The following is a 72,089-nucleotide window of genomic DNA, read 5'->3' on the forward strand; positions in this document are numbered from 1 at the left end:
CATGGTGTATATTGGGTAAGGCTTATTCCTAAAGTAATAACAAAGGCAAAGTATTGACATGTTTGCTTAAGGAGTTTACTTAGCATTGGTAGGATTATAGGGTCTTACTTATGCATGACACAAATAGATTTTGAAAGTATTCATGGTGGGTTCCTATTATGATGTGATGACTTATAAATTGGTTATACTTATGATACATGCTTTTATAAAAAAAATTCATTATCATTCTCAAACGTTACAAAGATGCATGCTCTTTACTAAACTGTCCCTTTTTGCATATTTTCATGATTTTGTTCATGATTATCATACTTAGTACGTTAAATATTCTAACGCATATTTCTTCTATTTTTCTAACATGTATAGGTTCTGGTGTGTGAGGATATTGACCCATATATTTGAATTTTAGGTTGGATACTCTTCAAGCTTGTGGTATGTCCTCATGGATCCGTGGAGAAGAGATTTATTGTTGTTTCACTTCTTTTTTTGTACTAGAAAATTTCATATTCTCTATTGTAAGGGTTGTGACCATATTGTTTTGAGATTGTGATTGTAGTATATGGCTTAATGAGACTATGTCTAGAATTCCACTTTACTTTTACAAAGATTTTTTTTAAAACTTGAAATTGTGTTGTTTTTATTCTTTATTATTCTATACTTATGCGATGATGATAAGCTAAATGACATACTTGGGACCTTTCGAGGTTCCATGTGCCATAATACGTCTAGGGGGTACCCTTGGGTCGTAATAGGGATAAAAGGAAGCATAAACATCAAGATGAAAGACATTCAACATTCCAGTAACCATAACGGGAGAAACCTGTTGCTCATATCGAGTTTGAAGTGCATAATATCAGTTTTGCTTCCGAGTACTTAAACTGAACCAATAATCCAAACCTTCCTAGATTCTCTTTCCTTAGAATTAAGTGACGCAAACTCCTTTATCTCGTGACCACTCTGGCTACAGCCAAAGCAACCATTTCTATCGGCTTAGCATTTATCCTCATGCTTCTTTCCACACCTAGCACAAGTAAGACAATGAAGATCCACCATCGTTTTTCCTTCTTGAGGCTTATTGTTGTTGAACTTTGGAATCGAAGCATTAGAGAAACCTTGATCGGAGGACCTTTATCAGTATCTAGAACGACCATATCCATCGAACCTTGAATCTGAAAAGTCACCATCACTGATTCTTTCCCTATTTACCTGTCTAGATATTTCCTTAAGTTTGTCCTCTTATATTTGTTGGACATGTATCATTGGGTGAGAAATATCTATTTCCTTAACTATCATGGAGATACATCATTCCTTAACAACCATTTTGGACACAACCAAAACAAACTTGCTTATCTTTGGATTAGACTCGACAACCATAGTAGGAGCATATCTAGACCACTGTTTGAATTTTGAAGCATAGTCTTTCACACTTATATTAATTAACTCAAGAATTTTGTCCTCCCTCATCTCAGGGGGAAAGAACCTTATGGATGAAGCAACTTTGAGCTTTTCTCGATCAAAAATGCTTCCATCAACAACTTTATCTTCCTTCAATTTGTTTGAACAAAACTTGAGCAACACTCTTATATTTTTAAGCAACCCAATTCCTCCTTTTCAACCAGAGTGACTCCCATAATCATCAAGACCTTATACACATAATCAATGAACTCATGAAGATCTTTCTCAACCTTGGAACCTTAAAACCCCTAGGGTTTCATTCTAGTGAAGTCTCTCACTCTATTTTCCACCGTACCCACATTCGAGTTCATGGGACCACAATCTCCCTACTGTCTTGAGCGTCATGGACTGACCTAACACTTGAAAAGCAGCTGGAAACTCTCCATTAATCACTTGTTCGACTAAAGCGTCAGCCAAAACTTGAGGATATTCTTGAGGAGCTTGTGCAACTTCTTGTTCCATATTCACACCCACATTCTCTATAATGTATTCTCTTCGAGGGGTCATATCCTGAAAAGCATGTGATACGGATTAGGAGAGATACATATAGAGTCATACTCTATTGCACAACTTTAGAGTAATGAAAGAAATGGAGTTTCCTAAACATCTTATAGCCTCTTATTCATAAATGTGACATTTCAAAAAGAAACTACTCAACGTGGGTTATGATATATCCTAGGACCTTTTTAAACCTTGCGCTCTAAATATGATTTTTTTCATAACCCAATGTATACCCTAAGCATAACGTAGCGTATAGAACCCCGAGAGGCTATAGATAAGCCACTTATCATACATCATATATATTAAGAGAGATAAAGACTTCCAAAGAAATTCTCTTATATTATAAATGAGTTTGAAAACAGAAGAATTCTAATACAAGTCTCAATAAGCCATCGAATACATCATAAGAAAACTGATTAGGACATAAACCATACATCACTTATGGAGTCCAAAAATGGAAATGACATATAGCTATAAGTATCTTGGTCCTCAGAATATGAAGACTTACCAATCTTCAAAGCCAGTAGAACTAACTAGCCACGAGTATGAGAGGTAGTAACGTCAAACCCTATATTAGTGAAACAATTTAAGCAAAAGCATACATTAATACATGTAATTTATTAAGTATGTTATATGTGTATAAGTGTTATCAAATCATGCTAAAAAGGATTTTGCATGACATGCAATGACCAAACTTAGATCATGAGAGAAAAAGAGTTAGAAAACATAAATCATAATCATGGTCAATGCAAGCTAAACATCTTTAAAAATGTGAGATACTTTCATAAAATAACATAATTTCATTATTTTGAAAAGTTTATCATATAACTAATATAGACCATGTGAACTATTCCATGCAACTCGTGTCTATCCCAAATCGAATATAGATATCATTACTTCCCAAGGTAAGAACCATACTCTTATAGCTTAGGTTGACCCACTAGCTATTTATTTCTAAGAAAAACATCATCGGGTCACGTAGTTAGGTACAATGCAATTTCTTCTAGAGATCTGACCTCTACTAATGGGAGAGCCTCTATCTAAATAAAATCTCACAGAATAGTCATTAATCATATTTGTAGTATCATCCATGGAAAGGCATAATAAAGCCACCAATCCAAGATAAACTTCAACAAGAATAGCTCCTTAATCCCGATTCAACTTAGGTGAGGAAACCTTTTAAATTTACGAATCATTTATGTGACAAAACCTTTCAACCTTACAAATCATTTATGTGAGAAAACATTTTGTGACAACAACAATATTCATGTTTTACTTTCAATTTCATAAAAGAACATCGATGTCTTCAGTTAAATCAATTTCATAAAATAACATGGATGTCTTCATAAATTCATCTTTCATCATCCATAATCTTCACCATATGATCATAGCCTAGAATTCATAGATCATGTATAGGTTCATGTGAATTCAAATCAAAAGTATATATTACTTCAGTTCATGCATAAAAAGATATAAATGAAATTAATTAGATCATAATTGAAAAGAATATATGAAGATCAAATTAAACCCAAAGTTTGAATTGAGAATCTAACTTGTAATAAATTAGAGGTTTTAGGAACCCTACGGAGGAAAGGACTCCAGAAATGAATACTAACTTATGTTAGAGATAAAATACCAATTACTATGGTTAATTTGACACCTTGGTGCTTGAAACCCTAATTTTCTCCTCCTTGACCTTGAGGAAATTTGGAGGGGATGAACTTGGAGGAAACTTAGAAGTTCAGGGAATGATTTCGAATGGGTAGTTTTAGGGCCTAAAAGACTTATACATGGCTTATGATTAGGACCCGAATTTTCATGATCCAGGGTGCCCCGTAGATGTAACATGGCGTATAGAATCCCAGAGGACTCCACATTATCCAGTTAACATAACATAATCAACAGAACAATAAGAATAAAACACATGTCAAGTTTTCATAAAAGAAAACAGAAGTCTAGACTTGTCTCAATATAGTCATCTATTACAATATTTGAATGAAATAGGTCCTACACCATAAACATGTCCAAAAATGGAAATACAATAAAGGAAACTACATAATGAGAAAAAATCCATCCTGGAACCATGAGGACTCACCAACAAGCTTGGAACATAGAAAAGTCCAAGCACTAGCCACTAGAATGATCATCTCAAGAACCAGACCCTACACTTGCGAAAAAGTAGGAAAAATAGGAGCTAGTACAAAATTGCACTAAGTATGATATCCATGCATAAGAACATTGAATAACAAGCTAAAAAGAGACATCTCATTTGAAAGTATGCAAGTTACTAAATTTGAACATCATGACCGTAGTGGATAATCATAAGTCATAAACATAGTCAATTCATTGATCATCATAACATAAGAAAAAACTTCATAAATACCCTCAAAGCATACTTTTCCAATGCATGAATAAGACCCGATAAATCTCACTCATTCTAAGTAAACCTTGTTAAGTCAATATTCATATTCATTACCTTTAACATCTTGAAACTCATACAAGAGATTCTTGAGTAACCATAGTTCATAATTCATATTCTTGTTCTTTTTGTTGCAGAAATAAGCCTTAACTGACATGAGACCATGTGAACATTATATGGACCCCCAGTGTTACCCACACCGAAAAGAGTTGTCCAACTTGCCTAAGGTAGGACCATACTCTTACCTTAAGTGGATTCACTAGCTAAATAAACTATGGGGACCCATAGTATATGGGATAAGGAGATTTATACTAAAATCCCGGACTCAACTAAGGTAGAATGTTTCCATATCATGAGACATACTTTGGGAACCCGGACTCAACTAGTATAGAAGGTTTCATTGGGAAATCGGATTCAACTAGTGTAAAAACTTCCATCTCATATTCAATATCACTCGGTGATAAGCATTAATTCACATGGAATACATATTAAGTCATAACTTGATTCATTAAGATAGCACATTAGATCATGCGTCAGAATGACCTATCAGCATACATGTCCACATATAGATTCAATATGTGAGAAAGACTTTCAACCTTAAAATATCATACTGTTAGAAAATCTTTCACATTATATCATATCCATACACTGTATATGAGAATAACCTTTCACAACACAACAACTACATACTTATAGACACTTCACTCTCAAAGTGTTCTTATATAAAAGACTTCATAAACATGCATAATATCATAATTTTCCCTATCAAGGATCGAATCTCATATCAAATAAACACATCTAAGATTCACTACATTAGACATGGATATGAACATAATTCAAGTAACCCAATTACTAAAAGCATAATCTTATAATGTCCTTCTTTCATCAACACACCCATATCACAAGATCATAATTAAGGGATATAGGGTTTTCAGGGGTTCTTGAGGATTTCACATAAAACCCCATCATAAATAATAAATTATATCATAACATAAAGTAATTCAAGCATTAGAAACAATTTTGAAAGGAACCCGTGACTTTGAAATCAAACCCTGGATTTTGGGATTTCTATATTTGAAATTAAGAAGGGACTCCATGGATGAACTATATCCATGGATGAAGAGATAACATACCATGATTACAAAACCCTATTAATGTTATGTAAAGAACCTAGCTTCTTCAACCCTAGCTCCAACTTCGTTCTTCTTTCTTCTTTGAGTTTTCTAGAGAGAGAATTTTTGTGATAATGAAGTTTTGGGAATGAATTTGGGATTTAGAATGAGTGAGATGAATTACTTGATTTAGTGGTCTAAATCCTTATATATGATGTATAAATTAGGCAAAAATGACATCACTTATTATTAATAAAAATCAGAAAACCCCAAAGTGCCCCTAAACTTAACCTCAAAACCAGCTCCCAACCATCCATGAGCCTTCTTGACGGACCGTGGTTAGATCCATGACCCCTACTCGTGAAGCATTGTTTAGGTTTCAGAGAGTCTAATTTTTGAGCTTGGACCTATGGACCCATCCACGAGGCGCGGACCCACCCATCGCGAGTGGGTCCTGACATGGTCCACTACTTTTAGGCACTTTCAAGATCTTCCTCAAGGACCCATGGCTTGTCCTTGGGGAGTCATACCTTAACGTTCTAACATGAAGCCCTTTATTTTAAGTACAGCGAGTTACATTCATGACTCTAACCCCCACTTTAAACTCTAGTTTACCCTACATATTTCTGGAGTGTTGCAAAAATGACCTAGTTTAGGCATTAATCATTTAGGGAAAAGAACCAAAAGCCCCTTAAGGTTTGTACCTATGGTCCGTAGGACTTTCTACAGAATGTACTGATCAACCGTAGAAAAGTACATAAACTTTTAGAATTGGACCAACTTTGAAGAAACTTCTCTACGACTCATAGGTATTCCTACGATTCGTAGACACGGGCCTTAGAAACCACTAAGCACTCAAAATTTCACTAAGTCTTGAACTCACCTACAAGACCTATCTACGACTCGTACAATTATTGCGACCTAGCATATTCAACTGTAAAAAGAGGTCTTGGTACTTCAGTTTTCAAAATATTATTTACCTTTTGTACGGATGCCATCTACGACCCGTATAACCTTCTACAATTCATAGATGGGGACCCATAGACACAACCTGCAACCCAAAAGTCTCTTTCTTTCTTTTCAAATTTTAAGTGTTATATAAAGAGTTTTTAGAAGTATTTCAATCAGATAATGTAAAGTTTAGTTATCCCTTAAAGAAAGTCTTTTGAATATTAACTCAACCAAGTGAGTAATTTATATGACCATACATATTTATATTTTGAAAGTAGTATTGAACCTTTTTTGAAGTGAGAATTAAGATAACTCAAACTCCATAACCTACGCTCCAACCTTAATAGGATCATACCGCAAGAAGAGCAACTCCTAATCGACATCAATAAGGCTTTAAGTGGATCCATAAGTTAAAATCACATTCTATACTCCGTCAAGGTATAGGGAGGCTCATATAACATGGGTAAAGTATTGTATTATCACAAGGCTTATAGTGATGGTTATCGATTATTGAAACTTTAAGAAAGTAAAGTAGTTATATTTCATCATTTTTATCATTGCATCTTATAGTGTAAAGTTAAAATGATTTTTCTTCATGTGCCTATTTTATTTTGGTGGAGTTACTTTTGGTACTTCAGGTCAGTTATCTATTTTATTCAGTTTTATCACATGTCGTACATTCCACGTGTGGACATAATTCGATGTTCGATAGTTACATGATGTAGATACATGTATTGACATCACATTACTACTCGTTAGCTTTTGATGAGGCCTCTTTTCTTTTTGAAGGACTCTAGTCTTTTATTGCTTTAGTAATTTTAATAAAGGTTGTCGTGTGTCTTGTTTCTATACCTAGCTTTAGATCTCAGAGGCTTCATATATAGATAGGCATATCTACTGAGTCTTTTATGACTTGTATTCGATAATCTTCAAGATTTGGTAAATTGTTTTAAATGTTTTTCTTTAATTTTAAGCTTATGTATGCTTGAGTTAGTCTTCTGCTAAGTGGTCAGACAGGCTTGGGAACCAACAATAGTTTTCGAGTGCGGTCACATCTAAAGTGTAGGCTTGAGGCATGAAAAAACTTTTGCAAATAAAGTCTTTGACATATCAAAAAATAATCTAAAAACCTACTCCTTCCTCTTTAGGTAGAAAAATATTATCCCACAACACTATATATATATGTGTGTGTGTGTGTGTGTGTGTGTGTGTATGTATGTATGTAAAATTCTAATTTAAATGATATATATTTATAGTTGGTGACCCTTAATAAAAGTGATGACTTTGGCGTAGTGACAGTGGTGTCCAGTTGAATGAAGGAATTATGGTTCCAAACCTCGAATAACACAATATTTTTTATTTTATTTTGAAGGTCTTAAATAACACACTTTGAAGGACAACCTGTAGATAACTTGTAGTTCTGAATGCTTTGAAGGATTGTGGTTATGCGCACAACTTTAACACCAAATGAAAACCTTTTTTTATTCCAAGCTCTATAAAGATTAAGATGAGAAGGCCAAATGATAATTTTATTAAGTCTGGCAGCAAACTACTATAAACATAATCTTCAACAAACTGATGTTAAAGTGTAGGGCACTACCTACAAACGATTTGCAACTAACTAATGTTAGATAATTGAAACTATAACTAAAAACTAAATGTGCTCCACGTAGTAGAAAACTTATTCAAACTAGTAACAAGAGGTAAATAAAATAAATACTAGTAGTTACCGCAGTTAGCAATCTGCAGATAACGTTAATACAACCCCTCAAGGTAGGCAAGGTGCAATAATGCTTAACTTGGAACGACACCTAGTAAATGTTTATTTAGGCATGGTCTTGGTGAATGGATCAGCAAGTTGGTCACAAGCATGAGTATGAGTAACATGAACTCGATGATTTTGAACCTGGTCACGTACATTATGCAAAATCAATAACAAAATATTTCATACGAGTATGAAACACTGGGTTGTGAGATAAATAAGTTACTCCAACATTGTCACAGTAGATTGTTGGTGTCTTTGAAATGGTGACATGTAACTCAAAGTAAGTTTCGCACTCAAGGAGTTCAAAAAGTGCACCGGCGACGAATTTGTACTCTGCCACGGTGGATAAGCGAGCTACTACATGTTGTTTATTTGATGACCAACTAACTGGATTCGTTCCAAAGAAAAGAATGTAACCAGATCTAGAGATTCTGATATTCGGATCGCCAGCCCAGTCCGCATCAGCATACATATACAAATTGGAGTCAGAGTGGCGAATGATGCAAAGTCCTGAACTTGCAGTTTCCTTGAGATACTGTAGCACTCTTTAAACCGTTTTTCAATGTTCATCAATCAGTACATGCATAAATTGAGACAATTTATTGAATGCATAATAGATGTCAGGCCGTGTGAGGGACAAATACTGCAATTAGCCGAGTGTATGCCGGTAGCGAGTGGCATCAGTATGTGGTGAACCGTCAGCAACGCAAAGTGGTATAGTGGAACACATGGGAGTAGAAAAACCTTTGCGATTTTCCATATCCAGTTCGAAAAGAAAAAATCTAGTGTCGCAGATCCTTATAATATATTTTGTGCATTTATGCTTATGCTTCATATTGTAATCCATTCAAGCTCGCGTCGTGTTTGTTTCCTTTGCCTTTATATTGCCTCTGCCATCCTTCTTTTTAAGTTTAAAAAATCTTTAATTCACTAATCAAGTATATCCTCGCATTATTAGCTTTCCTAAACATTAAATGTTATTTCTCATTATTAAAGCTTCTGTTCACACTCCATTTGTGTATTTTTCATGTTTTCAGTAGCATTTCATAAGCCCTTAGCTACTGCTTAGCTCGATTCTTCTCTAAATGTCATTATCTCTTTCATGACTTTTTTGTGATCTTATTGTCGAATACAGTTGGTGGTCTGTCTCTTTAGTTCATTTTAAGTCTCATCGATACAGTAGTTCGATTTCATTCTAAAAAGTCGCTTACATGGATATATCTTGTCTTCTTAGTTCGGTTAGCTATTTTCTTTCAGTTGTCTATTAAGTGTATGGTGTCTCTATGCTTTTTTAAATTAAATTTTGGAATTATGTGTTAGGTTAATATCTTGGTTTCAATTTTAGCTTGTGTGAATCTACTGGAGTTTGTTGCCTGTTCCCAATTTTTTTTATAAACTCATCTTGGCCATCTATTAGAACATCACCGGCCCAGTTAAACGCGGGGAGAGCATGATTGTCATAGGCATGTGGTTTGAAGGTTGTTTTAATAAAATTATGTATCTGTGTTTCTCTATTATAATTTAGCCTATTAGAGTTTCTTTTATGAGTGTTATCTTCATGTTCAAATATATAAAAAAAAATTCTTTTGTTCATTAGGAATTCACATGCTTACTGTAACTAGTTTCCTTAGCATAATTAATTGCTCTTTTTTCTAGTGAAGACATAGCTTAAATGTAGATTTAGTTGAACATTTGTGATTAAGATTAAGTTTTCCTATTTTTGTTTCTTTTATGTCATCACTGCTTCTGTCCTTCCCAATTCCCTTCGGTATGGATTATTGTCCCCATAAGTAAATATATCTAATGTTTATCAAATTAATTGTGAGTAACATTCAAGTTTAGGCGGGTTTACTTTTCATGTGGAAGATAAATATTTGTCTGACTCATAGCTTGCTCGTTGAGTATTTACTATGTTTTGTCGTAGCAATTTTAAATGGTCCAATTAATTTATTATGTGTCGCTATTGTAGAACATAAATTTTGTCTTTCATCATAAGAAGACTGGGTCTTGATAGGTTGCAAAAATACAAGCATTAGTTCAGAGTGTTGCAACGGGTTGTGCCCCCTTTCCTTTATTTATTTTTTTTCTTTGATTTTCATATGTTAATGATGAAGTCTGGGGGTTGATGTTTTAAGTTCATCGTCATATGTTAATTTACTCATCCTTGCTTTATTTGTGGTTATTTTATTCAATTCACATTCAGTTACAAGTTGGGTTCCCTATTAATTTAGAAGCTTTCTTGGTAGTTTGTTGATTTCTTAAAAATGAATTGTGAATATTAAGAGCCACATCTAGGTATACTAAAACGATAGTTTTGATGGGTTATGGGCCTTTTTCCCTTCATGTGCGGATAAATAAAAGCCCAATTTGGACCAATCCATTTTTGCCCATAGGACCATTCTTATGAGGCAAATATAAGCCTATTTAGATCTTATTTTCATATACACAGAGAGTTTTTCAGCAGCCAAAAAGAGAGAAAGAGAGCAGTTTTCGCAGTCAAAATTCAGCCCTAACAGCCAAGTTCAAATTGCGATTCCCACTTCGTTTCTTATCCGATTGAGCTGATTTTTGGACAGCATATTATCTTCATCTCAATCTTTGATTAGGAACTGACAGAGTTGGATTTGGTGGCCTGCATCTTCAGTTTTGCTGTCATGAACAGTAGCTGCGAAATTGGTGATTTTGCTCCTTTAATTCTCTAGATTTGGTGCAATCTTATTTTGTTGTTGCTCGTTGTTTGGCGCTTGTTTTGTGGACAATTTTGGAGAACAATATTGTAACTCTTGGTGATTATAGTGGAGCTTTTGGTCCCGTGGTTTTTTACTCTTCACATCGAAGGGTTTTCCACGTAAATCTTGGTGTCTTGTATGATTGGTTTATTATTGCCTTGTTATAATTTGTTTGGTTGAATTACTTGCTGCCTTACTATCATATTGCTTGTGGTTGTTTGTCTTCTCTTAGTTCAAATCGAGAAGGAAAAGTATAGACTTGGGTATTCTTCCGTTGTTATCCTGTCAGGCATTCTTTGTTAGTGTCTTGTCTTTCCCAACAAAGTGGTATCAGAGCATTGATTATTGTTGATTGTCGTTTTAAACGATGGAGAAAAATATGAGCAAAATGGTGTGTTTAAATGGTAGTAACTATCATATTTGGAAAGGCAAGATGAAAGATCTTATATTTGTCAAGAAGATGCATTTACCTGTGTTTGCTTCTAATAAGCTTCAGTCTTTGAATCATGAAAAATGGGAATTTGAGCATCTGCAGGTTTGTGGCTATATTAGACAATGGGTTGAAGATAATGTTAGAAATCATATTGTGAATGAGACACATGTCAAAAGTTTGTGGGACAAGCTCGAGACACTTTATGCTTAGAAGACTGGCAACAACAAGTTGTTCCTATTGAAACAATTAATGAATATCAGGTATAAAGAGGGCACTCCTATTTCTGATCATATTAATGATTTTCAGGATGTTCTTGACCAGCTGTCCGGAATGGGTGTAAAGTTTGATGATGAGATATAGGAACTTTGACTTCTTAATACTCTGCCAGACTCTTGAGAAACTCTTCGAGTTTCTTTGACTAATTCTGCTCCCAGTGGTGTTGTAACCATGGAATATACTAAGAGTGATGTCTTGAATGAAGAAATGAGAAGAAGGTCTCAAGCCTCATCTTCTTCAGCTTCACACTCCGATGTTTTGGTTACTGAAGATAGGGGGAGAAACAAGTCCAGAGGTCAGAATGATAGAGGTAAAAGTAAAAGCAAGTCAAAGTCTAAATACAAGAATATTACATGTGACTATTGCCACAAAAATGGGCATATCATGAAATATTGTTACAAGCACAAGAGAGATATGAGACAACAAAAGAGAGAAGGCGATAATGAAAATTGTGTTGCTGTTGTTGCTAATGATGATCTTCTTGTTTGTTGTGATGCAAATGCCATTAATCTTGTTCGTGATGAGTCTAGCTGGTTTGTGGATTCTGGTGCTACTTCTCATGTCACGCCAAAGAAGAAATTATTTTCTTCTTATACGCCAGGTAATTTTGGAACGTTGAAAATGGGCAATAATCATGAAGTTGAAGTTATTGGCATTGGGACAATTGAAAATGGGCAATAATGTCAAGCATGCTCCAGATGTTCGCTTGAATTTGATTTCTGTGGGATATCTTGATTATGAGGGTTATGTTAATACACTTTGTGTTGGCCAGTGGAAGCTTACTAGAGGTTTGATGGTTGTGGCCCGTGGTGACAAGTTGTCTAACTTGTATGTATTTTAGGGATCCATGACTAGAGACTCACTAAATTTGGTGGAGAATGATACTTTATCAGAGTTATCGCATAGAAGGCTGAGTCATATGAGCGAGAAGGGGATTGATAATTTGGCTAAGAAAAATTTGCTTTCTAGAGTGAAACAAGCAAAGTTGAAGAAATGTGTTCATTGCTTAGCCGGTAAACAGAAAAGAGTTTCTTTTCAGAGTCATCCGCCTTCAAGAAAGCTTGATTTGCTGGAGTTGGTACATTCTGATTTGTGTGGTCCTTTTAAGGTAAGATCTCATGGTGGTGCACTTTACTTTGTGACTTTTATTGATGATCATTCTCGCAAACTCTGGGTATTTCCTTTGAAGTCCAAGGATCAAGTACTTGATGTGTTCAAGAGTTTTCAGGCCTTGGTTGAAAGACAAACAGGGAAGACATTGAAATGCATCCGCTCAGATAATGGTGGTGAGTATATTGGTCCTTTTGATAGATATTGCAGAGAGCAGGGTATTAGGCATCAGAAAACTCCTCCAAAGATTCCTTAGTTAAATGGTTTAGCAGAGAGGATGAACAGAACTCTAGTTGAGAGGGTTAGATGTATGCTTTCAGATGCTAAGCTGTCAGATTCCTTTTGGGCAGAAGCACTTAATACTGCTGCTTATATTATCAATTTATCTCCTGCTGTTGCTTTAGATGGTGATGTTCCTGACAGAGTTTGGACTGGTAAGAATGTTTCATATGATCATCTTAGAGTCTTTGGGTGTAAAGCCTTTGTACATATTCCTAAGGATGAAAGGTCAAAGTTGGATGTTAAAACTAGGCAGTGTATCTTCATTGGTTATGGTCAAGATGAATTTGGCTATCGTTTCTATGATCCTGTTGAGAAGAAACTTGTTAGAAGCCGTGATGTTGTGTTCTTTGAAGACCAAACAATTACAGATTTTGACAAAGCTGACAAGGCTGATTTTCAGAGTAGTGAGAGCTTAGTTGATGTTGATCTAGTTCCTTTGACTATTGCACTGGAAGAAAATCTTCATAATGATGAAAATCAAGTTGATAATGAAGATGGTGGTCATGTTCAGAATGACCGGCATGATGTTGTTGATGCTCCAGTGCAAGATGATGTGGTTGTCCAACAACCAATTATAGATGCTCCAGAGAGTTCTCTCAGACGATTTAGTAGAGAGAGAATTCCTTCATCTCGTTTTTCTCCCAATGAGTATGTACTCTTGACTGACGGGGGAGAACGTGAGAGTCTTGATGAAGCCATGGAAAGTGAAGAAAAAGAAAAGTGGTTTGATGCTATGGAAGATGAGATTAAATCCTTGCATGATAATCATACCTTTGATTTGGTTAAGTTACCTAAAGACAGAAAAGCTTTGAAAAACACGTGGGTTTTTCGGGTGAAACATGAAGATGGTAATCAAGTTCCACGGTACAAAGCTAGATTAGTTGTCAAGGGATTTAATCAGAAAAGGGGAGTTGATTTTGATGAGATATTCTCTCCAGTTGTGAAGATGTCACCCATTCGTGTGGTTCTAGGCTTGGCTGCAAGTCTAGATTTAGAGGTTGAGCAAATGGATGTTAAAACTGCTTTCCTCCATGGTGACTTAGATGAAGAAATTTATATGGAGCAACCGGAAGGTTTTGAAGTCAAGGGTAAAGAGAATTATGTTTGCAAATTGAAGAAGAGCTTGTATGGTTTGAAACAAGCTCCCAGGCAGTGGTACACGAAGTTTGGTTCTTTTATGAGTCAGCAGGGCTTCAAGAAGACTTCTTCAGACCATTGTGTTTTTGTGCAAAATTTCTCTGATGGTGACTTTATTATTGTGTTGCTTTATGTTGATGACATGCTTGTTGTTGGTCATAATACTTGCAGGATTCAGAAGTTGAAGAAAGAATTGAGTATGTCTTTTGCTATGAAAGACTTAGGACCAGCAAGGCAGATTCTTGGCATGCAGATTGTCCGTGATAGAAAGGACAAGAAATTGGTATTATCACAAGAGAAGTACATTCAGAAAGTACTTCGCAGATTCAGCATGGACAAAGCTAAGGTTGTCAGTACACCTTTAGCTATGCACTTCAAATTGAGCACGAAACAGTGTCCTTCTAGTGATGATGAGAAGGAAGATATGAAGAAAGTTCCTTATGCTTCAGCTGTTGGTAGTTTGATGTATGCGATCGTTTGTACAAGACCGGATATTGCTCATGCTGTTGGAGTTGTTAGCCGTTTTCTTTCTAATACGGGAAGAGAACATTGGAATGCTGTGAAGTGGGTTATGAGATATCTCTGTGGCACTTCTAGTCTGAGTTTGTGTTTTGGTATAGGGAAGCCTATTCTTTGTGGTTATACTGATTCAGACATGGCTGGTGATGTTGATACTCGCAAGTCTACTTCAAGGTACTTGGTTACTTTTGCAGGGGGGCTGTGTCTTGGCAATCTAGGTTGCAAAAATGTGTTGCTCTATCTACAAGAGAAGCTGAGCTTATTGCTGTCGTTGAAGCTTGTAAAGAATTGCTCTGGATGAAGAGATTCTTGGGGGAACTTAGTTGTGCTCAAGAGAGGTATGTACTTTATTGTGACAGTCAAAGTGCTATACATCTTGGCAAGAATTCTACGTTCCATGGTCGGTCTAAATACATTGATGTGAGATACCATTGGATTCGAGATGTGTTGGATTCTAAGTTTCTTGAGCATGAAAAGATTCATACAAATGAAAATGGTTCCGATATGATGACTAAAGCTTTGCCAAGAGGGAAGTTTGAAGATTGTTGCATGGTCGCCGGGATGGAGGTCTCCTCCACATAGTCGTGAGGGGGAGAATTGTTGGGTTATAGGCCTTTTTCCCTTCCTATGTGGATAAATAAAAGCCCAATTTGGACCAACCCATTTTTGCCCATAGGACCATTCTTATGAGGCAAATATAAGTCTATTTAGATCTTATTTTCATATACACAGAGAGTTTTTTCAGCAGCCAAAAAGAGAGAAAGAGAGCAATTTTCGCAGTCAAAATTCAGCCCTAACAGCCAACTTCAAATTGCGATTTCCGCTTCGTTTCTTGTCCGATTGAGCTGATTTTTGGACAGAATATTATCTTCATCTCAATCTTTGATTAGGAACTGACATAGTTGGATTTGGTGGCCTGCATCTTCAGTTTTGCTATCGTGAACAGTAGCTGCGAAATTGGTGATTTTGCTCCTTTAATTCTCTAGATTTGGTGCAATCTTATTTTGTTGTTGCTCGTTGTTTGGCACTTGTTTTGTGGACAATTTTGGAGAACAATATTGTAACTCTTGGTGATTATAGTGGAGCTTTTGGTTCCGTGGTTTTTTACTCTTCACATCGAAGGGTTTTTCACGTAAATCTTGGTGTCTTATGTGATTGGTTTATTATTGCCTTGTTATATTTGTTTGGTTGAATTACTTGCTGCCTTAATATCATATTGCTTGTGGTTGTTTGTCTTCTCTTGGTTCAAATCGAGAAGGGAAAGTATAGACTTGGGTATTCTTCCGCTATTATCTTGTCAGGCATTCTTTGTTAGTGCTTTGTCTTTCCCAACAAGTTTTCCACTATAGCTTTCATGCCTTTGTGCCATTTTGTTTAAAAATGAATTCATTTAGTTCCCTTTTAACTTTTCTTTACATCATTTAGTTAATAGTATATATTTTTATCTAGTCAAGAGGCTTTCTGTAATGATCTATCCTACTCTTAATTAATTATTATTTCTCCCTTTTGGATACAATATCAACACCTTTTGTAGAAGCATATTAGCTCTTAATTATGTTCTTACTTCATAGAATAATGTGTCTATCTTTGTCGCTAGTTAATCATTTGATCATGCGTTCGTTGGGGGCTTTTATCTCTTTTCTAATTCTTTTCTCCTTCTTTGTGTGTATGTATATCTCTCTCGAGTCCATGGTGTACTCATCTACCTTGCATTTTCCGAGTTGAGCCATAAAGGCTCGATCTTTGTCTTCTCCATTCCATGAGTCAGCCTCCTATGTATTTGGAAGCTGTTATAGGTCCCAGAGACCCAACATGCTGCTGGAATGTTCAAACGCCCGAGAAATGGGCTGTATACATGATGTATACAACGTTTATACACTGATATACAGGTTCATGGCAGAAAAATATGCAGCCAAAAATGTGAAAATATAGAGATGAGGTAAAATGTAGGTGTGTGGAAGCAGGAGACACGCAAAAAACTGATATACATACCAATATACACCGATATACAGTCAATGTATACAAAAATGAGATTTGGTTAAAACTCAAGATTTCCACCCAAGAAGGGCACAATTTCATCATCTCTTTTACTCCTTTAATTGATTTGATTATGCTTTGACTTATTACTTTTAACTCTAACCATAATTCATTTTAATTAACTTACTTAGATCCCCAAAATAGGAGTTATTTTCTTTATGTTAATTTACCTTTAAAACATCTCTTGTGTTCATTTATTTTATGTCTAGTACACTAGTCAAATTTTTATATCGTTTATTAAGTATATTTGTTCTTGAAAGGATAGCTAATCAAAATATATTTGTTCTTAAAAGGATAGCTAATCAAATAAACTAAAGAAAAACATGTTTTTTTTCTTTAGTATCTCACTTTAAAAAGTTTGGTTCCCTTTTAAAATATAGTCATCATGTTTGGTTCAAATTATATATTCTTAAAAACAATTCAAAGGAGTGTAATTAGTGCAAATTTTTTAAAATCCTAATAATATAATTTGTTTAATTAAATATTTCAATTAAGGTCCCTTTTTCTTAAAAGTTCCAATTTAATATTACAAATTAATCTTTCTCAAAAAAAATAATAATAAACAAATAAATAGTACTATTATAATTAACCTAAGTCATAGGATAACAGCGTGTTAGCAGACGTTTCAAATGCCTAAAAAACCTTCTTGAAGCGTAAATGAGAACCTCTTACACGTTTGCTCTAAATTTATTAAAATTTAATCTGTTAAAATCTTTTTAAATTAAGTTTTCTTAATTTCTTTAAAAAATTAAGTGGATATTCTTGTTTAAGTATTTTCATAAAATGTTTTATACTTAGAACATTTTAAAAAGTGATTTTTCTAAAGATAGATAAATTACAGCATAACAAGTGGCATCGCCCTCGGAAAGTGCGGACCTACCCTTTTTGGATGAGTAAGAGATCTAAGCCTTCTTCAAGTCGTCTTCAAAGCACTTCAACGATCGAAACCTAAAATGTTGGAGAAATGGAGTTAGTACACTTGTACTAAGTATGAGACCATATGCACACATACTTTTAAAACATGCTAAGAAAAGGGACATGTTATAAAGGTATGCAATTTACTTTGAAAACACTTATGCATATTCAACAAGGCCATACCAAATCACTTAGGCATATTCATTAAGTCATAGGCATGTACATCACAAGACCAACAACATCAAACTAGTCAAGTCAACATGCATATCAGGTAATTAGACATATAGTCCAAGTAACTCTATCAACAAGTCATAACCACAACTAGCATGAATAAGAGTTCATTATAACATAACCAAATCAAGACAATTACCCATAACCCCTATCAAGTTAACAAGTTCAATGACCAAGCAAATCTCATAACCTTACTCAATCAAGGAACCCAACAAGAATCATGACTAACTTCCTACTTCACATAGCATAGCATTTAAGAGTACATAAACATCATTCTTTGACAATATAGACCAACACATATTCATAAGTGACACCAATCAACATATAGTATCAACAATGTGCAAGTTCATCATATACATATCATGTATCATTATAAGCATATCCATGCATAGTAACAACCTCCTAAAAATCCCTTCAAGGCAAACTAGTTCAAGGCATAGGTAGTCTCATACCCCTATCTAGGCTAAGTCAACCTCCCAAGTCACCTTAGTTAGTTTGTACTCCATTACTTCATTTTATTTTAGGGAACACTTGCCTTAACCGACATAGACCACAAGAGCGAAGTGCGGAATCCGGTGTTGAAAACCTTATATCGAAGGAAGGTGGTATACCGGCCAAAGTAAAAACAAACATAAACATAGCTTTTTAGGTGGATCCACTAGCTAGTCTTCCTGGCAACATAGTTCAAGAACATGATTCGGGAATTGAGGATTGATAATTTTTGGGTTGAGACACAAACACTTCTTCGTCCAATTTTCCTTGAAGGAAAGAATTATTGACATCAAGTTCATGGATTGGTCAATTATGTTGCAGAACTATAGATAGAACTAACCTTACCATTGTTGGTTTTACAACAGGACTGAATGTCTCATGAAAATCCAAACTAGGGCGCTGCATGAATGCTTTAGCAACTAGACGAGCTTTGAAACTGTCTATAGAGCCATCTACTTTTTGCTTAATCCAATACAATCATTTGCAGTCCACAATATTATTGGACAAGTCTCGCATAACGAGTTTCAAGATTTAATTTCTGATTAAGGCATCATACTCTACTTGTATTGATTGTCTACACTCTTTATGTTTATCACGTGTTTGAAAGTTACATGTGTAGGAATCAAATGGGTTAGAAAAGTGAGTTTTCTTTTTAAATTGGAGATGTTATTATGAGACCCAGTTAAAATTCAATTCAAGGGTGGTGGGGGAATCGAGGTAGCATGTGTTGCAGTAGAAGGATCATTGGATGTTAGGGGTGGAAGAGTGGTGTTGCTAGGGGATGGGAGTGGATGTTGGGTTTTGGATGAATTTACCTTTAGTGATGCGTCTCTAGTACGTAAGCAAAGGGTTATGGGTGGCAGTATACTACAACAAAGAAGGGGAAGGAAATTGAAAAGAAGGAGCAGAAAGTTGTGTATTACTTGATGTCTCTGCAGCTACTAGTAATTGGTCGTGGCTATTGGAATGAACATCACTTGGGGATGAGGTTGTATTATGAGAGTTGGACTCTACAGATATTAGAATAAGTGGTGGGATAAGGAGAGGAGGAGTTGGAATTGTTGTTGGAGTCTCCCCTTTGGAGTTAACAACTCCCAACATAATTGGGAAGACTATTTCCGCTAATGAATGAACATTCTTTTAAAAGGAAATTATTTTTCAAAAAATTGTACATCACGACTTACAAAAAATTTTGACTGAACCGGGTCAAAGTAGATATGAGTATGATGAGTTTGACAGATACCTAAATATACGCACGAGGTGGACCGTGGATCAAGTTTATTTTTGGTATAAAGTTTAAGCCATGGATAACAAAGAATATCAAAATCTCTTAGGGTGGTATAATTAGGACATCCACCAAATATTTTTTGGTAGGGAGAATCATTATTCAAAATGGGATTGGGAAGTTTGTTAATAAGGTAGAAATCATAATGACAGACAAAAGACCATAATTCATGTGGTAAGAAGGTTTCAGGAAGAAGAGTTTTAGCAATTTCAAGAATAAGACGATGTCCACGTTCATCTATGGCAACACGTTGAGGTGTGTAGGGAGATGAAATCAAGTGTTCAATGCCATTTTTTTAAATAGGGATGAAGACCGATGAATTCACCCCCTCCGTCTGTATAAGTTAAAGAATTTTTGTTTTGAAATTTTTTTCTGCTAAAGGATAAAACTTTGAGAATATTGAAGCAACCTCACTTTTGTTTTTGAGCATATACAAACAAATATATTTGGTGTATTGATTAACAAAAATGCAGTAATATAATTTTTCATCGACAAAACATGTGATGGTACCCATACATCACTAAAAACAATCTGAAAAGGAATATTACTGGAAAAAGTGAGCCGTTGAAATCGAAAATGATGCGCTTAATTCGAAGAACAAGAATTACAAGGGTCAAACTTGTCTTTTCCAGCAACAACAGATAAAAAAAATTTCTTCAAAATAAGATGTAAAATTCTAGAGCGGTGATGACCCGATCAACAGTGCCAAAGTTAAAGTGGGGCTTTTTTGGAGGAGATGTGAATGGATGGCATCCTAGATTGCAGATGCAATCACTCATATAGTCCATTATTATTCTTGTCTTGTACCATCAGCTTCAGAGTATGCGTCCTTCACAATAAAAGTAAAAAGGAAGAATTCAATAGATGCGAGATTATCTTGACAAAACTTAGCAACAAAAATGTGATTCTTATTTATTAAAGGAGCACAAAGTGTGTCAGAAAGCTTAAAAGCAGTATTAGATTCCTGAACCAAAGTTGAACCAATATGAGCTTTGGGAATGGTTTTACCGTCACCCATAGAAATCTCGTCACTTTCTGTACACTCTTCAAGGTTGTGGGGTTCTGTAGTTACATGGTGAGTTTCTCCAGAGTCTAGAACCCAAGAGTTTTCAGATGATTGTAAGCCAGATTCAAAGTTAGCCTTAACTTCAAAATAATTGTGTGACTTGGAGCGACAAACATATACCTTGTGTCCGAACTTTTGGCACAATTGGCATTTGACAGATTGCTTATATTGACTCCTATTTGGATGATTGTTGGAGTTCAATTGCTTATTGCTGGAATTCTATTGTCGATATTGAGATATTTTCCACTGCTGATTGTTGAAGCGAGGATTGTTCCTGTTGAATTGGTGAGGCGTGTTGGACTTTTGGGCAATAACAATTGTGATCACAAAGAATGGTTTGTTCAAATCTTGATGTTTTAAGAAAAAAATTCATATTTTGTGAGCTTGTGAAATAATTCTTCAAGGCTCAAAGAAGAGTCTCGTGCATGTATTACAGTAGAGAGTTCTCTATACTCGAGGCCAAGTCTACTAAGAATTTTGACAATATGTTCATTGTCGTTGAAAGGTGAACCAGAAACATTGGGAGCATCAGAGAGAGAACGAACCTCTTGTAAGTACTTTGCAATGACTTTTTATCCTTCTTAGTACTTCTACAATTGATCACTCAAGCTAAAGATGCGAGTATGGCTTTTGTTGGTATAGGTTGTGTGAAGAAGTGCCCATACTTTGGTAGTAGATGGTGTTGCTGCAATAGTTGGAGCAATCGTAGGATCAACGTATGCCATCATTCCTTGTTGGATCAATTGATCCTGAGAGATTCAGGTCTAATAGTTGTTATTTGATATAAGACGATCATTTTGGGTAGTAGTAGGTGATAAAACGGTTTTTTGCTCCATCAAGATGTCTCATGAGTTGATGTCCATTTAGTAGCATCACAAGTTGTGCTTTCCATGTTGAAAAATTGAGAGTACTTTTAATAGGTAACTGCACAACATGGTTAAATTGTACCACATGAGTAGTGGTCAAAACTGTAGAACTGCTAACAGCAGTAGCATCAGTGACTAGAGTCGTAGGAGAGAGCTTAAGAATAATGAAATGAATCTAACTTGGTGGATCTTATAGATGCTTTGATACCATATAAAGATTAATACGATAAGGCCAAAAGATAATTTTATTAAGTCTTGTAGAAAGCTATTATATTTATATACATAATCTTCAACCAGCTGATGCTAAAGTGCAGACCACCACCTACACATGATCTGCACCTAGCTTATGCTAAATTGAAACTGTAACTACTCCTAAATGTGCTTCACATAGTAGGAGACTTATTCAAAGTAGTAACAAAAGGTAAATAAAATAAATACTAGAAGTTACTGTAGTTAGCAACCTGAAAATAACGTTAATAGAAACTTATTTTGTACTACTTTTTAACTAACTCAGAGAAATTGATTTTCCTTCTTATTGACATGATTAATGGGGCATCTAATATTAGATAAAGGGAAATCTCCTCTTGCAAAACTAGTGGTTCCCAACTTCTTGAATAATATTCAAAGTAGCTTTATTAAGCATGTAATAAAAACTCTTCTCTTTGTTTATTTTATTGCCTGATTCTTTCTCATATCTCTCCAAAATATCTATAAATACCAAAGGTATGTTGTACGCGGATACAAATATCATGGTATCATCTACAAACTTAAGGTGATTAATGTTGTCACTCCACTTAGACATGTCAAAACTCTTGAAATCTTTGTTGTCAAATAGATTATTCAAAGCATTTGACAATACCTCAGATAATAGAATAAATAGAGCAAGTGACAAAGGGTATCATTGCTCCATTCATATTAGATGAGTGAAAGATATCATGTGTGTGACCATTGATAAAGATGTAGCAACAACAATCTCCAAATTTTATCGATCACCATTGTATTAAAATTCATTTTTGTCTACCTACTTTATCAAGAAGACCAATTCACCCTAATTTTCTGAGATTAACTTTGATAATACACCTTCAATTCTTTCATCTATTAATTTGGATATGATCTTATTCAGAAAATTACTCAAACTAATAGGCCTCAAATCTGAAAACACTGCACCACCTCCTTTGTTTCGACGGGAAAGTAGCATCCCATTCTACTACTCCCACTTAGTGCTCCTTTGGAACCCCCCTAGACTAGGCACATCACATTTAACCATTCACATAACCTTCATTAGCATTAGACATAATACCAACATGCTTCATGAACATTAGACATAAGGTCAAATTACTTCACTAACATCATATAGAAACCCATTCATACATTAACATTACAAAGACACACTAAGAATCCCTCCAAATGTCTGCTTGTGCAATGCATATATGTCGTCCCATTCCACCACCTACCCTAAGTAGTACTCCCTTAAGAAGACCTAGTTCATTACATTCATTTGTTGGGGGCAATCATTAACCACATAGACAATGGGAGTTTAACATCGAATCTTGTTATTAACCCTTACTGAATGAGAGATCCCCACTTGCCTAAGGTAGGGTAATTCTTTTAGCCTTTACGTGGAACACCCCTAGCTAGTCTTATGCGGGCGGATATTTAAGGTATATGGATATTGCTTCTAAGTACTATACCTTAACTCACGGAGAGTACCCATTTAAAGAGGTTACTTTTGGATACTACACTTCTACTCACGGAGAGTATCCACCCCTTTCAAATCCTCTTGGTGCTAAGCATTAATCCCCATAGAGTTTTAGACTTTCATTACATTCATTAACTATAGGTTAAGGGATTGCTACTAAGTACTACATCTCAACTCACGAAGAGTACTCATCCCAACCTCTCATTCATTCATTGGAAATCTTTTAGGAATATTTAGGTTGCTACTAGACACTACACCTCTACTCATGGAGAGTGTCCACCCAAAATCCCGCATTCATTCATTAGAGTTCTATTGAGAAAACTTTTCAAATAGACTCACATTAATTACATTTTCATTAGCTTCATTCATTCATTCATTTATTCATTGAGTGTGTATATGTGAGAAAGGCTTTCAAATAACCACCATCATTCATGACATTGTATTCTAAACATGATCATACTACTTATCCTAATCCACACACAATCATACTTCACATTCACATTATACTTCAATAATCATGCTATCTTCAAGAATCACATGCATAACTTCATAACACATCGTTATACATAAGCATCATAATATTACTCACATTCAATTCCCTCAAGTCCATAACCACAATGCACATACATATTCATATACATTAGCTAAACACCGCCACCATAAGTGGACCATACCACACAAGAGCAATTCAATAAGGAATAAAACAATATAAGTCAACTTACCCTTCATCCAAGCCATGATCACCCTTTCTCAATTCTCCAACAATTCATCATAATTAGGCATTAATATCAATAAATAACAATAATACAACATAGTATAATCACAATTCTAACGATATCCAATCACATTCATCAAACCCACTTTGTAAGTCAATTCTTGAATTTGACCTAGACCTTCAATGGTGTTCTTGAGAGAATATATTTGAGAGGGAAGAGTTTGATTTTGATGTTAGGGTATAAGTGAGTGTTTAATTGATTTAATATACTTAAAATACCTAAAAATACTAAAAAATGGTCCATGACTTAATTGGAACGTAGTATGAATTTACCAATTCACCCCTTGGTTGGTCGTGGATAGGACACAGTGTTGCAGGCGACTATTGATAAGGCGTCATCTAGCTGATGGATCGTCCTATCCTCCGGTGTTTTTGTTAGGGACTCCCTAATTTGTGGTCTAATCTCCTACGACTAATTGCGGAGCCATTGCCCCTTTTGATGGGACGTTAACCATAGTCGTGGTTCAAGTTTGTCTTTAAAGCCTTTGGACAACAATTGGGTCCTCAAGGACCCTTAGGGTAGTACTTAGGGATTCATACATGTATATTTCGACCCTAAACATCACCATCTAGATACTAGGGTCACTCTCTATCATTTTAGACTCCAAACGACACACCAAAACACATAAAACATTCAAGAGCATACTAGCATACAAAAGACTAGTTTCCTGATGTCATGGTCGTCCCTTGATGTTTGACTTCAAAATCACTCAAACCTGCCATTGGATACTATGTCTCATTAATTTATCAAGTTATTAACTCAAGAAACTTATGTGAAGCTCTAGCTTTTCCATTTTCATTTTGAGGGTGTAACATCCTTCTTACGTAATAAAATCAAGTTTGTATGAGTGATGAATTCAGAAACGATGTGCCCTTCAAAGAAGGCATGAATCACGTCTAAGATATCAGTACCAACAATGTCCTAACAAGATTGGTAAAAAAGACCTCAGGTTCACTTGCACCATTATTGTTCAATTCAAACACTTTTATTTTAATCTCATCTACTATGTGTAATTCATTTGTTGTATCATTGTCTCCAACATCAACCATACACAAAATATGATTGAATAGTAACATTTCATGTGTACACTACAAGAAATATGACTTTTAACAACCATTTCTTAATGAAGGGACATCAGTTCAATAGCTATAAATATTCTTATAGTGACCGAACATATTCTTAGACGTTAAAAGTTAATTTTTTTTATCTATATTAACAATGGATAATTATCCGTCAGTAAAAATCATGATAGCCGGTCGGTAAAAATTGATTAATCAACTAATATTAGGTTGTAGTGTTTTTGCCTTTTATTTTTTCCCCTAACAACGACTTATCCCATTTTCCCTACCCATGTAAAAGTCGGCAGACATATCCTGGATGAGCGGTATCCAGAAAACCAGGAGGTTGAGACATATAGACTTCCTCCTCAAGAGTTCCGTGTAAAAAGGCATTAATTCTAGTATGGAAAAACCATCAAAACACACCCACACAATTATGGTGAAAGAACTGACAATATAATCATCACCAACATCAATTTCCTTTATGTTTTAGGAGAAGAAGGTTTGTTTCTCACCCCTATGGGCATAAATTGTTCATCTTAGAGTTTCTTCTTCAGGTAAGATTTGACAATTACCCTATAATATGTTAATTTTGCTTCAAATAAATAGGAATAGGATAACAATTGTAAGTATATGGATGTTAATATTGCTTTGATGATGTTGGTGTTCAAGAATTTGTCATACTATTGATTTCAATTATTCTATTTTGGGGTTCTTTAATTTGGGTTACAGAAGGAAGTATTTGTAGCATCATTGAATTTTATGTGTATTGTATTCTCTATTCTCTCCTTCTTTATGGATTAACTTTCTCTTTCATGTATGTTTATGAAAAAATTAAGTCTTTCTCCGATTGGACTTTCAAACATTTACAATCTTGGAGGGATAAAACAAAGTGCCAGAAAATATATGGTGATTTTGTTGGTAGAAGTTTAGCTGTGATTTGCATTTTGTTGGGTTCTATGATATAAAGTTATCGTTTGAGTTTTAGGTATATGCTTGATGTTAAAATTTTCGCCTCACTGAATCATTATGTTTCCAGTTCAGAATTTGTTGAAAGAGGAAACATTTTATGCTTTAGTTAATTTGTAGTCTCTCTTTCTGAGAGTTGTTGTTCAGTTCTTAAAAGAAGTGACAACTTGTAGGTTCTTTGTTGCTTTTTATGTGATCATCGTTTGATCTTATCGTTATATGTAGGCAATTTAAAGAATAAATAGATATGCCTTAACTTATGTATTATTAAGGTTAAGCAAAAAAAGACATTTTGTTTTGTCTCTATAAGTTGTTTTTGTTGCCCACCAGTCATGAGAGCTTTGGTATTGGATTGTGCTTTAATTTGCAACTTGAATAGATTCCTGAGTTTCTGTAGATTGTAAAAATATTGGACCATTTTGAATTATCAGTTGCTCAGGACGGGACTTTAAAGCTTATTCGGAAGTTAATCTTTTAAGATCACAAGAAAGAACTTCATTACTGAATATAAAAGCTTGGTCCGATACATACAAATGCATCATTAAATCAGAATGTTCCATTAATGCAGGAAGTGATCGCTTCTCCTTTATATAAAATGTCAATTTTTAAGAAGAAAAGGCATGAAATGCTGTTATTTTTCTTCTTCAAACTCCATGTATTCCTATTCATCCTCCTTCTTTCTCTTCATATTCTCCTTCTCTTTCTCCTTCAACAGTTTCCTCTTTTGTGCCACTCTTGCAGCCTTTTTTATTTCCCTCTCTGTAGTTATCTCTATTTCACTCTTGTTTTCTTTAGTCACAATTCTCTGTGTTTCTTTTTTTTCTTTCTTTATTCTCTTTGTTATATTTTTTTTCTTTAAGTTGAAGATTTCTTCACTATATATTTCTTGCATGACATTCTCAATAGAAATTATGACTTAAAGCTTCGTGTGTTCTTTGTGAGGTTATGTTATGGTTTTAAAGTTTGTCCTTGTGCAGTCACTATCTAAGAGAAAGGTTCTTGCACGAAAGGTCTGCAAACAAAGGTCACCTTCAATAGCATCAAGCAAACTAGTTAAGCAAAGACAATATAATACTCACTCCGGTTGATATAATCAAACATTGTCTTGTTGACTAGTTTATTTAGAATATTTAGACCATATTGTCTTCTTGAAAGATATTTTGCTAATTAATTAAAGTATATGTTTATGCATTCTTGGTATGAATAATATTATAGAAAATGTGTTTTATGTTGTTGTGTAGTGGTTGTTTTTCATCGAAAAAAGTGAAAGAGCAATCTCTTCCTTGCTATTATTGTGTATTTCTCGTAACTAAAATAGTAAACAACTACATCTTCTCCTAAATATATCTTGCTTGGTAAGTGAAAGAAATCTTCTCATAAGCTCCTCTAAGATGTGAGAAAATATTTTAATTAACTAAAGTTCCCTTGCCATAAAGAGTTTGTCGTAAAAATGATTCGTTATTCGCTTTATTATATTCTTATTCATGAAATGAATGTAGTCACTTGTTTGAATTTCTGTTTTAGGTTTTCTAAGGATAATGTTTTCTTTCTTGATAAGAATCATTATGAATAAACGTTTTTTAGGAACTAAGAATACTTGGAATAAATGATCATTCAACTTGCCAACTATGTAAAGAATTATGTTGCTTGTTTAGCTTTCTATTTTATGTAAATAATTAAGATTCAATAGAACCTATTCTACTTCTTTTATCTTAAAACTACTATGAAAAAATATAATATGAACTATGAACCTCCAGAGGAGAAGCCACTAAACTTAACCCAATTTACAATTATAAATGAGTATAAATATGTAGCTGCTTACAAGTTGTTCACACATATTTGCTTAATAGACTTTTGTGATTCTTAAATTTCTTAAGATACTAAAGAAAAAACAATTGTTTATACTTTCTTAATTGAAGCTCATCACTGCTTTTTCCACCAAAAGTCTATCTTATTTGTGCTTTCCATTATATTAAGTAGTTTTAATAAATTAAACCATCTCTTTTGCTTAAACAAATGAGGACAGACCTGGAGTAGCTAAATGATGTCTTCGTATTTTGTTTTATTAGATTCTTACTTTTGTATGCATGATATTTTAAATGATATTACCATGAATCATGTTCTATCTTTGTCCGAACCTATCTATCTGTGCCCTTTTACTAGCTGAAAAACTTGAGCACAATTCTCGAGCAGCGGTTAGAATATTTCTATATTTGCTCCCTCATGTGAAATTTTCATTATTCCTATATACTCAAGCTGTTAAGAAATCACTTAGCTGAGAATGAGAAATTAGTTTCTTCTCAATTATTCTTATTTTTGGATCGTGATATAGTTAAGAGGTAAAATCACATCTTTTTTCAAGCTCTCTTTCAAGATAGAGATTCTAATCAATGTCTCTCTAAAATTTCAAGAGACCTTAAAGTGTATACTTGTTTGAATAGTGTGGTGCACCATTATTTTTCTTATAATGTTCATTCTGCTAATGTTTTGATTATGATTTATGCATCTTTGTGAAAAATAAGTTTGTTGATATATATTTAGTGTGGCGGACTCTTAAATGATGCTTTAAACATAATCAAACTGACGAAACATTTTTGTTTAAGATTTTGAAATTCAGTTGATCATATGTCTGTGTATGTTTGTTATGTAGTTGGGTATTTGTTGTCAATTACTAAGGCTACTTTAATCCACATTTTCATTTTGAATTTACATGTACATTTGGAAGCATATTTGATATTCGCGAAAAAACATGATTTCTGCCTAAATCAGAGTTGTCTTCAATGATGCATCTTCTCTACTTGAGTTTGCCCACTTTCAAGTTTGACAAAAGTATGTGCCTCTATTATTTAATTACTTGCATTTTATATTTTTGTTTAAAAAATTATTTCTGTATTTCTGTTCAATAAAAGAGATGAAATCTTTTAAGGATGGTAGCATGTTTCTGTTATTTCTGATTTTCACTACTTATGGATTGAGGATAATTTGTTGATAATGCAGGTCAGGGAGGGGTCAATATTTATAAGGAAACAAAGTCTGATAACATCAAGTTTAACTTTATTTTTTTGGTTATTGGTTGATGATGGATTAAGATGCATCACTATCCAGAAAAAGGTGGGTCTACTTTAACCAGTAGAATATTAGATTCGAGTAATCAACAAAAAGGTGTCATAGCAAGTTGAAGCACAGAAGTAACACAATTGTCTTTATGTTTTGTTTGGAGTGGTAAAAGATGTGCCCATCTATACCAACTGAAATTTTGTCGTGATCATTCCTTAGGAGTTGCAATAATAATGATCCATAATACTGGATGTTTACATTTTTATGTAATGTGATTCTTTTTGTTCTGTAGAATTTATTATGAAATTTTATATGAATATTGATTGTTTTATATATTATTACTAGATATGTTTTAATTTTGTGTATACATGAATGCTTACAAAGAATGATTAATATTTAGTTTACAATATATGTCAGAACTTTTAATTTTTTAAAGATAATAAGACAAGTATTTACAGAGGTAGACAAGTCAGTAAGATAACCTACAACAATCAATTTTTTTGTCATAATAATAAAGGTTTAACAAATCGGAAATACTATTAACTAAAGAAAATATTGATCATTAAAAGGATGTATAACGATCAGTTTTTAGCCATAACTGAAGTTATTTAGCGACCGAATTTTTAATCCGATCGTTAACCTTTAACGACAGAGCTTTTAGGGACCACTGATGACCAGATTATTTTTGATCGTTATAGGTTAATAACGATCGGATCAAGACCTTTAGCGATCAAATTTTCTCTCACTAAAAAACTATTTTCTTGTAGTGGTAGTAGCCCCTCCAGTAATTTTTTGATAGAAAGAAATAAGTTTATATATTAGTTCTTCCATCTTCGTTCATTATTTTGTTCAAAGATAATTTCTTCCTTCTTCCATATATTAGATTGTGAAAAAACCTAGTGTTTCTATCTCCTTTTAAAAATAAAACCTGCTTTCTGCCTCCAAAATTTTTCCTCGTATAACTAGTATCTGTTGAACTTAGCTTGCACTTTCTATAAAATGGATCTGTTTGCAGTATTAGGTGGTTGATCTTTAAATAAAAATTCTTTCATTCTAACAATCTCCCTCGGTATGACTTGTTGCTTAAAGATATCACCATATTTCTCTTTACTTCAAAGAGATAAAACATGTTTTGTTCTCTTCATCTTTTGTTTCAACTTGGCAAAAATATTTTCCTCCCTATAGTAATCCAGTTACATTTTACCACTTTCTTAAAATCAACTTCATTAACGCATAACTTCAAAAATCTAAAAGGTTTCATGACTATTGTATTTTGATCTCCATAACTGAATAAAAAATGTGCATGTTTAGATACAAATCTAGCTAGATGTTATACTTCTATAATACCGTAGACATTTAAGAACTCTTGATTGATCACAATTCTATCCAACCTCTTACATTCACAAGCATTATTTATCCATCCATTCCACCATGTGAAAGGACTTTCTTTGATATCACTAGCAAAAACTCATATGAGTTAATACAAATAGAAATATCCTCATAATCATGACAATAAATTAAAAAACACCCTATTTTATCTTCATCACTCAATACAACATTGAAGTCCCCTCCTACCAATCAGGGTAAGTGCAAGTTGTAACCTACTGAATAGATAGTCTTTCAAAGTTGTAGCCTTTCTTGTGCACTCCATTTAGCATACACAAGAGTCGACATCAAAATCTGACAATTTGATAAGGTAAGTTGCAATGTTAACTGCTGCTCTGTATTTGAAATAACCCCTACGTGAATATTTCCTACACGAACACCCATTTTTTTTTATTCTTATTATAGTTAGCATATGACATGCTCAATCCCTCCTTATACTTCTGAATCTAACTTGTTTATTGAAACGATTCCATCAAATCAATAAAAATAATTGTGATAACCATATAAGATTTGAACTCAGTGAAAAGAATGATGTGTTATCTAATATTTCATATTAAAGCTTTAGATTTATGATGAATTTGATTTGGTCCCTCTCTTGGAATTGACCCAATAGTCTTGATGTTGTATTAACCTTTCATTTGTTTTTCCAATCTTTTATCAAAGCCTTTGGTGACAAGTCTGCATCCTTCTACATTTTTGTAAAATTGTTATGATTTTTCTTTCATTTGTCTCTTCAATTATTTCATTATCTTTTTTTTATTTAAATTTTATGTTGGTCTATTTCTTGAACTATCTGATAAGTGAAAATCTTGTGTAGCTTCAACATTGGGGACTCTTGCGTGTGAGGTAGTATTGACTGAGGTTAGGTGATTTTGTAACTGTATCAATAAGCATACTATATTTATTACTTAATATTAACTTCAATGATCTTGCACTTGTTTGTTTAGCTTCAAAAGTGACCATTTCAGGTGAGTATCTTTCTTCATAATTTTTTTGTATCTCTAAACATGTTCCAGGTAAAATCAAGACTTTATCTATGAGGACTACAATCAACTTTTTTATTTATCGCCTTCTCACCTGCTGCGATACGATAAAAATTGGGGCACTTATGATTGCACTTATCATCTCCTTCTTATCTTAATGGACGAAGCTCTTATGTTTGCAAGTGGTCATGTATGAGTGCCAAAACCTTATGTAGAGGTGTCCCATTACTAGCAGGGCTGCTAGACAATGTATCTATCTCATCATTACATTTGTCTTCTCGTACATGCGTATGTATTCTTGTTGAATTATTCTCTTTGTTCTGAAGCTATATTATCACCTATATACCTCTCTTTCGTATATATTAATTGACCCACTAGTGTCTAGTTGCTTCAATATTGTGCTCTTTATCATTCTTTGTTGTACCTGCATTCTCTGGTGCTTTTTGTGGGTCATCATCAATCAAGACGACAAAAGGATTAGCAGTAGTTGCTCTTTTTTCTTTGTTGTTTTAGCTATAACACTCATACCATTATTGTTTGCCTTGTGAATACCCTATGAGTTGAGTTCCATTGTTTCTTTGTTATACCCATTTCTCCTCCTTTGTTCCCTCTTCCTTCATTTTTTTCTTGCCCATTGCCTCAGTAGTCAGTATCCTCCAATTTATGTCTCAATTCAAAATGAAGCACTCTGCATTCTTCGTGGTCATGACTCATGACCTTAAAACTTGCACTCTTTAAAATATTTACGGAACATGTTAAATTGTATCTTAACATGTTCTACTTTTTAATGTTTTAGTAACATCACTCATAATTTTCATCTGTACGAATTTTAGAAAATCAAATACTAGATATACATGAAGATCTTAGCATAACTAGGTCTTGTCTTGTTAATAGTTACCATGTCGTGCATACTATTGTAACTAGGGGCGGCTCTATATTGGTTCAAGTGGGTTCATATGAATCCACTTCGTTAAAAAATAACTCCGTATATATATGTATATTTACTCAGTTTTTTTAATTTTTATATGTATATATTAACTTTTGAACTCATTAACACAAGTGTGACCCTTGCTCAAGTGGTGAAGAGGGTTCAAATTTCCCAACCCACCATCTTGAACTCACTTCGTGAAAATCTTGGGTCTGCCACTGATTGTAACCAAAGAAAATATGAGTTCCTTAATAACAAAATACGTAGGTTGTAAATACGAAAAAAATCCATGCTATAAGTGAATGTCTCTCCTTCAATATTAAATTTGACTTCATGTATTAATGACCTCATGAGATATTCATATCTATTGTTAGCCAAAATATAGTAGATGTTGTTGGAAATTATGTTCATAAAATCATGTTTGCCTATTGAATCTCATATTCATAGGAATATGACATATATTATGATTAATTGAGTGTTTCTCGAAACTATGCTAAAAGATACTGGAGATTTCCCTTTGCCGGCGGCCTTTGGTCAAACAAAAAGTTAAAAGAAGATATAAAATAAGGAATTTGAAGGGTGGTTTGGTATGTTCAACGGGAGTAGAATAATATTTTATGCTCCCCAGTCCCCAAGACATGGTCTTCTTCCTAAGAGAAATGCAGAAAATGGGACCCACTATCTCTGCACTTTCCTTCTTTTTAATCATTCGCTGGCGCCATGATTTCTCACTATTTTCCTTTTCTTCCCCTAATCGGACCGTGCTATGGCGGAGACTCACCGGCGGAGAAAGTCGCCGACGTTCGCCATCATTGTCTTCCTGGTGAGCTTAGTGAATTTGCACTTAAGCTCAGTCAAGTTCGTTTTGAGTCAATCCATAGTCAACGGTGTCGGCACCGCTTCACAACTCGATAATCCGGCTGTGCTTGATTTAGTTACTCGAACTGTATATGACCGTATATACAATCTGACGCTAGGCCTTTTCGACAACCAATTTTCGGATAAATTCAAATTCTGCATTCTGAATCGGTAAATCTTTGCTTATTATTATTTTTGTGTGTGTGGGGAAAGGGAAGTTGAATCACGATGAGACGACAGGGAATGTGATAACATTTATTTATAGTAAGAAAGGCAAATTGTTGGTCCAATTTAATCATTATATATGTTATGTTCTCGGATATGTAATTTATTCGTAATGATGATATGATGTGTTGCAGAGATGAAGAATGGAACCATGCCTTCAATTACTCATCTAATCTCGCTTTTCTCAGTGCTTGTGTAACCAGAACAAAAGGTATTTGACATTTTCAAATTCTATTTTCACAAAACGAAGCAACTGCTAGAGAGAGTCCTTTCAGACCTCCCATAGAATGACTTTATCTACTAAGTGTTCCTTTTTTTCTTTTGTTAGTTTGCAAATGTGATTTTAAGGTAGCAGCATGAGACAACTCGCATAAATTATCAACAACAGGAAAAAATGAAGGAGACAATTAACATCAAATTATTCTATTCATGTACATCACTTGGTGTTGTTGATTTGCTTTTGAAATAAAGTCACTTTTTTAGTAACTTCTTCTGATGATAAGTTTGCGGTGGTTGCATTTACTTTCATCTTGTTAGATCGTCAGTCTTGTTCGTATTTGATGCTATTAGCTAATCAAGTAATAAAGCTGTGATTACAATGTTAGCATTTTCTCCTTTGATGAGAGAAACAAGTTTAATTAACTGCAGACAATTAGATAAATACGGTGGCATCTTCAAGGGGAATTTATTTGTTATTGCAGAGCGAACTTTCAGGCCATAGACTTCTCCGCGGACTGTCACTTGCCTCGCATCTAAACCGTTCAAGATATACAATCTTGTGCATGATTACATTAGGCTTTTAAGATACAAGATATCAATCTCTTCTTGTTTGTCCTATTTTATTTTGAATGAACTATCCAGTTTGGCAGCCCAGAGTAAAAAGCATCCAATATTATCTGAACTCATAAATTGCTACTAGTATTAGTCCGAAATCCTATCCTTTTTTTAATACAAAGTTTGGCTAAAGCTTCCTTTTCTCTGTTTCTTGCTTCTCCTGCCTAATTCTCACGTTTTTAGTCTTAATCGAAGCACTTATTTCTCTCGTATGCTCCTGTATTTTTGTCCGCAACTAGGATCCACTCTCAATGCCTTTGAATATTACCAGCAAGCCTTCCTCTTTACTTGCACTACTGTATTCTCAATTGGCTGTGCTCTCAGCATCTAAGTACATCAATCTTTGCTATTTGAAGAACCATAAAAATGAAAAGAATATCACACCTCTAGTCACACCTGTAATTATTAGCACTAACTCAAATGCATTTGGGGTATTTCAAATTCATACAAAAATTTCATTAGAAACCTTATATTATAATGATGTAAAATTCCATTGAAAGCCATTGAAGCTTGCTTAAGCTTGTGTTTGGAAGTTCAGGTTTTCAAAATCATATTTTGTTTTGAGTGGATGTTGGAATAGATTGGTACATCTTAAGGAGTTTGAATCTCAATTTTGGGGTGATTTGATGGAGATTTAAGGTGGTTTACTTAAAATTTTATTCAAATTCACAGTAGGTGATGACATGGAAGAAGATGAGATATGTATCCCCTATGTATCACTTGTATATTTGTGTGTGATATACACGTGTGATCAATATACTAATGTAATTTCATAAGTGAGGTCTGGTGGGATAGAGTGTTAGACCTTACCTTCATCTTGGGAGGTAGAGAGACTGTTTTCAATAGGCCCTCAACTTAAGGAAAAAGAAATAGTGGAAAAAGACATAGCAGAAGTAAAGAAGCCATAACAAAATTCTATAGGAAGCATGACAAAACATTTCGGAAAAAGGAAGAATAACTATACCAAGATAATACAATAGTCGAAGTTCATGAAACTAATGGAGTAATATGAGGGTTACTAGTATGGAAGGATAAGAGAAACAACATTTTATAACCTACTGATCTTCTATGTTTATCCTTGTCCTTCACAACCGCCTAGCTAAGGTCATGTACGTGGTAAATTGGAATTGTGTCATGTCTTGTCTAATCACTTTTTCCAATACTTGTTCGATCTATCTCTACCTTTCCTGAAACCATCCATAGCTTATATCCCACACCTCCACATTGGGAACATTCATGTATTTCCTTTTCACATGTCCAAACCATCTCGACATCACTCCTGCATCTTGTCCTCCACCGAGCCACTCTTACCTTGTCTATGATATCTTCATTTCTAAATCCCATCTTCTCCAAGTACGACCACACATCCATTGCAATATCCTCATTCCACAACTTTCATCTTCTAAACGTGGGACTTCTTGACCGGACAACACTTTCTCCCATACGACATAGTTTGTCTAACCACCTATTTGTTGAACTTGCCTTTAAGTTTTGGTGGCACCTTCTTATCACACAAGATTCTAATACGAGCTTCCGTTTCATCCACCCCGCACCAATACGATATGAGGCTGTCATGACCTAAAAATCAGATCATGATGGCACCTACTAAATCCCAGCAGTAGGTATGCCAACCCTTAACCCGCTACCAATGTTAACAAGCCTCAAGAGCTGAAGAAAAGAAAGAAGCATAGTAAAACAGATTTAAGAAAGCTACGATCAAACACCAAGTACCACGGGTTGAGTAACCATTGGTACCGTGGTACCTCAATATGGGGAGCTACAGCGGCAGGCTGAGCTCTTAAGTCTGGAATGGCTGGCACTAAGGTTTTCTGCATGCCCCAAGTGCTGCAAGAATGGGCAATGGCCGTCTGAAGTCTCGGCACAAATACCGGCCTGGGTGGTGGCTGGGATGGTCCGCGCCCCACTGGTTGCGGGGCATAGGCGCCTGCTGTGGCTTATCAACCAAATCTGGAGTCACATTCCTCTAGTAACTAGGAGAGATTATACAGGGTTCTAGGCTTCTAGCAAATTTCAACTGATACCTACACTTGGAGGAGGAATTTCGGAAACAAAAGGCTGGCATGCAATGGTTTCAGGAGGGTGACAGAAATACCAAGTTCTTTTCTGATGAAGAGAAATATCAAGTTCTTTTATGCCTATGCTGAAGGCCAAAGTGTTATTGGAGCTTTTGCAGTAAACTATACTGAAGGCCGAAGGCACCTAGATAGTTCCTCGGTTGTGCTGATAAGCAGATAAAAAAAATTAGAGGTTCCCCTATACAAAAACTTATAGGAATTCTATGACTTCAAGTATGAGTCTGGTTGTTTACTGAGCTTTGTTTGCACCGAAAAAGAAAAGTAATATGCAATTCAATTTTATCCTCTGGATGAAATTACAGTGTCCCAAAACATCTGAAGTTCCTTTACTTCCCAACTGTCCACCAAATGCATGCTGGAACCTTTCTCTGTCATATCTTTGACTGACACCAACTACACCAGACCGACATATGTCCTATATTGTTAATATATGCTTAACATATTTCTTTAGAAATTATAGATTTAGTTAAGTTCAGATTAACCTGATTGATCTTTATATAGATAATTTTATGTCAGGTGACAGTTTTTTTTGTTCGCCATTTTTTCTCAATAGATGGTATGTGCTGAATCGGACCCAATTCAGCTCATTGAACTCAAACACTTTTTCCTTTCCGTTTTCTCTGATTTTATATTATTGTTTCTCCTCTTCTTGTTTGTATGGAAGTGAAAATGATGCTGGAACAGACTGAATCTGACGTCCTTTTCTTTCCTATTGCTAAACATTTTGTGCCATTATTCGCTCTCTTCAGGCTACAGTACAGTTCAAAGATCTGATGAAAGTTATATATTGAACAGGGGATATTCAAAGAAGGTTGTGTACTTCTGCAGAAATTAGTTCCTACTTCAGTAATACCATAACATCAGGGTCCAATTATTTAACGCCCAACAGAAACTGTAATTTGACCTCTTGGGTTCCAGGCTGTGAACCAGGATGGGCCTGTAGCACCAACTCAGATCAGAATCCTGACTTGAGGAATTCTAGAGAAATGCCAGCGAGAACTCTTGCTTGTCAGGCCTGCTGTGAGGGTTTCTTCTGTCCTCATGGTCTTACCTGTATGATACGTAAGTACATAACCAATATTATCAACTTTTCGAAAAAATAATAATCAAAAAACAATATTATCAATTGCTTCTTCTTCAACCATTTATGAGGAAAAACTACAAATTTAGAAGTTAATTCTTCTGTTACTACAAGGACTTGTTTTTCATTTATGCTCTAGTATCAAGGAAGTTATTAATCACTAGCTTCTAGATTCCTGTGAGTAGACAGTGTAATTCTTGTTTGTAAGCATGTCTGCAGTAGCCTTATGGTAAATTAATATAAGAGATAACTAGCATACTGCAGCTTTAGTTGAGCAGGGAGGGGGCTTCTATTGTTGTTTGTTTGGGAAAATAGACAAGATTGACCGACTATTTGATTGTATATAGGACTAACATCCTAACAGTTGTTTCCTACATTTTTTACTCCCTTTTCTGAATCCTGAGTTAAAATAGCTGGTAAGGTTATCATAAACTGCGTGTGCTAAGGTTGTGCTACAATGTATGAATCTGTCTCTAGATGATGATATTTTAGTTCAAGATTTTTTGCGCATATATATAATTAACTTATACATTGACATCCTAAATGAACAAGTTCCATAAAAGGGATTGCTGTTAACTCAGCATATATAGTGCCATATCCAGTAATTTGATATTTTGCTACATTGCCTTCAATATATGTATGCATTACATGGAATAGTTAAGTGTTGCTCTAATTTTTACTTATTTTGGTGACATTTATTCAACTTCTTAAGTCTTAGTTTCTATTTTTTCTGATAAGTATTTTTTCTGATTCTTAACAAAAGAAAAGATGCCTGATAGCTTTTTCATTTTTCTAGCCTGCCCTTTAGGTTCCTACTGTCCACTTGCCACACTCAATAGGGATACTGGAATATGCGAACCGTGAGTTCAGATTCTTGATACAAGGCCTCTCTGATTTTCTTAATTCTTACTGCCCACTTTTTGTTTGCATAACATGTTTATTGGTATGTCTATAGATATAGTTATCAATTACCTCCTGGGCAGCCAAGTCATACTTGTGGTGGGGCAAACATTTGGTCTGATGTTCGCAGCAGCTCAGAGGTATTTTGTTCTGCGGGATCATATTGTCCAACAAATACGGAGGAGAATCCTTGCAGTAGTGGGTACTATTTTCTCTCAAAAACCCTGAAGTTCGGTTATCTTCTTGCTGTATAATGTTCAAATGAGGCTTATATCTGATTACAGAAATCACTTAGGAAATCCTTATTACCTAGCTATACTTGCACATTACACTTCTTTCGTGATATTTCATCAATTTTACTCCTCGTATATCCTTTCAAGGCTAATCTTTACCCTAACATTACAGGAACTACTGCCCCACGGGTTCTACGGCTGAGAAACGTAAGTTCCACCAGGCGGAGGGTGACCAATTATTTTCAGTACATTCTTAAAATAGTTGTCTTCTCATGCAACATAAATAAGAAATGCATTTTTATTCGGGATAATGCACAAAATTACAAAAAAAGGGTTTGGGGGTAATAAGACCTTAGTTTAATTAAGATGTGTCTCTGGAATTTCGGTCATAGTCTAGGGGGGTACTTCTACCTTTTCCCTTTTTATTCCCATATTTCAGTTGGATGAGTTGAGATTCTTTCTCGAATGTCGCTGCTTCATGTAACATTCACCTCTTGATGGACTTTCAGGATGCTTCAAGTTGACTTCATGTAATCCGAACACTGCAAGTCAGAATATTCATGCATATGGGGCGATGCTCATAGTAAGTTTTAATTATTATCAAGTCTCTGCCTGCCTGATATCCCTTCGTAGTTTCTTGTTGTTTCTAGGTTTATATGAAGTGAGCACTGAATTCAGTAATGCACTGTGGTTTCAATTGAAGTTCACTATACTGTTGCCATAACCCTTTTGCTGATGAAAAATTTCAGAAAATATTGTACTACCTTTCCCTTGCTGTAGTGAAAATTGGTTCCGGTCTTTAGTATTTGAACTTCTTCATTGATTGATGTTCAAGACATTATACCACCATAGGAGATTCAACTCCTGTTCATCCTTGCAGGCAGCTTTAGCCACACTTCTACTTATAATTTACAACTGTTCGGACCAAATCATCACCGTACGAGAAAGGAGACTTGCTAGATCCCGGGAAGCAGCTGCAAAAGTTGTGAAAGAAAAGATACAGGCACGTGCAAGGTGGAAAAGTGCAAAAGAGGCTGCTAAAAAGCATGCAGTTGAATTGCAAGGGCAATTTTCTCGCAAGTTTTCTCGCAAGCGAAATATAACAGTCAGTGACAAGGTCACAGTACTGAATGAGGAATATACTGATACCGATGGTAATCCATATCCATTAAATGAGCAAAGTACTTCTTTAGTGTCCAACAAATCGCAAAGCGCATCTGAAGTAGAGGAAATAGGATCTAGTCCCCTGATGACGATGATTAATGAGATTGAAGAACAAACTTTTGATAGTTCGGAATCTTTCAGTTTGGAGATCAAAGAAAGAAATTTGAAAACCAAAAAGGCCAAAGGGAAAGATATTCATACTCATAGCCAAATCTTTAAGTATGCATATGCACAACTTGAGAGAGAAAAAGCTCAGCAACAGCAGAATAACAACCTTACTTTCTCTGGTGTAATCTCAATGGCCACAAATACTGATTACAAGAAAAGACCTGTAATTGAGATAGGTTTTAAAGACTTAACTGTTACTTTGAAAGGAAAAAGGAAGCATCTGTTACGATCTGTTAATGGAAAAATCATGCCTGGTCGTATTACTTCTGTCATGGGTCCATCAGGAGCAGGGAAAACTACTCTCCTTTCAGCTCTTGCAGGAAAAACTGTTGGATGTACAATTTCTGGTTCCATTCTTATAAATGGAAAATCAGAACCAATTCGTTCGTACAGAAAAATCGTCGGTTTTGTGCCACAGGATGATATTGTGCATGGCAACTTGACTGTTGAGGAGAATCTATGGTTCAGTGCAAGGTGCAGGTATGTAATAGTTGGTTCTATTAGATATTATGTCCTTGGGAATCTTCATTATCTTATCATTTAAAAAAAATAATTCAGAGATCATGTTATAATGATCAGGACAGGCTACATTTCAAAATTGTCAGTTACTTCTAAATCATCATATTGTTCTATTGACTACTGCTGGCTCGTATCTCAAGTTGATTTGATCCTTGTTTGGTTCAAAAGATAAAACTTGTTGAGTTTTTGTATTTTGTAAAGGTTGTCAGCAGATTTGCAAAAGCAAGACAAGGTTCTTATTGTTGAGAGAGTCATTGATTTCTTGGGTTTACAGAGTGTGCGGGGTTCCTTGGTTGGAACAGTGGAGAAGCGAGGTATCTCTGGAGGCCAACGGAAACGAGTGAATGTGGGGCTAGAGTTGGTAATGGAACCATCACTTCTGTTTCTCGATGAACCTACTTCTGGACTAGACAGTTCATCTTCTCAATTACTTCTAAGAGCACTTCGACGAGAAGCCCTTGAAGGAGTCAATATCTGCATGGTTGTCCACCAGCCAAGGTAACCTACAGATCTTTTGACTTGATACTGATACTACATATACATTGATCCCTTCTGTTTATAGGTTATCTTGCAGCACATAACTACAAAAGTATGCAGTTCCTAGTTGTAATGTCAGGGAGCCATTAATTAAGTGAAATTTTTAAAACAGAAGAAATCTTCGTCTAGCTACTGGAATTCCCTTCTGATCGATGAATATGTTTTCTATTGTCTTGTGACTGAAATCCTTGTTTTGTTCTCCTGCAATAGGCAGTTAGCTTTCATCATATATTGGAAATCAACCAAAAAGTCCACTTAAAAACTGTAAAGATGAATCTTGGTTCTAAATCAAACCCCAAAAGCTAGCTTAATATCATCATTCATCTCTAGGGAACACTTGCTACTACTGTGACGACAGGACATTACTGTTGCTATCCTATATATGTTACGCAGCCAGTCGGGACTTCATACATACTAAAAGACATCGGGGTTGATACACCCTGGAGTAAAGTTATTGTTTTGTTGAGCCTGCTTAAGGTGCATCGAGAGAGCATAGTTATTGACCTCAAGGGTTCTAAGATGCTCCTGGTACTGAGCCACCGACTGCTTCAGCTGATTCAACTCGTTCCCTCTATCCTCGAATTCCTTCTGCCACTTATGCTGGATGGCTGCTGCTCGTTTAAAATAGAATTCTTTTGTATAAGAGCTTCAAACTGTATTCTCCTTCTGGAAACTGCAGGACGCATCTGTTTCACGAGCACATGTGGCCTTCTCAAAAGCCTCAAGAGCTCGTGAAGCACAGACTTTAGCATCATCTATATTCGACACACTCATCATCTCTCTAACAAAAAGATCCACCCATTCTGTACCCTGAAAATGCACCACTTTTGTAGAAGATATATCCTCAGCAGATGTGGTCTCACCATTAGTTGTAGCTGCACCTTGAGTAAAAACCTGGCTGCTGGACTCATGCGTAGCACCAAAGCTTCCTGCCTCAGGCCTCAGATTATCACCAGATCCCAAGCGGAGCTCATTCAGGCGTTTTATAGAAGAATCTAGATCATCACTGGATTCTTCAAGTGCTCTCTCAACCAACTGCTTGTCCATGTCAGAGAAAAGCATGAGAAGATGATTGAGTGCTGACGATGTAATCGAATTACCTGAAAAAACACGATCTGAATCAGAACTAGACCTCTCCGGAGAAAAAGTATGGTCAATTCTCTTCGAAACCAGCAGCAGCACATACGGCGATGACAACGGCTGAAAATCCTGAAAACAAATTCGATCTCTTTCAGCACACTATAGCAGACATGATGTGCTGGAAAAAAAATTCTCTTTCAGATTTCTCCGATCAAAAGTTCCTCTTTTCCCGTTCCGATCTTGCAGATTTATAAATTAAAAAAAAATCATAAAAAATCAAATAATTAATAAAAAATTAAGATTGAATTTCTAAAATTGTCTATGAATCTATAAATAATAGTTTTTAATTAAAAAGAAAAATAATTTCAATTCTCTCTCGTGAAGAGAGGCTCCAGCTTCTAAAAAATGTCATTGCTGATGCTGTTAATGATCTTCATAGCCGTGCTGGAAATCCCAATATCAGGATGAACCTGTTTGAGTATCTTAAAAATGTAGATCTTGTAAGTCTCAATGCTTTTCTTGGCCTTCTTCTTCTTCTCGACGGAACGGCGTCCTTGGGTAGCTTCTTCCCGGCCTTTGGCTTCTTCTCCGCCGGAGCTTTCTCGGCGACGGTGGACTTCTTCTCTTCGAGCTTCTTTTCTGCCGGCTTCTTCTCTGCCTTTGGTACCATTGGAATTAAAAGAGAAAATATGAAAGGAGAAATTGGAAGTGACCGCTCAGGGGGTGAATTGATGCTCAAGCAGCAGTGTGAAGCTCTTATACAAGAGAATGCTATTTTAAAGCGAGCAGTTGCCATCCAACATGAGTGTCAGAAGTAATTGGAGGGTAGAGGGAACGAATTGAATCAGCTGAAGCAGTCAGTGGCTCAGTACCAGGAGCAGCGTAGAACCCTTGAGGTCAATAGCTACGCTCTATCGATGCACCTCAAGCAGGTTCAACCAAGCAATAACTCTATTCCAGGCAGTTTCAACCCCGATCTCAAGTATGTATCAAATCCCTATTGGCTGCGTAACATATATAGGATAGCAACAATAATGACCTGTCGTCACAGTAGTATCAAGCGTCTTCTAGCGATGAATGATGATATTAAGCTAGCTTTGGGGTTGAGTTAGGCCCAAGATCCATCTTTAATCAATTTTGGAAATGCAAATACAGTGAAGTGGACTTCTTAGGGCTGCTAACTATTTCCTTTTCTCATTATCACCTTTTGCCACTTTGCAGCTACACCTTATTCAACATGTTTGATGATTTGATACTCTTAGCAAAAGGTGGTCTTGTAGTCTACCACGGTCCTGTAAAGAAAGTTGAAAACTACTTTGCAGGCCATGGTATCGAGGTACCAGAACGAGTTAATCCTCCGGATTATTTCATAGATATTTTGGAAGGGTTGGTGAAGCCAAGCACCAGTTCAAATGTGAACTACAAGGAGCTTCCTGTGTTGTGGATACTTCACAATGGTTATTCTGTGCCTCCAGAAATGCAACAGAGTGCTGCTGCGCTTGCATCTTCACCAGTGGAATTAAACATTGACACTCAAGCAATTTTTGATCATGTAACAGAGGAAAATTCCTTTGCGGGCGAAATGTGGCTAGACATGAAGACTAACGTGGAGCGCCAACGTGATATTATACTGCACAACTTTATGAGGACAAAGGACCTCTCCAACCGGAGAACTCCAAATGTTCTTCTGCAATATAAGTATTTCATTGGAAGGTACATATTCGCGAAATCAATTTCTTTTAATTGGAGGGTTTGTTCTGTGTTTTACTATGAATTAATAATATAGAAAAAATCTTTACAAAAAGGTAAGTGAAAAATTTTCTCAAGTATTTAACCAGTGATTTGGGAATTGGAGTCCCAAGTCATCTTTATACCCATTACCCAGCTCACTTTCACATATTTTGACACTGCCCAAGTTAAACAAAGGTTCCTGCATATTTATGTGACCTAATATTTTCCTGGAATTGCTCGATAACTGATATCATTATCTGTTTGTTTTTATCACAACCAGTATCTAGTTTTACTTTAGTTACATCAGTATTGACAGGCAAGCAATTTATCCAGTGTGATCAATAATAACCCTCTATAGAATCTTAAGCGATTGAAGAGGAGAAGTGTAGCTGAAGCTGCCTGCAAGAAGCAGCAATATTTGAATCTTCTATAGTGGTCTAATGTTTTGAGCATCAGTTTATAACCGTAGTGATTTTGTTGATATAAACAAAGAATGATGATAGTTGCTAACGTGCCCTTACACTTAGGTAGTTTGGGACATTTGCATATTCCCAACTTGTGGCTAGGAGTAAACTCTAAAAAGAAGAGTTAAGAAAGCTTCCAGAGATCAAGGTTTTTTCATCAAAATGAAGGTCGGTCAATTTTTATAAGATCCACTACTTCCCTCAAACAAAGATCCTCACAGAAATTCCAGCATTCTGATTTGGTAGCAATCAAATGAAATTCTGTTGTTCCAAGGATTATATGTTGTTAACTGAATCTATCTTGATGAAACTTTTCTAGCCGTTGGCAATGAATCAACTTCTCAAACATAAAAGTAAAGAAATAATAAAAAAAAGAAATGTGCAAAATAAGGAAATAAAAAAGAAGTGCATCCCTCTTCTTCTTCGTATGTCTACTTATTTTTGACCCTTTGTGTTAAGTTGTCGTCAAGACCTATGTATAAGATACAGTGTCTGCGCACAGCTAGCATTTAAGAAAGTTGATCATTACCTGTCAAATCACTGTCTTTAGTCACGTTCAGGCATTTCAAAGAGGCATTATGTTTTTTTTTCTTTAATGTCTCTTTTACCTATTAGTTGCGACTATGTTTTAGTTATGGTAGTACTTTTTCTTTAGGTTATGCTTTCTAGGAGTGTTTAGTCCTATCTGAGATTTATATGCTAGTAGAAATATACAAAACTTGGAGTACTTATTAGTATTATTACGAAAAATGGTAAAAAATATGTCCTTAAAATATCAAAATTGAGAAGATATGCCCTTCACTAGAAGTGTAGCTCACATATGCCCTTACCATTCGATAGTTGGTTCAAATATGCCTTCAATTTAACTGGAGCCTCCAATTAACCTAATAAGGTGATTAATAAGAGAAAAAGGGTTAAATATGTCATTACAGTACGTGAAATTGAGCAGATATGCCTTCATTAACATGTACAGATTCAACAGTTCCTTTCTACACATGTTTATGTAACAATCAGTACTATGCACTAATTTGTAAATATGAAAGTAAAAAGTTCAACTCAACTTAATTGTTATTGTTTTGTACATACTGAAGAATGTAAATCATATTATGTCCCTTACCAAAACCAAATCTATATCAATGTAACAGGTGTTCATATCTTCGGTGATAAAACTGTAATTTATAAATATAATTTTGCTCTTCAGTTTTCTGAGTTTTTTCACTATGATGCTCGTATTCCCTGCTCTACACTTGTGTCCTTATTAAGGACGAGATAATTTCAACCATGTTATTATGAAAATAACAACAGATCTTGTGTTAGAAGTTCAATTGTATTGTCTAAATCAATATTTTTCCAGAATAACTGCAATCCTCAAGAGTTGGTTTTCTCAGCGGAGAAACATTGTTACATAGAATCAGTGGGATTAAAAGGGGGTTGTGAGCCAAAAAGTTTAAAATATTAACTTGGTTAAATCAGAGAAGATCGTATGTGATTATCATTCTTGGATATTATAACCGAAGTGCATATTTGTTCAGTTTCACATACTTTATAGGGCATATTTGGCTCTTTTTAACTTATCAATCAGCTAATCAGGTTAATGACCACTTCAGTTAAAATTAAGGACACATTTGGACTAACTATTGAACGGTGAGGGCATATGTGAGCTAAACTATTAACAAAGAGCATATCTGCTCAATTCAAATACTTTAATGGCATATTGGACCTTTTCTGTTATTATTATTGTTATTATTATTATTATTATTATTATTATATTTTTGTATAGCATGGATCTAGGATGAGCTTAAATGAGCGGCATGGTCAATGATGATTCGTAGAGCTGATCTCGACTTGCTTGGGATCGAGGCTAAGTTGTAATAGTGTAGTTGACTGAGGTTGATATCGAACTTGGAGATTTGGCAAGTCAGTAAATTTTGTAACTTCCTCCGACAATTATGTTGAAAATCAGGTCATTATTGTGTTATAACATCAGAGCAGGTCAAGTTTGACTTAATTGTTGGAAAATGTTATTTGTTGTGAGCATGTATTTACTTACCTGCCACTGCTGGATGCATGGGCAAATTTATTTAATTAAATATAAGCTTTCTGATGCTTCAGTTGAACTCTCATATAATGTTTTTCTTTTGAACTTATCCCAGGTTAGGTAAGCAAAGATTACGAGAAGCAAAAATGCAAGCAATAGATTATCTTATTCTCTTAGTTGCTGGAGCTTGCTTAGGATCACTAACCAAAGTGAGGGATGAAAGCTTTGGCGCACCTGGCTATACACACACTATAATTGCTGTCTGTAAGTTGAATAACCTTCTAGTTCAGCGTATAATTTCTTTTCCTGAAGTTCTGATTCAGTTTTGAATTCTTATAATTCTTCTTCAGCTTTGTTATGCAAAATTGCGGCTTTGAGGACATTTGCATTGGACAAGTTACAATACTGGAGAGAAAGTGCTTCTGGCATTAGTAGCATAGCTCATTTTGTTGCCAAAGATACAATAGATCAATTCAACACCGTGATAAAGCCTGCTGTATATCTATCTATGTTCTACTTTTTCTGCAACCCAAGATCTTCTTTCGCAGATAATTATGTGGTGTTACTGTGCCTTGTGTATTGTGTGACTGGAATGGGTTACACATTTGCCATCTTCCTAGCACCAGGTCCCTCTCAGCTAGTAAGCATGAATTCCCTGTGAAACATGTCATATTTTTACAATGTTTGTTTCTTTTCATACCTCTGAATAACATGCTTCACTTATACATAGTGCTCGGTACTTGTTCCTGTGGTTTTGACGCTCATTGCATCTCGCACTGATGGTGGCAAATTCCTCAAGATCTTGGCAGATTTATGCTATCCAAAGTGGGCACTGGAAGCATTTGTCATTGCAAATGCTGAAAGGTATGTTATGACCATATCTATAGTAATTGAGCTATGTATGGTTCGACACTTAATAGTTCTGGTCGTGCAATTTATGGCTTCCCCTTAACTGAAGACCATTCAAATGTTTTTTTTTTAATAAGTATATAATATACAAGTATACATTCTCTCCCTCTCTCATACGTGTGTGTGGGGATGTGGGGGGGGGGGGGGAGGGGGGGGGAGGGAAGACCGGGACATGACGTGTGTTAAGATTGAAATAGCTGGGTATCATGCAAAAGCTGACAAAGCAAACTCTGGACAACGATAAATAACAACAAAAAGACATACATGAAAAAAATATACTCCCTCCATTTCATTATATATTAGTTCGACTCTTCATGGAGTTTAAGAAAAAGGAAGACTATCTTGTGGTCTTAAAATAAAGATGCGTGTAATGTACAAAAATACCCTTTAAATTTGTGGTCTTGAATATGTCAAGTAGGATATTAGGCGTAAAATGTTACTCAATATAGAAAGTGACATTTTTTAAAGGGATTATAATGGGAGGTGAACAAACAAATTTAAATGAAGGGAGTAGTAATTTAATATAGTTTGGTCAATTGACCTACATACCAAAAAAAAGAGTATAACAAATATCTAGAGACTCTTCTACTTTAAAAGACTTCATTGTGGATGTCATGAAGTGTGAAGTAATCATCAATTTATAGACGTCCAAAACATTTTCCTTCAAGTAATCAGCCGAATACGAAATAGATATATATGTTTCTTCCAGGAAAAGAAGAAATAACTATGGTAAATGCTTTAACCTTCAAGACGAAACAAAATGAAAATACTTTATCAAAAAGAAAACAAAAATCCAAATAAGGTAAGAAAATCAAGATTAACACCTAATAATTGTTCCCCTTGGCCTTAATTTTCTGTCAAAATAAACTTCATTTCTTCATATAATCTTCAACATATGACTGCTGCTTGCCATGTTCAGAACTAAGGTTAAAAAATATGCATGGGTTAAAAGTGGTTTTAAAATTCCTATCCAAATAAGGTAAGAAAAGTCACGATAAACACATAACAGTTGTGCTCCTTGGCCTTAATTTTCTGTCAATAAACTTGATTCTCCTTCACATAATCTTTCAACATATGACTGCTGCTTCCCATATTTAAAATTAAGGTTAAAGATACGTATGGGTTGACAATGGTTATAAAATATCCTTATTTTAATCTCTTGAGATATAATACCAAGAATGTTCAAAATTCCACATGGAATAGCACTTTGGTAAGTTTTTCTTAGGAAAAAGTCCTTGCCATCTTGCAGCTAGAAATGCACCCACCTTGAACTTGTCTTCAACCTCGCTCTAATACCACTTGATTGAATAGTAATTACCAAATTTGATGCAAAAGCTAACAAAAGAAACCTTGAACAGCGATAAATGACACAACAAAAAGAAATATACCAAGAAAGATATAATAATTTAGTACAATTTGATCAATTTGCCTAACATATGAACAATTCACTAATAAATATGGTACAAAAAATATCGAAAGATGGTTCTCCCCCTTAGCAGAACTTCCAACTCTTAAGGACTACATTGTGGATGTTGTGAAGTAAAGAAGAAGAGATCCTCGATTTGTAGTGGTCCAATATTTTCTCCTCCAGGAAAAAAATTAGCCAAATATGAAAGAGACTTATCAGTTACCAATTTCAAAATAGGAAAGATATTTTTATTTTTCTTTAGGAAGAGCAAAAATCAACTATATGCGTGGTCCTTCCTTTTGAGAAAAAAAAGAAAATTCGGATAAAATAAGAAATGCATGTAGGTATGATTGTTGGGTTTTGACCCCTTTTTCCTTCTTTATTTTCTTCTTCTTCTGCTTAGCTAATAGCTATACTCCTAGGATGGCGAGGCCACCACTCACCAGTGGAGAGATGCCTTGTTGTTGATCTTTGTCCTGGTTTCAGTTATCCTTTATTGATGCACGATGATGTAAAATGATTGGCAAGCTGCACAACATATAGTGCCTTGAATTCCTAATAATTAAGCATGTTATTTTCTTTCTTTTGTGAAATATAACTCATGTATAAAGATTATCACCGTACTCCCTCCTTCAATGCCTTCCTTAAAAAAAGGGAAGGAACAAAACATGAATAGGTTCTTTGAGATTTAAAAGGGCTTCTAGAGGGGCCTATATCATTGTTCTAAGTTGTTGGACAGTGGATGTGAAAATTGCTTATTCACGCTGTTCTTTAGTTTTTAAAATGCTTTTCTTGGGCTGTGGGTCTATCAGAAATACCTCTATAGCCCACAAGGTAGCGGTAAGATCTGCGTACACCCCACCCTCCCCAGACCCCACCTCTGGGGTCATACTAGGTCTGTTGTTTATTTCTTACAATATGCATTTGACTAACATTCTTTTTATATCTTTCTCGATTTTAGCCAAAAGTTGTGACTTGATGACCACTGCTGTAATCAAATTTCCATTGATGATATAGTTGCAGCTATATATTTCCCAACTAATATTGTGCATAACTCCTGGGTATTTACATGACCTAGTCGAATTAGCAGTTAGGTTGCTTGAGCGATACCTCTATATTCATAGTTCTTCTTTGCCAATGCACCAGAATTCGGTAGGAATTACCGATTCCAGCTTTAAATGCAAGTGCATATAATGAATTTAATCCAGTAGGGCTAATGGCTTGACTTGATACTATGTCCATGCATCACCGATCATGTGCCACTATACTATCTTAGGCACCCGTCTTGTTCTCAACGTCAAGAAGTAGAATCGTTCACTGACCTACCTACATTAGAGATAAGAAGTCTTATAGCTGTGAGCTTTAATCATAAGTTCATTAAAGATTTTATCTCAGTAAGTAGAAGCTGATGATGTCGAGAATTTAAGGTCATCATCTCCTTGACTAGACCACGTGTTTTGCTTCACAAGTATTTTGTGTCCAGTTGCCTTGCGAAGCTACAATTAATGCCATTCTCATTTTAACGGTTTGTGGAGTTTTCTCATTCACTCTCTAGATTCTTAGCCCCTCTTAGGGTGTGTTCCATATGAAGGAAGATGATACTACTACAACATACCCAATTTAATCCATAGAAAATGCAGCATTTACTTTAAATCATAAATCAATCACTATATCAATGAATTTCCACAAACAATGTATAAAGTTGAAAATGCACCAAAGTAGTCTTTCTGTATATAACAATATTAAATTTGCAAAGTATATGATTGTACAATTTCAAATTTCAAACTTGAAAGCACGTAATAAATCACGATGTTTTGTGATTTCAGGTATTATGGTGTGTGGCTGATAACTCGTTGCGGTGCACTAATGAACTGGGGATACAGTCTTCATGATTGGAGTCTATGTTTGTGCATTCTCCTCCTCATAGGTTTAGGTAGTCGAATTATTGCTTTCGTTGGCATGCTAAGCTTTCAGAGGAAGTGAATTGATAAGTAATGTCACTTCTCTTTTGTAGTTAATCATTTTCTCCATAGGATTCTATATATATAGCAACACTGACCTGCATTATTTGCACAAAAGAAAAAAAAGAAGAAAAAACACCTTTATACTTTGGCACTAATTTGCCTCTTATTTAGACTGAAGTACAAACTCAATAGTTAGTAATTCACCCCTCAAATTACCCCTCATTTCATTCTTCTCCTGCTCCTAGTAAAGTATCACCCGCTCAATCTTTATATCTACAGTTTAAAATTTATGTTCAAAATAAGCAGACTTTTTAATGTTTCTTGTTGTAAAACCCAAGTAATATGCTACGAACAATATAAACAAGAGATTTGAAGTGTAGAATGTAGAGATTATTTTATTTAATTGTCTATTCTTATAATATTGAATGAAAACTCTATTTATAGGATGGAAATCACTTCAAAAGTGATTATGTTAAATTCCCAAATGAATATTTCTTATCGAAAATAGTTCATATAATTTGGGGAATATGTATTTATGCATGTAAGTAATATATGCATTAACTGAATAGATAATGCATTCATTTAATGGATTTATGACATCTTCTCTTGGATGTCCATAGATAATGTGTCTCAATGAAAAAAAGCCTAGTGAAGAAAAAAGAGTGATACATCTCATAATCGCCTTGAATGCTGCCTCATAAAAAATATAACTAGGAAAATCTAATTTAGACAAAATCATGGTAAAGGAAAAGAGTGCAATACAGATTTCATCCCCCCCCCTCCCGCTCAAAATAAAAGTTTTACTTGATATCTCGGAAACTATGCATTCTAATGATGTTGACAATGTTTTAATGAATAAGTTTGCAAGATTATCATTTGAACGAATCTTTTAAACGTCTTATCTAACCACAGGATCATGTGTGGAACTTTTTTTTCCCGTGAAATATGTTTTCTCCGGTTTTCTTTGATTGTATCTTCCTTTCGATCGAGTTATAGATGCAACATTATTTTCGTACATGGTGACTGAAATATCTCTTTCTAAAGAAAAAACACATATTTCCTGAATATGATGGGTCATTAATCCCAACCAAACACAGTTCCGACTTACTTCATAGATGATTATTATTTCTGTATGATTTGAAGAAGTAGCTCCTAGCGTTTGATTCATTGAATGCCAAGATATTATTGTGCCTCAACATGTAAACAAGTAGCCCATTTGCGATCAAGCTTTATGTGTATCGATAATGCATCAACATAATCAATAATTTCTGACTCAGAGACTGGTCATTCAAATTTTGTTGAAGCTCGTCTCTTTTTCTCAAAGAAAATTACACATTTGCTTTGTTAGTTTCTTGAATAACAATTCCTCCACATAACGAAAGTTATGTAGATCAAATAATCTTATAACAATTTCATAATCAATAATATGTAAGTGCATCAACTACACTAATACATGATATTTAAAGTTATTCAATTAAATCGAAACTTTTCTTTCTTTATGTTAAACAATCTCACAACCATTGGGGTACTCAATGAAATCACTTTAAGACCTTTTAAATCCTTCAATAATTTTCATATAACCTTTATCTTGTAGCTGAAAATGAAAATCATTAATTATACATATTCAAGTAAAAACAAGGACTCCAACAATACAATAATAACTAAGTAATGCACTACGAAATAAAGATGAGAAAGTAAATTTAAGAGATGTAACTAGGCAATTTAAGAGTGACTAACTTTGAGTAGTAATCATAAGAAAGTTTACATTCAGTATTTATAGAAACTTATACTTTATCATTCATTTTATAATTGCTTACCTAATTTTTATAATTAATAACATTTCACATTATTTTTAAATATAGTCTAGTACATGATTTGATATTCACGTGCGTCAAAACTAGTTGTCAAATTTAAACAAGCCTCATTTCATCATCACAGAAGAATATATTAAACTTTCACGAAAATCCTTTATCCCCTGAGGTAGAAGTGGTGCTTTATTTCTTAGTGTTATACTTTCGCTCAATGATTCATTATATCACACTTGTGTTATATCTTGATCTATGGACTATAAGTTCAAAAACATCACTTTTCTAAGTGACATAAAATATACTTGAATAGTGAATTTTATTTGACAAATCATTTACCTATCCACACTATATGAAAAATTTGAGTTCAAGAAACTCGTCACCATCTATAACATTGATCGCAATTTCATATCAAAGATATTGTCAATGATCATTTGATTCGATTCCAATATGACATAACTTATTGAGATCTCTTCTTTTTTTAATCAATTCAGGGGTCTGAACCTTCGCTTAGGTTTTGTAAAGTGTTATGTCACGATTCTTCTTTAAAATACTTGCCTCGTTATTCTGATCATTTGCTCATCTCATTCTTCAAGGAGTTTCATCTTTGTAAGCAATTGACTATCACTCTACATGCATGCATTGATTTTGTCCTTAAAGAACTTCTTTTTGGAACATTGTAGCTGGGTGATAACATAGGGTCAACAAATATATCTGGAAATTGATTTGCAATGTTTAACAAATAAATTATCTTCTAAACTTCAACTATAAAGTTTTTAATGAGTATCTAGGTAATTCCTGTCACTCATAATTTTCAGCTTCCAATCATCTTTCCCCTATATTGGAAAATATAAGATTCACCCTAGCCTCATTTGGGGTCTATCTTTGTGTGTGATGGAGAAATTAAAGTAGATATAGAACATTCTAGTTTTAGTTGTAAATCATTTAGTTTCTAAGTCTAAACTGACTCTGAACCAACCGTGATAGAGAAACCTTAGCTTGTTGGCTTGATGTGTACACAATTTCTACATGTTAAAAAATCTTATCTCATAGCAAATCTTATTTAAGAGTTTTGTTCTCATAACCAATGACTTACCTATAATTGGAGGCACACAGTTTCTGCTAAACAACCAATACTCAACATAATTTTTATAATTTGAAATGTGTTCTTTATTTAACAATTCAAACAAACAACGTTACAAAACCTAATTTGTAATTTGACCAAAAAAGCACATGTGACTAACCCGTAGATCTATTAAAATTATATAGTTTCAAACGGTTCACATGAAACTTGAACGAGCCTATATTAATCTTTTTATATGTTTCAAAACTTTAAGGTATACAATCCTAACCTTAGCTGGTACAACAATAATTTGATCATGAGAACAAGCGAAACAATTTTTTTTAATAACTCTTTTATTTATTCGATATATGATCATGTGAATTCTCAATTACTTTTGCATCAAATTTGAATCAAAATTATCACGACCCAAACCGTCGTGAGTAGCACCCAATACTGACCCTCCGATGAGAGAACCATTACTACAATCCAACTACAAAACTTAACGTAAACTAGAACATTTATAGATACAGAAGAAGATTTAAATGTTTAATGAAAATTGGAGTTCTCATAAACTCCAAAAGTTAATAAAATTGTGACCAAAACATTTGTAGCAAACAATGCCTTGATACTGAGTCAATGTACCAAAATATCTAAAGTTCAACAAGTCTAAGAAAAAGGGTACAACCCCAACCAAATATAAGAAGTATCTAAACAATAGTCAAAATTCAAAGAGAAAGGACTAAACAAAATGAAGGACTCTATGGCAGCCTGAAAGCACTGGCATCCTTCAAATGTGGTCTCGATCATTAATATCCTAGATGAGGTCTATCAGTAGCTGCCTGAAGATGTCTATACTCAATAAAGAATGAGAAAGTGCAGTATCAATACACAATCATAATGTACTGGTAGGATCACACGATCATTCCAGTAAGCGAAACATATCTAAGCAGTCACAACATCATAAGCATAACATGCACATAACATATATATACACATCAATTATCATTTAAGAAGCAATATACAATTCCATATTTTCAATAGCAAATAGACATGACAATATAATGGTCCTCTCATGGAATCCATACCCAAACTGTTAGTGTGCAAAAATATGACACATGATCCCAATTAGTGTGCCAGAACATGACATTCGATCCAACATATGTGCTAAAACGTTACACCTGATCCAATATATGTTTCAACGTGATACATGATCCAATCAACACAACCACAATCACATTCACACTTATAATATACATATTCATAATCATAAAATCAATTGTTGAATCATGGCATACATTTGTTCATACAATCAAGTGTTGAATCATGACATACATTTGTTCATACAATCAAGTGTTGAATCATGACATACATTTGTTCATTCATTCTCATTTCATTAGGTTTGATCAATATTACTTTATCACATACCTACATGCATTACAATGAAGTAATTACTAATATAATCACACAAACATGAAATCAAACCATCATCTACCATGAAATCAAGCTTAAATCCCCCTAAGACACTCGAATCTTCCCTTTCAGATTCTTTTCGCTTGTTCATGGTCTAAAAACAACAATATAATGCAAGGACCAATAAATTAAGGTCTAATTACCTGGATTATAACAAACCCAATAACACAACACCAAACTCATGAGCCTAAAGTGTAGCTAATGGAGTCTGTTTCGGGGCTTACAGAAGCTCGTGCAAAGAAGATTTATAGGAGAGAAGTTCCCCATCTCTCTTAGGCCTTCTGTCTCTTGAAAAATATTGTATTCTTATGTTTGAAAGGCTTTTTCCCACCATCAAATTTCATCTGAAACCCTCCACCAATAATAATTACCCAAGAATATAAGTTCTACGAATCAAAAAAAGATTACGGGAGTAAAATTCTCACCTTTAACATCAAAATCATGAAAAGCTGTGAAGAACTCGTCATGGGTCATCTCCTAAATCTTAAGATTATAGTTTGTAGAAAAATAACATTTTTGGGGCTTAAACCCAACTTAGTTCACGATTGGCCTGCTGTAACAGGATCCTACCCGCCACAACAGCCCCGCCCTGGCAGCTTGAACGAAGACTAAGAGTAAGAATTTGAGTTTCAAACCCCCATATCAGAATACACCTTCAATTTTTGATGTTAAAAAACTACCTGTTCACGCTAAGATTAGTTTTTGGGAGTTCTATTCGCTCAAATTTTATTATGTAAAGTCGTACGGGTTCTTTAAAGTCTCGGCTATACACCCATGTAATCAAAATCATTATTAAATCTCTCACTAATTACCATATTTCCATAAACTTCACCTGGTTTCAATTTTCTCCAAATCTGGACTAGGCTAGAAATTTTTAAGTCACTACAAAAGTTTTCTGGCCCAAATTCCTTTCCCAATGGTTTTTCCCTAATGATGGAGACATTATATTACAATAGATACCAATTTACCATCACTCATCCCTAAGTGATTAAGTACGAAAGAATGGCTCAAGTAAGGGTAGAGTAGTACTTGAATCATTGAAAAACTGGGATACTTGTCTCGCATGTCCTTATTGGTTTCCCAAGTAGATTCCTCAACCAGAAAATGCTTCCGTTGAACTTTAACAAACTTAATATTCTTGTTCCTCAAATTCTATACATCACGATCAAGAATTGCAACCGGTTCCTCCTTACTGAAGGTCTTTGTCTAACAAAATCGAGTCTCATTTTATGATGTAGTTCCTATCCCCATGATACTTTTTCAACATGGACACACGAAATACCAGATGAACTCCAAATGCTAGGAGGTAAATCCAACCTATAAGCAATTGTCCCTACACAATAGAGAATTTTGAATGATCCAATGTAACGAGGACTAAGCTTGCGTTTCTTGCCGAATCTCACAACCCCTTTCATGGGTGACACTTAAAGAAAAACTTTCTCACCAATCTAAAATGCTATGTACCTTACCTCATGGTCCACAAATTGTTTCTGTTTACTCTGGGCTGCTAAAAGTTTAGCTTGAATGCTTCTTACCTTATCTTGAGCATCTTTCACTAAATCCACCCAGAGGTTTCACATCAACAACCTCAAACCACCTTATGGGTGATCTACATCCTCTCTCATAAAGTGCCTCAAATGGGTCAAAGTTTGAGTGGTAATTATTATTATAGGAGAATTTACATAATGGTAGGAACTTATCCCAATGCCTTCCAAAGTTAATCAAACATGCCCTCAACATCTCCTCTAACACTTGAATCGTTCTCTCTGGTGCTTCAAGTGAGTTGAGTGCCCAATTTATCATGCAATTTTCCCCAAAACTTAGATTTGAACTGCGTACCACAATTTGAGATGATAGAAGGGGGTACCCCCGTGCAACCTAATTATCTCTTTCATATAATCCTTAGCCAATTGCTGATCATTATAGTCTACTCTAATGGGAATAAAATGGGCTGACTTCGTCAATCTATCAACAACTACCCAAATAGAATCAAACTTCCCCAAAGTCTTGGGAATACCAACGACAAAGTCCATAGCTACCATTTCCCATTTCCATTCCAGAATTGGCATTTACTAAATTAAACTTGTAGGTCTTTGGTGCCAAATTTTACTTGCTGACATTTTTGGTACTTAACCACAAATTCAATTGTGTCTTTCTTCATTCCAAATCACTAATAAAGTCTCTTCAAATCTCGATACATCTTTTTCACACTCGAATGAATAGAATATCGAGAACCGTGAGATTCTGTCAACAATTTCTAAATCAAGCCATCCACTCAAGGAACAAAAATCCTTTCTTTCAAACTGAGCACACCCTCGCATAAAGAGTTGCATCTTGTGCCATGACAGATACTATCTTCTTTTTGAGCTCATTCAAACTGTCATCCTTTAAATGTTTGTCCTTGATCTCCTCAATGAATGTGACCCTAAACTCAATGCTAGCGAATGCACTACCTTTGTATGAGATACCCAATTGCATGAACATAGATTCCAAGGTTTGAATTTCCTTATCCAGAGGTCACTTGGATGCACTCAAGCAAGATAGACTACCCATGATCACCATCTTTTGGCTGCATGCATGCGTCTGCCACCACGTTAGCCTTACACGGATGATACTGAACAGTCACATCATAATCTTTGAGTAACACCTTTGTTGTCTCAGATTTAGGTCCTTTTGGGTGAATAATGTTGTAAACTACAATGATCAGTAAATAGCACACACTTGACACCATAATGGTAATGCTTCCAGATCTGAGAGCAAACACTACCGCTGCCTACTCTAGATCATGTGTCAGGTAATTCCGCTTATGAACTTTCAACTACTACGATGCATGGGCTATGAAAATCTTATCGTGTATCAACACAGCACCCAAACCCCATATGAAGCGTCACAATAAACAACAAAATCTTAACCTTTCACTGTTAGTGCCAAAATAACAGTTGTGGTCAGAAGAGTTTTGAGCTTTTGAAAGCTCTCGTCACACTATCTAGCCCACTTGAAAGGTACCTCCTTATTATTTACTTGGTAGATTTGTGGTAATAGAGGAAAAGTTTTTCACAAACCGACAATAGCAGCTAGCGAGCCCCATAAAACTCCTAACTTCAGTCACAAAGCTAGGCCGAACCCAATTCTTAACCACTTTAATATTTTGGGGATCTACTATTACCCATTCCCTTGCAATTACATATCACAAAAAGGCAACTGAATCCAACAGAACTCGCACTTGGAAAATTTTGCATTTAACTTTTGTCTAGCAAGAACACCCAAAACAATACAAAGATGGCTGGCATGCTCTTTTTTACTCTTTAAATAGACCAAAATGTCATCAATAAAGATAATCATAAAAGAATCCAGGAATGGTTTGAACGCACCGTTCGTCAAACTCATCAAAGTTTTAGGCACATTTGTTAATCCAAATGACATTACTAAAAACTCATAGTGCCTATAGCGGGTCCTGAATGTCGTCTTTGGCACATCATTGGGACAAATCTTTAACTGATGGTAACTAGACCTTCGATCAATCTTAGAGAAAATTGGCGCACATGTAACTGGTCAAAAATATCATCATCTCAGGTAAAGAATACATATTTAAAATGGTGATCCTATTCAACTGCTGATAGTCTATGCACATCCTCATACTACCATACTTCTTCTTAACAAACAAAATAGGAGCACCCCATAGAGAAGCACTAGGATGGATGAAGCCTTTATCAAGAAGTTACTAAATTTTAGCTTTAGGCTCTCTTTACTCTACCAGGGCCATGCGATAATGAGGAATAAATATGGGGGCGAGTACCAGGTTCCAAATCAATGCAAAAATCTATATTTCTATCCGAAGGCATACCATACAAATTAGTAGGAAACACTTTTATGAATTCTGACACTACAAGAATGGACTCAATAGGGGGAGGCTCAACCTCAACATCCCGAATATGATCCAAATATGCCAAACAACCCTGATCCACCAGTTTTCTATTTTAAATAGAGGATATGACCTTAGCTGGCTTAGGCTTATACAACCCTTCCAACTCTAACTTTTCTCTACGCGGGATCTCTAGAGTCAGAGACTTAGTATTGCAATTTAACATAACATAATAGGGAGAAGACCAAGTCATGCGTAAGATTATCTCAAAGTCAGTCGTATCCAAAATAACCAAATATGCCCAAGTTTGGAAGCCTATAAACATAACTGGATAAGCACGATACATATTGGTGACTATGACAAACTCTTCAACTGGGCTACAAACATGGATGAGGGAATCAAGTATATCACAAACCATAGCAAATCCCAAGACAAACTGAACTGAAACATAGATATAAGTAGAACCCGGATCAAACAAAACAGTAGCCATCCTGTCACAGATAAGAATTGTATCTCTGATCAGTGCATCAGACGCCTTAGCCACAGTTTTGTAGGGGAAGGCATAACCTGAGCCTTGTCATCTTTATAGGCGATCTCTTTGCCTAGATTTATTGTTCCTTTACATGAGTTACCATTTCCCCAGCCTCCACGGCCTCATTAATTTCCTCCTCGCCCACTTTGTGGATGCCCTTTATGATTATTATCATTGCCCGCGGGTACCACTGCTTCAGTCTGCTGCTGCACAAATTCCAACATGCGTGGTTGTGTCAACCTATCCTCATGTGCCTTGGTTCCCCACAATTATAGAAAGTATGATCAAAAGAAGGTCTACCCCTAGCCGCAAAATTTGATACGCTCAAACTATACTTCCCTAGAGAAGTATAAGAGATCGTATCAAGTAAAACAACTCAAATGTTAGGTTGGGGTCGATCCCACGAGGAAAATAGTTTAGACTTAACTTTAATCTACGATTACTTCTATTTAGTCAAGTCCTTTCCGGAAACAAACAATTAAAGGGGGGATTTTATGTAACAAAAGTAATTAATTAAGTCTATGTAAACAAGTAGCTAGTTCAAATATTTTATGTTTATCAAATAATGAGAGAAACTAGGGTGTAAGTGTTCCCCGTAGGTTCATAAAGCAGTAACCCTAGCTATAACAACCCTTTCCTAGTATCTTGCATGCAAAGTGGTAGGTTATGTATCCCTAATTCCTTGGTCCAGCAACTAGTGAATTTCACTTTGCACCTTGGTCCGGCTACGTGTGTGTACTTTACTAAACCTTACCTTTTACCTCATATTAAGCATCACAATCGATGTATGGATTAGTTATTACTTTGCACCAATAGACACTAGCCTATTAGATAGTGTATACTAAATCTAAATTGATAATTCTTTTCTTATTATGTACATCCTTTGTCCCACAAGTAGCAACAAGGCGATATCTAACATTGGACATCGTTAAAAAGACTTCTAACCGAAAGAACTATCAATATATGCAAGACACTATTATAGAATTGTTATTTTAGCTAGTTCTACATTGTTAGTTACCGATGGTTCCCACAACCCTTGTTGTAGATTTAGTTACCCATGTTAAGTTTTACATAATTCATATTGATTAGACATGAATTCATGTACTTACTTTAACAAGTTTGAAGAAAATCCAAAAAATCACTTGATTTAATCAAAATATTGTAAGAATCGATTTAAAAAAAGTGAAGTATTTTCCAAAAACCAAAGTTCAACAACCAACAATTCAAATCTGAAAATTAACAAAGAGTCTAACCCTGAAAATGAGGTTTTTGGTCCTATTTATAATAAAAGAATCCTAAATATAAAGGGAAACCTAAATAAGGAAAATTTGTCCAAAAATGCGTCTCGCGTCGATGACTTGATCGACGGACCGTTGAGGCAACGACGGATCATCGACACCTTCGTCGATCCATACTTCAACTCTATTTTTAGCTGCTTTCTTCTCCAACTCTCTGTTACCATCAATGGACCAAGACGACGGTCCGTTAACAGGTTGACGGCCCGTCGTGGCCTTCATTGCTCCACACTTGGAATCTTTTCAAATTGGGTACTGGAGCTACATTTTGTTAACACCAACGGATCACCATGATGGTCTGTCGATGAGACGACAAACCGTCATCCCTTTCTTAGACCCACACTTAGTTAGAATTCCCCGATCTTTCCTTGGCAGCATAACATCATCATGGCGACGGTTGCCACCTACGGACCGTCGATGGACCGTCGATGGCTCCGTAGGTCATCTTTTCTGCAATTTTCAGCACATCTTCAACGTTTTAATTCTAGACAGTTTTTCCTGCAAACACAAAGAAAAATACATTAAAACTACTTTAAAGAGGCCTTAGACAGATGCTAAACTTAAGAAAAAAACATTGAAAGTACCGTGAACCATGGTATATCAACACTCTCAACTTAAATTCATTGTTTGTCCTCAAGCGACGCATTATGACTCACCACAAAAACCTTTGTACAAAATACTTATTTTAGCTTTCACAATCATTTGGCTATCAATCCCGATTATTTTTATTATGTTCATGCATGATATCACTATTAGGCTCGCTCATGTGGATCAGACCATGACACAGACTCACCACGCACCGACATCTTTCATCTTTCATCTCTCATCAAGGTGCAAACTTTCCAGTATTGCAACTAGTGTCCTTTCTTTAAAAACAATATCCTCCTTTTCACACAGTGATTTCAGTTTGAGTATAAGGATTATCTTTTCAAGACTCACTCTCATCTCATTGGTACTTTGTCGCCATCGACTTGCCCTTATTTTCACTACTTTAAGTTCACCATATTTGACTGTCAGGATCACGATAGGACTTTCTTAGCTTGTAACATAGGCTCAGGGTTAGGTAGAGTATATATGGATGAATTTTAGTGACTTGTTTCCCTCCTTTACATAACGGCTAATCGTCTTACCTTTTCGTCGTTTATTCCGCCGTATTCTTAATTTTCTTATATTCTTTTACTTGCTTTTCTCCTTTCTTTCTCCTTTTGTAAAAATGACTCTTTTTTTATTTTTTTTCAAAATTTTCACTTGATTTCAAATTTGCTTGAGTCAGTTTTCTTTTCTTCTTTCTCTCTCTTTATTCTTTCAACCCCACTTTCCGGAGCATTCCTCATAATATCCACCCTCAACTCATGGCTTTGCCATGAGTCAAGGAATCAAGGTACACAATACCCAAGGTTGGGTCAGGTCCAAGACGAGGTTGTTTTCTGCATTAGCCACCCTCAACTTATGCTTTTGGCATAAGCTGAGGTACCCATGTCCAAGGAGGGACCAGGGCCAACACATTGTTCCTAGAAAAGATAAATTTGGGTTAAAAAAATGTCTATTTTACGCTCAAATCATTTGGATCAAGAAGGGATTAATTTCATTTGGTTTTCTTTTATCTAGGCTAAAGATTTTCTATCTTTAAACAAGGGCCTATGATCCTTTCCTAATTGTCTATCACAGATTACTTTTAGCAGGACTAACCGGGCAAGTTCTAGCTCAGTAACAATGGTGGAATATTCAACTTTCCTCACACTCATTTAACACCTCATTAATCTACCAGATTGTCAAACACCTAGTTCGAGCTTTTAGATTGAGGGTCATGCAGTGGTGTATCTCTATATCATTCTTAGAGCCACACATTCATCATTCACTATGCCTAATCATGCAAGCATTTTCTTTAAATCAGGATATCATTTTATTTAGCCATCATGCTTCAGATTTCATATCAATACTATGTACAAGATACTAACGTGCCGGTTCAACAGTAAAGTAAACAGTCTATTGGGGAAAAAGAACACAGGCAAGAAAACCTCAAGAAAGGATAGTGATTTGGGCTATTCATACTTCACCCTAGCACTCACTTTCCATTTACCCCACCCCCAACAAAAGAGCATGCAATTGTCCCCAATGCATAAAAAAGATAAAACCGAGTTGTAGGTGAAGCAAGCCTGAGGCGCATAGCGCCGATGATCAACAAGATGACGGGTCCGATTTCCCAGAACCCGCTCCCTCTGTAGTAGGGACACCATCAGTAGTGTCCGCAGCAATAACAACACCATCACTAGTGCTCATCTCAACGTCATCAATCTTGGAGCTAGACGCCCCAACAACCACCTCCTAAACCCTCATTTGTTGATCCTCCTCACCAATCAGCGGAGGCTCTCCTCGCAGCCTCTAACTAAAGACACTCATGCTTCCTAGCTCGAGTCTCATCATCCTCTTCATATGCTCACGTGGCTGAGGTAATGGCGCAACAGTGCTGGAGAACAGTGCAACCATCACCGTATCCTTAGCAGGCTACGCCTCAGACTTGCCACACCAGCCTGGAGAGTCGTCAAATATACATTAGGGGCTGGCCGGGCGAGAACCCTCAACTTAAATGCATCAAGGCACTGGTGGACCTCCATAATATTCCTCTAGTCCGCTGGGCCATATTCTTCTTGATGCCATCCGCTGCCTCAGCAATATACTTATGAATCCAAGGCTGAATATGATGCAGAAGTGTGGCCATTTGGGCCTTTAACTTTTGGATCCTAGTAAGCGGGACTAGTGCTGCAGATGGAGTAGAGTGGAAGGAGCTCGAAGCGGTGCTGGTACCCAGGATAGACTCAATCAGGGTGGTGTTGGTAGGCTCAGATGTAGACTGATCAGTCTCTTGGGCTTTCTCTACCATGGCTTCCAAGTTCTCATCGAGCGGCTACACCTCTGCTTGGGGCCCTCTGTTGGGAGCCAGCTCATTGGCCTCATCCCGGATGAGACTGATATCCACTATGCCAGTCGGGGTCTTGAGCACATTAATGTGCCACACGGGCACTCCAACAGACCTGCACAACTCAAAAATCATGCAAGGGAAGGGGTAAGTAGTGGTGGCCTTAAAGGACCTCTCATGAATGACCACCTACAATAGCCACGTGAAATCCACGTCAAACCCAGCAACCCTGGAAGCTATCATCACTGCTCTATCCCATGTAACAATATTATCAGTAGCAGTGGGGGAGAGATAATGACGGACCAAGAGCCATAAGAATTTTTGGCCATGAATTTAAGGTTAGACTTCTTTAAACCTCTTTTGGGATCCAACACCCAATCAACACCCTCTCCATCCACGGAGATGTTCTGGGCTATCCACCTCTTGGTGGTCTCTGTCAGCACTCTCTCACGCTGGAAATGGCCGTCCTTTACCAGCTTCGATCGATAGTCAAACTCAGGATTGAGGGCGGTCCTGGTGGCATTAGTGATCAACACCATATAAAAATCTGTGAATGGCGGGCAAAGAGATATCCACCCACTTTCCACGGACACAAACATGCTCAAATGGTGCGTGTTTGGCGGGGTTAGCCCGCTTGTCCAAACTAGCCCTAAGACTCGCTACATAAGCGGTGTAGAACTCTCACACCATCTCCTCGCTGTAATGGCTTAAACTCCTAGCCGTCCACTCTAGCCGATGGCGGGTGAAAAGGTTATGTATAGCTCGCATCTTGGGAAGACTCCCGGTAAGAACTCGTCGCTCGATTGTTAGAGTCCATGTCATGACCCCCTTGTCATTGAGTAGCTTTGAATCCATGTATATTTGATATTGGCCCTCGACACACCACAAATTGAGCTGATCAGCAACCGGTGCGCGGACGTTAAGCAGGGGTGCTGGAGTAGAATCCGCACTGTCAGCCTCCTTAGACGAGGCAGAGTGGACCGATTAGCTGGAGCAGTGGCCCCATGTGAAGATTAATCTTCGTCAGACCCGGAAGCCTCTGCAGAGCTAGACGCTCCCTAAGAAACTACAGTAGACCCAAACGGTGTGCCGATTAGTGTGCGCTCCTCATCATACTTGGAGGCAATGACTATGCCAGACGCCACCCTCTTGGGCGTGCTCCTAGAGGTCCTAGCAACACGTGACGGTTTCTGGGTGCCTGGGGGAACGTATTTGGGGTCGCGTTCATCGTCGGATGAACCAATCACCAACTGACGGGAAGGGGTGATAGACTTTGAACGTTCTCAAGAGTAGACTAAGTATTGCTTAGGTGCCATGTTTACCTACAAGGAGGGGTTATTATTACCAATGTAAGCATGAAAAACACTCAAAAGAATCAAACACAGAGGAGGAAACACAAACAGAGTGGTGATGTAGAACTGCAGAACTAACTAACAGACCCCATCGATGGTTCGTCAATGGGGGTCCATTGGTGGACACTTAGAAAATTTATTTAGACATTACAGAAACAAAGATTTTGTTAGAGACGATAAAAGTGTAGGATGGACCGTTGACGGAACGACAATCCGTCGGGGGGGTACGTCGATGGACCCTTAGAAACTCTTTTGGATGCTTAGAAAACATAGTTTCTATTAAGGACGACAGACCTGTAGGACAGACCATTGACTAAACGATGGACCGTATGTGGGGGTCCATCGATGGACCCTTAGAAAAGTTTGAGGAACTTCATAAATAAGGGTTTATATAGAGTCTACGGTCATGCAGGATGGTACGTCGATGGGTCAACAGATCGTCGTCTACTCCCGTGGGTAGACATTTAGACAAATAAGAGGAGATGTTATTGACGGACCTCAATGACGATCCGTCGATTGACCGACGGTCCGTCGACGGGGTCTCGTTCTGTCTTTCAGGGACAAAATTTTGGCAGCCATTGTTACCCCCAAAGAACAATTTCAGAGCAATCTAAGAAACATTAAGTTTCTCTAGCATTTAACAAAGCATTTCATCACTCGTTCTGTCTTTCAGGGACAAAATTTTGGCAGCCATTGTTACCCCCAAAGAACAATTTCAGAGCAATCTAAGAAACATTAAGTTTCTCTAGCATTTAACAAAGCATTTCATCATTCTTAGGGCATGAATGATCGTAGTTTTAAACAATTCTCATAGACTATCAAACCCTAAGTCGGAAACAGCAACACTCAAAACACAACAATTAGTAGACAATACACCCCCATCCCATTCACTTTCATTGTTCTAAGGGACTAGGAATTCAGTTTGAAGATTTTAAGCATGCAACAGTGTCCCAAATTCAAGACCCACTATCGTATTCCTGCAATTTAGCATGTAAAGTAAAGAGAGTAAATAGAGAAGATCAGAAAGACATACCTGTATACTGTATTGTAGGGAATGAGGGGTGTATTATTGCAAATACGAAACACCACAGAGCGACCTCGAACACCGATCGGGCAGAAGACAGACGAAGATGGAAGATTGGGGAAGAGAAGGGATTCGAGAAACTGATGGAGAGTTGGGGAAGATGATAATCTGACTGATATAAATGGGAGTTAATGGGTGAGGAAGTGGGGAAGCTTAAGGTAAATGAAGAGGGAAACGGTTTTGGGGAAGGTTTTGAAAGGGTGGGTAACTGAAAAGTTTAAAAAAATAATATATAGACGGTCAAATCGGGTTGGGTTAGTGGGTCAGAGGAGGCGACGATTCCCCGTCAATGGACCGTATGTCAGTCGACGGTCCGTCGACTGCTCTGTCGAATGTTTCCTAACTTAGAAAAAAATAAAGAAACAATCCTGGGATCTACGGAACCTACCGACGGTCTGTCGACAGGATGACGGTTCGTCGACAGGATGATTGTCCATCGATCAGTTCACCAAACCAATTTTCTACTGATTTCTGGGGATTCGGTATTTGCACATTGACACCCAATAAGCTAATGTTTTTGTATTTTCTGGATACTTTTTAGACATAGACTCTAGTTTACTATCTAGCCAACACTTCTAAAAAAATTAAAGAAAATTAATACGTGATATTAAGTGAGAAATACAAAAATAATGCAACTACACCTATAAAATCACAAAAAACCTATTGTTGTCTAGAGGATACATATTGGGTTGCCTCCTAATCAGCGCTTGATTTAACATCACGGCACAACGGAGGACTCTTGATTGCTCAGACTTCATCAAGATGGTATGTCTCGATACTTCATTCGCCTTTTCAGCATGCCCAAGGTAGATTTTGATTCGTTTCTCGTTCACCTTGAACCTTACACCCTCCTTATTCTCCAACTCAACCGGTCCATGAGGAAAAACTTGGGTGATCAAGAATGGACAAGTCCATTTGGACTTGAGTTTACCCGGAAACAAGCGCAACCTAGAGTTGAATAAAAGCACCAAATCCCCAACCACAAAATCTCGCTTCTTAATCTTTTGGTCATGGTACTTCTTCATATTTTCTTTGTAGAGGGCTGAAATTTCATGTGCCTTTAAGAAAAATTCATCAAGCTCATTCAACCCATTTAACCTCTGTTCCACATTCTCATTCCATCCATTTTCAGTTTCTTCATTGCCCACATGGCCTTATGCTCTAACTCAACCGGCAAGTGACAAGTTTTCCCATATACAAGTTGGTTTGAGGACATACCTATAGGAGTCTTGTAGCTGTACGGTAGGACCAAAGAGCATCATCATGTATTCTTGACCAATCCGTTCTATTCACATTCACCATTTTTGCTAGAATCTGCTCGATTTCTCTGTTTGACACCTCAACTTGCCCACTAGTCTGAGGATGGTATGGCGTGGCCACATTGTGGCGAACCCCATATTTCTCCAAAAATCCTTTGAACAACTTGTTGCAAAAGTAAGATCCCCCATCACTAATAATGGCCCTTGGGGTGTCAAATATAGAAAATATGTTCTTTTTCAAGAATGAGGTGACACTCTTCTCTTCATTATTTGCAAGTGCTATGACTTCCACCCATTTTGACACATAATCAACCGCCACAATAATATACTTCATCCCATGAGAACTCACAAAGGGGCCCATATATCCAATACCCTACACGTCAAACAACTCAATTGCAAGAGTGGGATTTAAAGGGAGTTCTTGCCGTCTAGAAACACCTTCATCTCTTTGGCACCTATCACATGCCTTGGAAAACTAATGAACATCTTGGTGAATGGTTGTCCAATAGTAGCCACATTGTAAGATTTTATGGGTTGTCCGGATAACAGTATGATGCCCACCGAAAGGTGAGGAGTGGCATGCCTCCAAAACACTCAACATCTCGACTTCCGGCACACAACACCAAATAAGCCCATTGGCACAACTCCTATATAAATATGGCTCATCCCAAAAGAAATTTTTCACATCATGCATGAACGTTTTCCTTTGATGAAAAGACAAGTCCGATGGGACGATATCACTAGCCAAGTAATTCGCAAAATCAGGGAACCATAGAATCAAGTCTTGAGAAACGGCCAAGACATGCTAATCAGGGAAAATATCATCAATTTCAGTCTTTTCACCCAATTCTTGCATAGCTCCATCCTCTAGTCGGGACAAGTGATCGGCAACTTGATTTTCGGTCCCTTTTATATCTTTCAATTCAAAGTCAAATTCTTGCAACAGTAATACCCAACGAATAAACCTCGTTTTCCCATCATTCTTTGCCATCAAATATCTCAAGGGAGAATGATCAGTATGCACTATAACTCTTGTGCCAAGAAAATATAAGCAAAACTTCTCGAAAGCAAAGACCACCGCAAGGATCTCTTGTTTAGTCACAGTGCAGTTCTTTTGGGTGTCATTAAGGGCTTTAATGGCATAGTAAATGGGGTGAAAGATCTTATATTTCTTTGACCCAAAACTACACCAAGCACAACACCACTAGCATCGCAATCACCTCAAATGACTTACACCAATTTGGGGAAATAATAATGGGCACAAATACCAATTTCTCCTTTAACTCACCAAATACCTCAAGACAGGATTGATCAAAATAAAATTTACATTCTTTCTCAAGTAACTTGCATAGAGGATGTGCAATTATTGAAAAATCCTTGATGTCCCTCCGGTAGAAACCCGCATGCCTAGGGAAACTCCTCACACCTTTTATAGGGATGGGTGGAGGAAGTCTCTCTATCACCTCAAATTTACCTCGGTCAACCTCTATACCCTTCTCTGAGATGCGATGACCCAATATAATACCCTTTTTCACCATAAAGTGGTATTTTTCCCAATTTAGCACTAGGTTGCAATCTTCACATATTTTGAGAACTTTGGACAAGTGATTCAAACAATGATCAAACGAGTCACCAACAACATAAAAATCATCCATAAATACCTCAATGGTTTCCTCCACCATATCGGAGTATATGGTCATCATACATCTCTGAAAATTAGCTGGTGTATTACACAACCCGAAGGGTATCCTCTTGAACGTGAAAGTTCCATAAGGACAGGTAAAAGTGGTTTTCTCTTGATATTCTAGTGCAATGGAGATTTGGTTGTAACCCAAATAACCATTAAGAAAACAATACCACCCCTTTTCTGCAAGCCTTTCCAAATCTGATCCATGAAGGGCATAGGAAAATGGTCCTTCTCAGTCCATGCATTCAATTTCCGGTAATTCATACACACTCTTCATCCGGTCACCGGCCTCATTGGAACAAGCTCATTTTTCTCATTAGGGACCACAATCATTCCCCCTTTCTTGGGCACACACTGAACAGGGCATACCCAACTACTATCAGCGATCAAATATATGACTACGGCATCCAACCACTTAATAATTTCCTTCTTCACTACCTCTTGCATAGGTGGATTTAAACGTCTCTGGTGCTCAATACTGGGCTTATGATGAGTTGGATTTTATGTGAACAAATAATGGGAGGGATCCCAATAATATCCACAATAGTCCATCCAATAGCTCTCTTGAACCTCTTCAACACTTCAACTAAACACTCTACTTGTTGCATATTCAAATCTGATGAAATAATTATCGGCAAAGTGTCACCTTTCCCCAATAATACATACCTCAGATGAGGTGGTAGAGCCTTAAGCTCCAATTTTGGAGCCTCCTCAATAGATGGTTTCGTGGGTGGAGACTCGCGATGCTTCATATCTTAATCCAATTTCTTTGGTTTGAATCGAACATCACCTCGATCAAGTGCAGCAACCAATGACCCATAATCTTTGATACATTCACTTTCAAATTCATGATCACTGACGCTAGTGCCTCAATACCAAGACACTCTTCTATTGTGCCTCAGACGAACTTTCAACCTTGTAGGATATCGCAGATATCGATTGGAGCTCACCATTCTGCCTTATGGACCTACAAATGTTGAAAGTCGCTTCTTCATTGTTCAACCGAAACTTCATCTTCCCTTTCTCCATATCAACTAATGTACGATCGGTAGCAAGGAATGAACTCATAAGAATAATAGGCACCACAAAGTCCACCTCACAATCAAGAATCACAAAATTGGTCAGAAAAATAAATGACCCACTTTTACTAGCATATCATGGAGTATCCTAATAGGCCTCTTCACTGTTCGATCGACTATCAGTAGCCGCATCGCAGTGGGCTTTGGGTCACCCAAACCAAAATTCTTGTAAATAGAGAGAGGCATGAGATTTATGCTTACCCCAAGATCACATAATGCTTTAGCAAAGTGTAACAACCCGATTGTACATGGAATAGTGAAAGCACCCGGATCTTCTTTCTTTAGCACAAGAGACCTTGTAACAATAGCACTACATTGTTGCATCCGATCATCATTCTCAAAACTAACTGATATCTTCTTAGAGACCATATCTTTCATGAACTTGGCATAACCAAGCATTTGTTCAATAGATTCTACCAAAGGGACATTGATGGAAAGCTGTTTCAACAGAATAATAAAACGCCACTATTTACCATCCTCGGTATTTTTCACAAATTTACCAACTCACCGCTAACTTCCTCTACCTCATCATCTCCTCTCTTCTCATCTTTGACGCTAGACGTCATAGGTGGATCCATGGACTGCTTATCCCCTCTAGTAGTGAATGTCATACATTGTCCATCATTTTTTGGTTTTTTAGACAGTATTGATAGGAATAGTACCCGGTTTGCGTAGGTTCACAATAGAGGACAATTGGGCCATTTGCAACTAAAGATGCTTGATTAAGATTGCATGGGCATCCACCTTTTGCCCAATATTTTCTAAATCACCTCTCAACTCTTTGGCGTACTCATCACTAGCATCAAACCTCCTCATCATCTTCTGAAACATATCCTCAACTCACGCCATACTACCTCAACCATCCCTAGGAGCAACTTCCCAATTTCTGGTGGAACATAGGGCCCACTCCGATCATTTCTGTTACCATAGTTACCCTGGTTGAAGTTATTGTCGCGGTTGTAGTGTCCATCTCTAACATAGTGACCCTCTCGATTGTAATTCCCATAATTGCGACCTTGATTTCCTTTTTGGCACAAATTTTCCTGATTGGAACCTTGGGCGTTCGGCCAGAAGCCCCCTGTTTGCTCATTCACTGAATAAGAATCTTCTTCATAGTAGTACTCATCAACCGGTGGTGATGGTTTAGTAAAATAGTTCACCGCATTTACCTTTTTTGCACCCCTAGTGACATGTTTTAACACCAACCCAAACTCAGTTCTAATTTGAGCCATCTCTTCACGAATCGCATCTACAGTTGGGTTATGTGAAGCTTGCACTACAAAATGTTTCTCCCAGTATTCGACTAGTGCTTTAAGCTTTTATTATTTTGGGAGATTTTCTCTAACTTCTCAGCGATCTCTGCATAAGTACAATCCCCATAAGAACCACCCGCAATCGTATCAAGCACTGCTTTATTATTATCATCTTACCCCCCATAGAAGTACTTTTTCAATGACTCATCATCAATGTGGTGGTTTGGGTCACTTCTCAAGAATGAGGTGAACCTATCCAATGAACTGCGTATTGACTCCCCTGGTAATGCCACAAAGTTTTTCACCCTATCTTTGTGGTTTAGCTTTTTACAAATAGGGTAATACCTTGCTAGCAACACATACCTTAATTGCTTTTAAGTATATATTGAATTGTAGGGCAACTCAGTACACCAAATTGCGGCCTTCCCCACTCAGTGAGAGAGGGAACACCCTTAATCAAATTACATCCATGTCTAAGTTTGGCCTCCCTACACAACTCTTACACACCGACCTTAGTTTGGCGATGTGATCATGTGGACCCTCAGATGGTAACCCCAAAAACAAACCTCTAACAGTGAGCATCTGCATCAAGCTACTAGTTACCACAAAAGTGTGATCATGTGGTAGAGGAGGTAGGACAAGTGGCCCATCTAAGTCAGTGATGTTAACATTTCCGCTATAGTATTCTTGAGGGAGTGGGACGAGAGGTTGCCTCCTAGGATTACCTTCACCTGGGTTATCAGCAACCACTCGATTACGAACATTAACTGGTGGGGGAAGTTGAGGGT

The 72,089-nt window shown here is 36.2% G+C and overlaps 1 protein-coding gene and 1 long non-coding RNA gene across 4 annotated transcripts; both read left to right on the forward strand.

The window, feature by feature from the left end:
* Positions 1-20,236: 20,236 nt before the first annotated feature.
* Positions 20,237-29,473, forward strand: LOC104646819 (uncharacterized). 2 transcript variants are annotated; one of them, XR_011220637.1, is made up of 4 exons: positions 20,237-21,262; positions 21,355-25,668; positions 28,806-28,909; positions 29,078-29,473. It is a non-coding gene; the product is annotated as an uncharacterized lncRNA (long non-coding RNA). The 2 variants fall into 2 exon arrangements; XR_740993.4 differs by having other exon boundaries at positions 20,244-21,262; positions 21,355-21,474.
* A 3,285-nt stretch (positions 29,474-32,758) lies between these two features.
* On the forward strand, positions 32,759-50,865 carry ABCG57 (ABC transporter G family member 57). 2 transcript variants are annotated; one of them, XM_004237194.5, is made up of 14 exons: positions 32,759-33,463; positions 33,652-33,728; positions 37,243-37,509; positions 38,325-38,388; positions 38,484-38,630; positions 38,834-38,868; positions 39,171-39,244; positions 39,542-40,473; positions 40,714-41,010; positions 43,351-43,842; positions 46,478-46,626; positions 46,713-47,002; positions 47,093-47,226; positions 50,506-50,865. In XM_004237194.5, the coding sequence occupies exons 1-14, from the start codon at positions 33,201-33,203 to the stop codon at positions 50,660-50,662; spliced, it is 3,378 nt and encodes a 1,125-aa protein (XP_004237242.2). In that variant the 5' UTR covers positions 32,759-33,200; the 3' UTR covers positions 50,663-50,865. The 2 variants fall into 2 exon arrangements, with proteins under 2 accessions (XP_004237242.2, XP_069153210.1); XM_069297109.1 differs by having other exon boundaries at positions 32,801-33,463; positions 37,197-37,509.
* The last annotated feature ends 21,224 nt before the right edge of the window (positions 50,866-72,089 follow it).

Source organism: Solanum lycopersicum, chromosome 4 (assembly GCF_036512215.1).
Source record: "Solanum lycopersicum chromosome 4, SLM_r2.1".
NCBI lineage: Eukaryota > Viridiplantae > Streptophyta > Magnoliopsida > Solanales > Solanaceae > Solanum > Solanum lycopersicum.

Coding starts and splice junctions, on each gene's coding strand:
- ABCG57 (XM_004237194.5), top strand. CDS start 33,201: ATGGCGGAGACTCACCGGCGGAGAAAGTCGCCGACGTTCGCCATCATT. Junction 38,631..38,833: donor GAGAATCCTTGCAGTAGTGG/GTACTATTTTCT, acceptor CTAACATTACAG/GAACTACTGCCCCACGGGTT. Junction 40,474..40,713: donor TGGTTCAGTGCAAGGTGCAG/GTATGTAATAGT, acceptor TATTTTGTAAAG/GTTGTCAGCAGATTTGCAAA.